General features: G+C 36.4%; 1 protein-coding gene across 8 annotated transcripts; it reads right to left on the bottom strand.

Moving 5' to 3' along the window:
- Positions 1–44,267: 44,267 nt before the first annotated feature.
- On the bottom strand, positions 44,268–64,191 carry ZNF658 (zinc finger protein 658). 8 transcript variants are annotated; one of them, XM_082401147.1, is made up of 7 exons: positions 64,062–64,182; positions 62,353–62,573; positions 61,725–61,783; positions 57,025–57,084; positions 56,349–56,475; positions 55,996–56,106; positions 44,268–49,509 (listed from the first exon to the last, which is right to left on the bottom strand). In XM_082401147.1, exons 5-7 carry the CDS (start codon positions 56,380–56,382, stop codon positions 47,171–47,173), a joined length of 2,484 nt encoding a protein of 827 aa, XP_082257273.1. In that variant the 5' UTR covers positions 56,383–56,475; positions 57,025–57,084; positions 61,725–61,783; positions 62,353–62,573; positions 64,062–64,182; the 3' UTR covers positions 44,268–47,170. The 8 variants fall into 8 exon arrangements, with proteins under 8 accessions (XP_082257273.1, XP_082257268.1, XP_082257271.1 ...); XM_082401142.1 differs by lacking the exon at positions 57,025–57,084; XM_082401145.1 differs by lacking the exon at positions 57,025–57,084 and having other exon boundaries at positions 55,996–56,091; positions 64,062–64,180.
- Positions 64,192–72,089: the final 7,898 nt, after the last annotated feature.

The raw sequence follows: 72,089 nt of genomic DNA, 5'->3' as shown, positions 1-72,089 counted from the left end.
TGTAAAATAGATAGCTAGTGGGAAGCAGCCACATAGCACAGGGAGATCAGCTCGGTGCTTTGTGACCACCAAGAGGTGTGGGATAGAGAGGGTGGGAGGGAGGGAGACACAAGAGGGAAGAGATATGGGGATATATGTATATGTATAACATTCACTTTGTTATAAAGCAGAAACTAACACACCATTGTAAAGCAATTATATCCCAAAAAAGATGTTTAAAAACAAAAAAACAAAAAATGCGGTGGGAAAAAATTTAAGTAAAATAGAAAAAATAATCAAATTTAAATGAAGTAAAAAAACTTCCAAATCAGTAAATCCAAGGCTTTTATGGGTAAAATATGAATATCCTTACAGCTTTTGAATAGTCTTAATTGCAAATACCAGCTGTTTATAAAATATGAAGTAAAGAGCAAATTGGTTTCAAAATACTAGTTCTATTGTGCTACTGTCGAGGAGGGAAAAATTTCACCCTTAACCTTCTTTAGTTATTTTGGCTGATCTAATAATTAAATTGGCACAAAACAGATTAACAGGAGAAAAAAACAATTTAATTTGTTTGCACAAAGTTCTCATAAAGATGGGCCTAAGGAGTGACCAGAGCAGGCAGATTTTATACTTTTTAGACAAAGAAACAATACATTTGTGAGGAATTGACAGGACAAAGAAATTTAGGCTGTGGGTGCTTAATTAGTGAAGAATCTAAACAGAGTTGGGCTTAGGGTAGTAAATTAGTAGAGAAGTGACAAGGTTGATTTGTACATTCTTCTCAGCCCTGAATTCTCTATCTCTGGTGATAAGGGTGTCCTTCATGGAAGATTTATTTCCTGCTTTCAGGGAGACAAAGAGGAGGGTCAAGGAGCTCTCTTGCCTTGGACATTTCTTAAATAACTTTACTTCAAAATATGCCACTTTGGCATGTTTTGGAGTGACCTGTCCTAAGTCCCAACACCACAAATTCAAAGTACTGAAGAAGTAGTACCAAAGAAGGTAATCCCTTAAAAATTGCAAATTGAGGATTCTAAATATATGGAGTAACAATCCTTTTTTCTCTTTAAAATTTAATATGATAAAATGTTACTAATATATGTAATAGTGTTGTGACAAATTATTCTATATGTAATTTCTTCTATTTTTTTTCTGTATTAAAATATATAAAGAAAAAAGTTACAAAAATGCCTGTAGGCTTGCTGCCTAATAATTTTTACTTTAAATTATAAATCTATATGTTTTAATATATTTCTATTACTTTCTTCAATAAATGTATATTCTACATATATTGATGCTGAATGTAGACCAGTTTCAATCTTCTACATATCATGACTCCTCAAAGATCCCATCAAAACTGAAATTTACTGAAGCCCAGACAGCCATGTCAGCCAGGTCTGCATGCCCTTGGATTGGGTGAATTTCCTCTATAACTATATATTTCCTGTCAGCATCTCCAACTCTCCTCTGCCACTCAGGTTTCTAATTATGAAGCTTCATGAAGATATTGATTGGATCATTTATTTATCAACTTATGGGTTTATGATACATAATATACATAGAATTTGCCTGTGAATGCTGAAGGACAAATTAACATATGTCCTTTTCCCCCCAAAACTGAAGATACATGTCAATCTATTATTAAAATAATTTTTAAAATCATAAGAAATATTTAAATAATGTTTTTCATGGATATTACTCTTTTTAATTATTCGACATGCCAAGTTGTATTTAATTTTACTAAAGTGTCCTTGGATTTTTATGGCTATCATATATATTACAGCTGTTGACTGAAAAAAGAACGACAGCCTCTTAGATAGCTCTGAAGAACTGCTCTGAAGATGTGGGGGAAGGTCAGTATATATATGGTTTTGGTGAAGGGGTGCATGCAGTCAAGCACACAACTCATTAGGAGGTTGCTGCTAGTCACTAGGAGCAAATGTCTTCATTAATGATTTTAGTGCTTTTTCTAGGTATGAGAAGATGCAAGAAACTGGGCTCATAACATTTTCCCCTGAAAATATCTAACTATCTGAAGATCTGTTTTGTCAGGTTTTTTCCAAAGCAAAGAGTGCCTAATTCCTGATCTCAACCCCGAACTACTTTCAGGGTGTGTTAAAGGTCAGCAAGTACAGTGGCTAGTGACTTCATTCTTGTAAAACTGGATGGCAAGTGATATTTTTTAATTTGCACAGTATAGTATATATTTCATACTGTAATGTGCCAGGAAAAATGTAATCTAGCTATGTGACAAGGTGAGCTTTGTTTTATTATCAAAATGATATTTAAGGTCTTACATAATTATAGGTATTTTTGTCCAAAATTTGCATCAGAAAGAATTGTTTTAAATATGTTAACTAGTTTGGTGTGCAGCCTGCAGTGCTTCAAGACACTTATTAGGAAGACAAATGGATTATTACTACCCCCACAAAAGTATTTTTTTTGTAGAATATTGATCCAATTATCCAAGAGAAGTAATAAACTGAAGTAATAAAAATACCAGTGTTAATAGGCTCTCATTTTTATTATCAATAGAGGAAAAGCCATTTTTCTCAGTATATTAATAGTTAATAAACCTAAATTGAACATAATTACTGTAAATATCAAAGAAGATTTTATCGCTGAAAAATGGTTCCAGTAAAACTACAGAATTTGAAATATTAAAATAAGAAAAAGAATACTAAAATTAGGAAAAACTACACCTAGAGATAAAAAATAAAGCAAAACTGAAGATTATTTTTGTCTAAAGATGTATAATTTTGCCATAAATTAACTAATGGTAATTTGTGGATAGTGTTATTTAAGCAATATTTGAGGTTTTAAAATATCCCATTCGGTGTAAAAGCTTAACACAACAAGTGTGAGAAAAAGATTTCATCAGCTAAGTTTATCATTACAATATATAAGTACGATTTATCAGACTGAACTGATGAATCTGAGTATGTAATCCTCTCATGGCTGAGGAGTGCCTGAGTCAGCACAGGTAAATCTTTTTTCTCAAACTGAATCTACCTCTTGAACAAAAGAAATACAAGTCAATAAATTGGCAAATTTAACTCCTTTTTCTTTTACATACAACAAAATTTACTCTTTGGGTGTACTCTTTTATTATTGAGAAAAGCATATAGTAATGTGTCCACAACAACATGACTCAGTGTTACCAAGGCTGTTGCCCCAGAATCATTCCCCTATCCCTCCCTTGAATGGAAACCAATTTCTCTTATCTAAGTTTCAGGAGGAAGCTGCAAAGAGAAAAACAAGAACTGGATAGAACTAGGACCAAGATGGTGGAAGATTTGAATTCCAGTAGACCTTGAGCCTCATTATACACTCATTATAATGCGTTAGCATGTTAAGTGACATACCCAACAATGCAGTTGCCATGACGACAACTGGAAATGTCCATACAAGGACTGAGAAAGAGTGTTGCATCAGTTCTGGGTCCAAACCACACCCTTTTTTTTGGATTAGTCATCAATATTCCTCCCTCTCTTTTCAATTTCCTCCCTTTTACCTCAACCCTCCAATATATATGGTGTTTCTGCCCGAATTAAGTTGAGAGTTGATTTGCAAACTAAATTCTAACTTTTCCATTCTTTGGTCGTTGAATAAAACTTGTGCCATTCCAGACTCAGCACCAGTTTCATTATTGGTTGTGCAAATCTGAGCAGAAAAAGAACACAGTAGCCAAGACAAGGGGTCTCCACACGGGCTAAGGATCCCAGAGCAGGTCCAGTGGACCTGTAACCTGTAACATCAGGGCTCAGAACACACCGCCAAGTTGACTCAGGATTAGTAGTGAAATGGCTTAAGCAACTTCACAGTAAAATACCATTCAAAGAGCACCAAGAAACAAGAATGCAAATGCCTGCTCTCAAGGATTATTAACAATAACTCTGTCCTTACTTGGAGTTGGTATCTACATCAAAACTGTTGTCTGAAAAAAAATACACAACCTAAAAGTTGAGAGTTATATTTTATTCGACAGACTTTCTGTGGACTTCAAGCCCAGGAGACAGGACTCTCAGACCACTCTAAGGGACCACTCTGAAGAGGTAAGGGAGGAGCCAGGATACATAGGAGTTTTTTGCAACAAAGACCAGGAAGTTGGAACATCAAAAGATTACGGTTAATTAAAGAAAGCCAGACATCTCAAGTTAAGGAATTTAGCACCTTCCTATGTATGGGAAGATGCAAGAGTCTGGGCTCACTGAAATTATTCCTTTGATATGCACTTCAGCTACCTGGGGCCAGTATCCTGTGCTTTCTCATCCTGAGTCTCCTCAGGGTGCACCATTCGGGTGAGCCTGTAATGTTGGGTCTTGATGGCTGCAATATCCTTTGTTTACAGATATGGCAGGCAGCATTTTTTCCTTTACAATACTGAGGTGCCAGAAGGGTGGAGAAAAAAGGGGAATTGGAAGTTCAGAGGTTTGAATTGAAAAGAAGTTAGAGCTACCACTATAGTCTGTTTTTAAACTGTGCAAGAAGACAGCCAGTGACAGCTTAATTGCCACTCTCTAAAAAAGAGTTGTATCCTAACGGAGTAAATTCATAATGCCAAAATTAACCTCTTGCTGGGATATTTGACTGAGGTTGCGGTTGACATATACTACAGATAGGAATCATGTGTTGGGGAGGAAGAAGGTTTCCTCTACACTTCTAGGTTTGTCTGGCTGGTCTAAAAATAAATTGACATGAGACAGATTAACAGGAGAAAATCAAACAAAAGTTTAATAATATGCCTACATAGGAAAGACCCAGGAGAACTGAGTAACTCACCAAAATGACTAAAACCCTTACCTTAAAATGCTATCTGCAGCTAAAGACAAAAGAAGATGTTGAGGGTAGTGGTTTGGGACTTCAAAGGTGAGGAAGGCAATCCACAGGGACATTAAAAGCAAAGTCTGGTAAACAAATGTTTGCTGAGCCATGCAGAGACAATGAGACACAGTGTGAACGCTAATTTAAAAATTTCAGAGTTTTCTCCCCACACATAGCCCATATTCTTTGCAGATATTTCTGGCGATAGCTCTATTCTGGGAATAGGGCTTCTTTCTAAATTGCTTTTAGGCAGTTAAGGGGAAGGTCAGAGTTTTTTCCCAAGTCTTCTGGGGCTTGATTGTTTTCAGCTAGAAATAATCTGCATGCCAGAGACATTGGGGGGTGGAAAAAAATTTTTTTAACATCTTTACTGGAGTATAGTTCTTTACAATGTTGTGTTAGTTTCTGCTGTATAACAAAGTGAATCAGCTATATGTATACATATATCCCCATATCCCCTCCCTCTTACATGCCCCTCCCACCCTCCCTATCCCACCCCTCTAGGTGGTCACAAAGCACCAAGCTGATCTCCTTGTGCTATGCAGCTGCTTCCACTAGCTATCTATTTTATATTTGGTAGTGTATATATGTCAGTGTTACTCTCTCACCTCATCCTAGTTTACACTTCCCCCTCCCCGTGCCCTCAAGTCCATTCTCTACATCTATATCTTTATTCCTGTCCTGCCCCTAGGTTCTTCAGAACCTTTTTTTTGGATTCCATATATATGTATTAGCATCTGGTATTTTTCTCTTTCTGACTTACTTCACTCTGTATAACAGACTCTAGGTCCATTCATCTCACTACAAATAACCCGATTTCATTTCATTGTATGGCTGAGTAATATTCCATTGTACATATGTGCCACATCTTCTTTATCCATTCATCTGTCATTGGACACTTATGTTGCTTCCATGTCCTGGCTATTGTAAATAGTGCTGCAATGAACATTGGGGTACATGTCTCTTTTTGAGTTATGGCTTTCTCAGGGCATATGCCCAATAGTGGGATTGCTGGGTCATATGGTAGTTCTATTTTTAATTTTTTTAAGGAACCTCCATACTGTTCTCCATAGTGGCTGTATCAATTTACATTCCCACCAACAGTGCAAGAGGGTTCCATTTTCTCCACACCCTCTCCAGCATTTATTGTTTGTAGATTTTTTGATAATGGCCATTCTGACCAGTGTGAGGTGATACCTCATTGTGGTTTTGATTTGCATTTCTCTAATGATTAGTGATATTGAGCATCCTTTCATGTGTTTGTTGGCAATCTGTATATCTTCTTTGGGGAAATGTCTATTTAGGTCTTCTGACCATTTTTGGATTGGGTTGTTTGTTTTTTTGATATTGAGCTGCATGAGCTGCTTGTATATTTTGGAGATTAATCCTTTGTCAGTTGCTTCATTTGCAAATATTTTCTCCCATTCTGAGGGTTGTCTTTTCATCTTGTTTATGGTTCCTTTGCTGTGCAAAAGCTTTGAAGTTTCATTAGGTCCCATTTGTTTATTTTTGTCTTTATTTCCATTTCTCTAGGAGGTGGGTCAAAAAGGATCTTGCTGTGATTTATGTCATAGAGTGTTCTGCCTGTTTTCCTCTAAGAGTCTGATAGTGTCTGGCCTTACATTTAGGTCTTTAATCCATTTTGAGTTTATTTTTGTGTATGGTGTTAAGGAGTGTTCTAATTTCCTTCTTTTATATGTAGCTGTCCAATTTTCCCAGCCCCACTTATTGAAGAGGCTCTCTTTTCTCCATTGTATATTCTCTCCTTCTTTATCAAAGATAAGGTGACAATATGTGTGTGGGTTTACCTCTGGGCTTTCTATCCTCTTCCATTGATCTATATTTCTGTTTTAGTGCCAGTACCATACTGTCTTGATTACTGTAGATTTCTAGTATAGTCTGAAGTCAGGGAGCCTGATTCCTCCAGCTCCGTTTTTCTTTCTCAAGATTGCTTTGGCTATTCGGGGTCATTTGTGTATCCATACAAATTGTGAAATTTTTTGTTCTAGTTCTGTGAAAAATGCCATTGGTAGTTTGATAGGGATTGCATTGAATCTGTAGATTGCTTTGGGTAGTAGAGTCATTTTCACAATGTTTATTCTTCCAATCCAAGAACATGGTATATCTCTCCATCTGTTTGTATCATCTTTAATTTCTTTCATTAGTGTCATAGTTTACTGCATTCAGGCCTTTTGTCTCCTTAGGTAGGTATATTACTAGGTATTTTATTCTTTTTGTCATGATGGTAAATGGGATTGTTTCCTTAATTTCTCTTTCTGATTTTTCATTGTTAGCGTATAGGTATGCCAGAGATTTCTGTGCATTAGTTTTGTATCCTGCAACCTTACCAAATTCATTGATTAGGTCTAGTAGTTTCTGGTAGCATCTTTAGGATTCTCTATGTGTAGTATCATATCATCTGCAGACAGTGACAGTTTTACTTCTTCTTTTCCAATTTGTATTCCTTTTATTTCTTTTTCTTGTCTGATTGCAGTGGCTAAAACTTCCAAAACTATGTTGAATAATAGTGGTGAGAGTGGGCAACCTTGTCTTGTTCCTGACCTTAGAGGAAATGGTTTCAGTTTTTCACCATTGAGAATGATGTTGGCTGTGGGTTTGTCATATATGGCCTTTATTATGTTGAAGTAGTTTCCCTCCATGCCTATTTTGTGGAGGGTTTTTATCATAAATGGGTGTTGAATTTTGTTGAAAGTTTTTTCTCCATCTATTGAGATTACCATATGGTTTTTATCCTCATTTTGTTAATATCGTGTATCACATTGATTGATTTGCATATATTGAAGAATCCTTGCATTCCTGGGAGAAAGTCCACTTGATCATGGTGTATGATCCTTTTAATGTGCTGTTGCATTCTGTTTGCTAATATTTTGTTGAGGATTTTTGCATCTGTGTTCATCAGTGATATTGGCCTGTAATTTTCTTTTTTTGTGACATCTTTGTCTGGTTTTGTTATCAGGGTGATGGTGGCCTCATGGAATGAGGTTGGGAGTGTTCCTCCTTCTACTGCATTTTAGAAGAGTTTGAGAAGGATAGGTGTTAGCTCTTCTCTAAATGTTTGGTAGAATTCATCACTGAAGACATCTGGTGCTGGGCTTTTGTTTGTTGGAAGATTTTTAATCACAGTTTCAATTTCAGTGCTTGTGATTGGTCTGTTCATATTTTCTATTTCTTCCTGGTTCAGTCTTGAGAATTGCTACTTAAGCTTTCTTTTGATTTCCATTTGCATGGAATATCTTTTTCTATCCCCTCACTTTCAGTCTGTATGTGTCCCTAGGTCTGAAGTCTTTTGTAGACAGCATATATACGGGTCTTGTTTTTGTATCCATTCAGCCAATCTAAGTCTTTTGGATGAAGCCTTTAATTTACAATTAAGGTAATTATCAATATGTATGTTCCTATTACCATTTTCTTAATTGTTTTGGGCTTGTTTTTGTAGGTCTTTTCCTTCTCTTGTGTTTCCTGCCTAGAGAAGTTCCTTTATCATTTGTTGTAAAGCTGGTTTGGTGGTGCTGAATTCTCTTTACTTTTTCTTGTCTGTAATGACTTTAATTTCTCTGTCAAATCTGAATGAGATCTTTGCTGGGTAGAGTAATCTTGCTTGTAGCTTTTTCCTTTTCATCACTTAAATATGTCCTGTCACTCTCTTCTGGCTTGTAAAGTTTCTGCTGATAGATCAACTGTTAACCTTATAGGGATTCCCTTGTATGTTATTTGTTGATTTTCCCTTGCTCCTTTTAATATTTTTTCTTTGTATTTGATTTTTGATAGTTTGATTAATATGTGTCTTGGCATGTTTCTCCTTGGATTTATTCTGTATGGGACTCTCTGTGCTTCCTGGACTTGAGTATTTCCTTTCCCATATTAGGGAAGTTTTCAACTATAATCTTTTCAAATATTTTCTCAGTTTTTCTTTTTCTCTTCTTCTTCTGGGACCCCTATAATTCGAATGTTAGTGCATTTAATGTTGTCCCAGAGGTCTCTGAGACTGTCCTCAATTCTTCTCATTCTTTTTCTTTATTTTGCTCTGCTGCAGCTATTTCCACTCTTTTATCTTCTAGGTCACTTATCTATTCTTCTGCATCAGTTTTTCTGCAATTGATTCCTTCTAGAGAATTTAATTTCATTTATTGTGTTGTTCATCATTGTTTGTTTGCTCTTTAGTTGTTCTAGGCCCTTGTTAAACGTTTCTTTTATTTTCTCCATTCTATTTCCAAGATTTTGGATCATCTTTACTATCATTATTCTGAATTCTTTTTCAGGTAGACTGCCTATTTCTTCTTCATTTGTTTGGTCTTGTGGGTTTTTACCTTGGTCCTTCATCTGCTGCATATTAGTGAATGATAATCTAATGTCTCTGGCAATAATCTAATTATTTAATGCATTTATTTTATATTAATATCATGAAAGAAATATTAACTGGGGAATCTCAAGATTTTGGGGTTCTTAAAAAGAACCAAGCAAAGGCATCTGTGAAAAGATGGTATGAAATTAGAAGTTAGTTACAAGAAGAAAACTGGAAAACTCATAAATATGTGAAGATTAAACAATTTGCTCTTGAACAAACAATGGGTCAAAGAAAAAAACAAAAGAAAAATCAAACTATATCTTGAGGCAATGAGAATGGAAACACAAAATATCAAAACTTATGTGATACAATGAAAGAAATTGTAAGAGGGAAGTTGGTACATTAAGGAACCTACAGTAAGAAAGAAAAATCTCAGCTAAATGACCTAACTTTATACATTAAGGAACTAGAAAAAGAACAAACTAGGCCCAAGGTTAGTAGAAGAAAGGAATAACAAAGATTAAATCAGAAATAAATGGAACAAAGACTAAGAAGAAAATAGACAAGATCATTGTAAGTAAGAATTGGGTTTTTTTTGAAAAGACAAACCAGAGAGACAAAACTTTAGCTAGACTAACTAAAAGAAAAAAAGAGAGGGGGAGCAAGAGAGATAGAAGACATGAATAAATAATACTATAAATGACAGAGGAGACATTACAACTGATATCACTCAAATACAAAGGATCATAAGAGACTACTATGAACAATTATACACCAACAAATTTGACAACCTAAAAGAAATGGATAAATTGCTAGACACATACAACTCTCCAAGACTGAATCATAAAGAAATAGAAAGATTTGAACACATGAATTACTAGTAAGGAGATTGAACTGTTAATCAAAAATCTCCCAATAAGAAAAGTTCAGGACTAGATGGCTTCACTGATGAATTCTATCAAACATTTAAGAAGTAATACCAATCCTTCTCAAACACTTCCAAAAACCAAAAGTGGAGGGAACACTTCCATTTTAACACATTCATTTTATGAGAGCAGCATTACCCTAACACCAAAGTCAGACAAGGAATTACAAGAGAAGAAAATTATAGGCTAATATCTCTGATAAACTTGATATAAAAAAACCTCAAAAAATTAGCAAATTGTATTCAACAGTACATTAAAATGATCATGAACAATGATCAAGTGAAATTTAGTCCAGGAATTCAAGGATAGTTCAATATCTGCAAATCAATCAATGAGATATACACATTAACAAAATGAAGGATAAAAATCATGTGACCATCTCAATAGGTGCAGAGAAATTATTTGACAAAATTCAACATTCTTTCATGATAAACTCTAAAAAAAACTGGGTATAGAGGAATGTACCTCAACATAATAAAGCCATATATGACAAAATCACAGCTAACATCATACTCAATGGTGAAAAGCTAAAAGCTTTTTATCTAATATCAAGAACAAGGCAAGGATGCCCACTCTCTCTACTTTTATGCAGCATAGCACTGAAAGTCCTAGCCAACATAATTAAACAAGAAAAGAAAAGAAAAGCCATCCAAATCAGAAAGAAGTAAAATTGTTCCTATTTGCAGACAGTATATTATATATAGAAAACCCAAAAGACTCCACCAAAACACTGTTAAAACTAATAAATGAATTCAGTAAATTTGCAGGATGACAAATCAATATACAAAAAATTAATTGCATATTAATAAATTAATAACAAACAATCAGAAAGAGAAATTAAGAAAACAATCTCATTTACAATAACATCAAAAATAGTAAAATTCTTAGGAATAAGTTTAACCAAGGAAGCAAAATATATGCTGAAAACTATAGGACACTGAAGGGAAACTGAAGAAGACATAAATAAATGGGAAAGTTAATCCCTGTTCTTAGATTGGAAGAATTAATATTGTTAAAATGTCCATATTACCCAAAGTGATCTACAGATTCAATGCAATCACTACCAAAATTCCAATGGCATTTTTATAGAAATATAACAAATAATCCTAAAATTTGTATGGAACCAAAAAAGATCTCAAATAGCCAAAGCAAACTTGAGAAAGAATGAAGCTGGAGGCATCATACTTCCTGATTCAATCTATATTATAAAGCCATAGTAGTCAAAAGAGTATTGCATTGGCATAAAAATAGACATATACATGAATGTAACAGAATAGATAGCCCAGAAATATACTATATGGTCAATTAATTTTTGATAAAGTAGCCAAGAATATACAAAGGAAATAGGATAGTCTCTTCAATATACAGTGTGGGGAAAACTGGACAGCAATTGCAAAAGAATGAAACTGGACCTCTATCTTCCACCATAAAAAAATCAACTCAAATGGATTAAAGATCTGAATATATGACCTTAAACTGGAAAACTCCTAGAAGAAAACATAGGGGGTAAATTTTATGACAATCGTCTTGGCAACGATTATTTGGATTTGACAACAAAAGAAAGACAACAAAAAGGAAAAATAAACAAGCATCAAACAAAAATGCTTCTGCACAGCAAAGAAAATCATTAACAAGATGAAAAAGCAACCTATGGAATGGGAGAAAATATTTGCAAACCACATATCCAATAAGAGGTTAATACCTAAAATATACATGGAATGCACATGACTCAATAGCAACAAAACAAACAACACAATTAAAACATGGGCAAAGGACCTGAATATATATTTTCCAAAGAAGATATACAAATGGCCAACAGCGACATGAAAAGGTGCTCAACATCACTAATCATCAGGGAAATGTAAATCAAAACCACAGTGTGATATGACCTCATACCTTTTAGGATGTTTATTATCAAAAAGAGAAGAGATAACAAATGCTGGTGAGGATGTGTAGAAAAGGGAACTCCTGTATACTGTTGGTGGAAATGCAAACTAGTACAGCCACTATGGAAAACAGTATGGAGTTTCCTCAAGAAATTAAAAATGGAACTACCATATACAGCAATCCCACTTCTGGGGTATCTATCCAAAGAAAATGAAATCACTGTTTCAAAGAGATATCTGCACCCCTAGATAAAAACACAATCCTTTGAAATTCAGTACAAAATTTTCAACTTAAGTTCACCAAAAGATGTATACATGGATAGTAACTAATTTGAGAGTTATTTCCCTTGAATTGATAAGTACATTCATTTCAAAAGAAATAAGAAAATGTGTACTGATCTGCAAAATAAAGTGATGAAATACAATTAAAATAAGTACTTTTTTATTTTTAAAATATAAGTACTATTTTAATGGTAGTTTTCTGTGTAATAATCTTCAATTCGATACTTTGTTAAGTTTTGAATTTCAGAGCTAACAATGAAATAATAATAATAAACCAGGAACATAGTGTTAAACATACACACAAAGTGCTTTAGAGATTTAGGCTTTTGTATTCACAGAGATGAATGAAGAATAAAGCAATTGTTCTTATAATCCTTTCAGCATTAAGACTATCTGACCTATGATCTCCAAAGGATTATTTTGAGATTGGGGGGAGGGGAGTGGGAGAAAAGCCAATTTATTTTGTGAAAGATGTTAGATAATAGGTTTATAGATTAAATGTAGCAAAATTCATGGTAAGACAATAATTGCCTTTTTATAACTGAAACAGAATGGATAAAATAAGACAGTGATTTGAAAAATAAACATATAGTAACCTGTAGCAGAAGACTGAGCCAATCTATTTGGAGAAAATTATGAAAACATGTAAGCCATCAGTAATGCTGATAACTTATTCAGTGGGCAAAAAGCAATTATTTTTCCACTCTGGAGACTATGTTTGCTAGTCTAATACTGGACTAGATGGTATATAGACTAGACTAGACATAAATCCAATGTACTTATTTTGTTTAGTTTTTTCATTTCTTTAATCTTGGAATAATTTTTAAGAGAAAGAAAACTTTTAGAGTTTGTTTCCTTTTCTTGAAACTGAAATTTATATTATTGAAAATGTAAATAACAGGTCATCATATAAATGCCCTTGAATTTTCAGAGAATAAACACATTCAGTGAACATAGTCAGGACTCTTTAGGATGTAAATGACAAGGGCACAATTCAAACGTGGCTTTAGCTCACTTAATAGTAATGATCAAGAACAGGCTTCAGTTATAGCTGTATCCATGGCACAAACAGTACCTGTAGGATTGGGCATTACCTTTTCCACCCTGTATTCCTCTGTCTTGGTTCTATTTTGTTTGCTTCCTGTGACAGCTCATATCTTGTGATAAAAATAAAAAAGACTGGTGAATATTGACTTCTACAGGACTACTCAGGGACTCTGTCACTAGGGATCTCCTCTGGATATGGATTTGACACTCAAGGCCCAGTATCTTTCTCCCCAAAGCCTTTTTGTTTCTGAACATCATAAAAGATGGTCCATCTTTTTATGATCAAAGTTGTTGCTCAGAGATACAGATATTTAAGGGACCTGGTGGTAGATCAAAAAAGAGTAATTTTCTAAGGTGTTCATATTTTCTAAGCAATTGCAGAGACATCAATCAGGACGCACCAACAGAGTGGGGATAGCCCAGTTAATTTTTGAAAAATCGTGCTGGCTCACTTCTTCCCCACATAATAATCAGAACTTTTCATACTGTGTAAAAGATGAGTATCATAGCAATTAGATCAGTTCCCACACACTCAATGAAAATAGTGACTTTAAAAAAATGTTATATGTAAGATAGCTGCATTGAATTCCAATGGATAAATTAGAGACAAACTTTCTTTAAAAGTTAATGCCATGGGTGGAGATCAAGATGGCAGAATAGAAGGACGTGGAGCTCATTTCCTCCCACAAATACATCAAAACTACATCTACACATAGAATAACCTTCACAGAATATCTACTGCACACTGGCAGATCTCATACAACTAAAGCTGCAAGAAAGATCACCATATAACTTTGTAGAATGAAAGGAAGGAAAGGAATTGGTAGGAGATCTGCTCCCTTAGGAGGGAGCAGTGAAAGAGGAAAGGTTCCCTCACCCTGGAAACCCCCTTCACTTTCTCAGAAATCAGCCAGGACAGATAGGGAGCTTCAGAGGCTCAGAGGAGAGTGCAGCAGCAGAACAGAGAGAGACCAGCGCAGAGGCCCTGGCCACCTCACTTCCTGTCCCAGTATCAGATGCATGTCTGCTGGTGTGCACAGGGACTGGGTACTGAAATTCAGGCTTCAGCCCACAGACTTGGGGAGAGGACTGAGGTTGGATGCATGGAAACAGCCTGAAGGGACAAGAGTGTGGTCCTGTCTGCAACCAGGTGTGTGCAAACAATGGAGCCTGTGTCCACAATAGAAGCCCCATTGTTAATTAGTGAGGGGAGGGGTGGGGCCACACCATAGAAGCCTCATTCTCACAGTGGGCAAGGCTCTGCCTCTATAAGCTCTGAGAGCAAGCAAGCACTGGCGGGTTGCCCACATGCAGAAGGGGGCTGAAATCTGAGCCAATTCCTGATGGCTGTGACACTTTGGTGGATTTATACTGCTAGTGGTTTTGTAAGTGCAGCGCCTGTGGGACATTCAAGCAGATTACTGGTGCTTCAATGGCTGGGTCAGGTCCAGTGTTAGCAGTGGCGAACTTTGTGGGAATGTGCATGCAAAGGTGGGGCTGGGGTCTGAGCTGACCCGCATAGTTCCCACCCCAGGTCCAGGTGCATGACTATGGCAGGCGTGGGTGCTGAACTTCAGTGGATCTGTGCCAGTGGCTTTGTGAACTCAGTGCCTAAGGGACATCTGGGCCAATTGCAAGCATTCCCAAGGCTGAGGCAAGGCTGAGGGCAGTGCCAACCACAATGTACTTTGTGAGTGCATGCAATGGGTGACAGGTGACACCACAGAGTTCACTTTGTGGTGGAGAGCCCCTGTGGAGGAATACTCAGTGGCTCCTCTCCCAGTGGTAGTGTTCCAGTCCCACGTACCTCACATTGCAGATTAAAACCAGATCTGGGGGCTTCTACTCCAACAACTGAGGAGCAGACTCTGCCCCAGACAGGGCTGTGACAGTCACAGAGCAAAGAGGAGGCCCTGCTCAACATCCAGTGCAGGCTGTGGTCACCACAACACTGGTCACACTCCCTATCAAGGAGATAATGGTCAGCACACACTGAGGAAAGACGTGGCAGGCATCAATACTAAAAACAGCCCTTGCACCAAAATATTAGACTCACACAGTCTACACAGGTATGCTCCCACATAAAAACAGCCCTTGAAGATCACAGTAGATAACTATTTCCCCTAAATTTATAGAGTTGGAGAAATATAAGTAAAATGAAGAAGCAGAGGAAACAGTCCCAATTAAAAGAAGAGAATTCCCCTGAAAGAACAAATAATAAAACTGACCTCTATATACTACTAGACCCCAAGTTCAAAAAGGAGCTAATAAAAATACTGAGGAATTAAGAAAGGTTATCAATAGAAGTACAAATCACTGTAACAAGGAACTAGAAATTATAAAGAGGAGCCAATCAAAATTAGAAAATATTTGCTGAGATGAAACTGAGTTAAAGGCAATAAATAGCAAACTAAATAATGCAGAAGAATGAATAAGGGATCTGGAAGATAGAAAAATGGAAATTACCCAATCAGAACAGCAGACGGAAAAACAAATAAAAAAAGAAAGCAACATATGAGATTTATGGGATAATATAAAGCATGCTTATCTACACATAATAGGGATCACAGAAGGAGAAGACAGAGAAAAGGTGATTGAAAATGTATTTGAAGAAGTTATGGCTGAAAACTTCCCAAACCTAAAGAAGGAAACAGATATTGAGGTACAGGAAACCCAGAGGGTACAACAAGATGAACCCAAACAGATTGGGTTAAATTATATTTAACCAAGCCATATTATAATTAAAACGGAAAAAGTTAAAGAGAAAATTCTAAAAGCAGCAAGAGAAAAATGAAGAGTTAGTCACGAGGGAATCCCCATATGACTATCAGCTGATTTCTCTATAGGAACATTGCAGGCCAGAAGAAAGGGGAAAGATATATTCAAAGTCCTGAAAGGGAAAACCTTGAAACCTAGGATACTTTACTCAGCAAGATTATCATTCAGAATATAAGCAGAGAAAGAATCTCTCAGACAAGAAAAAACTAAAAGAATACAGCAATACTAAACCTATCTAAAAGAAATATTGAAATGTCTTATCTAAATAGAAGAGAAGCAAGAATCTACAGGAAAGAAAACATAACAATAGGAAAGTAAATCACTTATATAAGTCAGTATATAAATTTTTAAAAATCAAAAAAAAATTGTGAAAGTGATTATAACCTCAATGAATAGCGAAAGGATAAACATGAAGATGTAAAAGAGGACATCAAAATCACAAAATGTGGGAGAGGGGAGTAAGAAAACGTAGATTGTTTTTAGAATGTTTTTGAACTTATATGACTACCAGTTTAAAACAAGTAGCTAGAGAAATGGGTTTAAATACTTGAAAACCAGGGTAACCACAAATCAAAAACATACAATAAATTCACAAAAAACAAAAAGAAAGAACTCAGGCATTATACAGAAGAAAACCATCAAACCACAAAAGGAAAAACAAAGAGAAAAATAAAGGAACAAAGAAGAAATACAAAATCAACTGGAAAACAAGGTTTAAATAATAAATACACAACTATCAATAATTACCTTAAATGTCACAGAATGCCAATCAAAAAAACATAGAGTGGGAGATTAGATAATAAAACAATAGCCTACAATGTGGTACAAGAGAATCACTTTAAGATGAAGGACACACAGAGATTGAAAATGAGGAAAGAGAAAAAGATATTTTATGCATATGAAAATGACAAGAAAGCAGGGGGTAGCAGCACTCATGTCAGACAAAATAGACTTTAAAACAAAGGTCATAAAGAAAGATAAAGAAGGACACTATATGATGATAAAAGGATCAATACAAGAAGAGGATATTACACTCGTTAACATATATGCATTCAATATAGGAGGACCTAAATACATAAAACAAATACTAACAGACATAAAGGGAGAAACTGATGGGAATACAATAATAGTAGGAGCCTTTAACACCCCACTGACATCAATGGACGGCTCTTCCAGACAGAAAATCAAAAAGGCAACAGAGATCACAAATGACACAATAGAACAGTTAGATTTTACTGATATTTTCAGGACTCTACATCCCCCAAAACCAGAATACACCTTTTCAAATGCACATGGAACATTCTCTAAGATAGACCACATACTAGGACACAAAATAAGCCTCAACAAATTTAAGAGGCTAGAAATTATTTCAAGCATCTTTTCTGACCACAACAACATGAAACTAGAAATCAACCACAAAAAGAGAAATGAGAAAACAAAATGATTACGTGGAGACTAAACAACATGCTACTAAAAAACCAATGGGTCAACGATGAAATCAAAGAGGAAATTTTAAAATATCTTGAGACAAATAACAATGAAAACACAACCATACAAAATCTATGGGATGCAGTCCTACAAGGGAAGTTCAGAGCAATACAGGCCTTTCTGGGGAAAACAAAACAAAACAGGAAAACTCTCAAATAAACAATCTAACCTACCACTTGAAAGAATGAGAAAAAAAAGAACAAACAAAACTACAGTCAGCAGAAGGAAGGAAATAAAAACGATCAGAAAGGAAATAAACAAAATAGAGATTAAAAAAAAATAGAAGAATCAATAAAACTAAGAACTGTTTTTTAGAAAGGCTAAAAAAAATAAACAAGCCTCTAGGCAGATTCACTCAGAAGAAGAGGACCAAAATAATCAACATAAGAAATGAAAGAGGAGAAATAACAACTGATCTTGCAGAAATTACAGAAACAAAAAACAAAAAACAAAACTATAAGCAAATACTATGAACAATTATAACCCAACAAATTAGACAACCTAAAAGAAATGGACAAGTTTCTAGAAACGTATAGCCCACTAAAACTGAATCAAGAAGAAATATACAATTTGAACAGACTGTTCTCTAGAAGTGAAATAGAATCTGTAATAAGAAAACTCCCAGAAAACAAAGGTCCAGGACCTGATGTCTTCACTGGGGAATACTACCAAACACACAAAGAAGAACTTATACCAATCTTTCTCAAAGTCTTCTGAAAGGTTGAAGAGGAGGGCACATTCCTAAAGTCATCACCCTGATACCAAAGCCAGACTAAGACACTATCAAAAAATAAAATTACAGGCAAATATCTTTAGATGAATATAGATGCCCTAAAAGTGTCCTTTCAACCTGTCAATGTGCATAACTAAATGGATATCAGGTCCATGTTCATGAGTAAGATGAATCCATGTATGAAGCATCTCACATCTCAATTTAATCTATATAGTCAATGCCTTTTCTCTTAAAATATCCAACAAGTTGAGTGAGGACACTGACAAACATTTTCATGTTTATTTGAAAGAAAGAATATGAGTACAAGAAAACTCATAATATAACCAAAGAGGAAAAAAATACACTAGGAGGATGTACCTTACTACCAATCAAGGTCAGAAAGTTAGTATCATTTAAGACAGCATGGTATAGGTGCAGTAAGAGACAAAATATCCCATACGGAAAAAAATGGAGGCCTCAGAAACATACTTAGCATTTACAGTCACATGTTTGTTGTTTACAGAGGGAACACATGTCAGTGAGGAGAGAAGACATAATTTAAATCATAGGATTAGGGTACTTGGTAATTAGGTAACTGATAAAAATAAAGTACTGTTTAATTTAAAATGTTACTAATAAATTAGTATTAATTTAAAATAATATTAATACATAATTATTAAACAATAATAATAAATTGTTTAATAGCAACTTGAAATACTATGAACTTGGGGTCAAACTGACCAAAGATAGAACATATTTTATAGTCACAAGTTACTACTGTAAAATATTTAATTTACCCAGGCTGATGGATACCACCGTCTCACCATTTTAAAGGTGAATTTATTCATAAAAGAGAAAAAGAGAATAAACAAATGGAGATTCATACTACAAGTATCAATATGAAAAGTCAAAATTCATTTTCAAAAAGTCCATTCTACCCAAATTATCAGTGTGATTCCAGCAAAAACCTGGACTATTTCCTGAGGCTCTTCATACACTGAGATTTCCTGAGGATTTTTATACTTTGACAGAAAACTTATCATAGAACAAATCTCCCCTTCCCCCCACCCCCCAAAACCCACAAGAAACACTTATACAGTAATTACGTAAAGAAACATTACTGGGTATTAAAATTTATGATAAAAATAAATTAAGACATTTTTGTATTGGCAAGGTAGAGATAAAAAACCTAATGAAATTGAAAAGAAAAAACTGAGAGAGGTTGTACAGCAGAGCAATTTAGAAAGATGAATATTTTAACAGAAGTAGACCAAACAGATATCCACATGGAAACACTATGATCTATACTTTACACTTTACAGTAAAGTCATCCCAGAGGAATTAAAGACTTTAAAAAAACCCACAAATATTTCAGTCATTTGGTAAAATATATGAGAATTTCATCATGAATATTGTCTGAAAATAAATCCCAATAGGAGGGAATAATTGAATTCTTCCACATCTTTCCAGAGAAAGAGAAAATGTCTTCCCTAAAGAAAACAACAAAATGCTGATACTAGTTTCAGACTGGCAGAAAGTATTTGTAATGTTCCATATGCCACAAAGAATACTCAGAAAATATAAAGAATTTCTAATATCAATGAGAAGGACACTCAAACAAATATAACATGAAGTGGAAGACAGAAGTTGGTAATTTATCAAAAAGGCAAATAAACGAGCCTCACTGCATTTCTAATTTTTAAAATTAAAATGAGGTGGCATTGCCTACCCAACAATTTGGCAAATTCTGACAATTCTAAATTTTGAGAAGCTGTTGAACAAAGCAAAACCTTATACATTGCTGGAAACTGATAAAAAAACAAAACAAAAAAGAAACCCTTGTGGCAGACAGATTCTTAGGTAGTCTCCATGATCCCTGCCTCATGTTGTTCACAAACTTGCGTGGTTCCCTCCCTCCCTTTGAGTGGAAGTGGAACCTACAACTTGTTTTTAACCTAGATAACATTGCAAGTGTGATGTGATATTACTACCATGACCATTACATAGGATTGTGACCTCAGTCTTACGAAGAGACTTTGATGAATTCAGCAACCTTTTTGATAGGCCAATATTGGCAAGCAGCTGAGGACAGCCTTTGGCAAACATCCAGGAAGAAATTGAATTCTTTAGTCCAATAGCCACAAGGAAGTGAACTCTAGCAACAAAAACTATGTGAGCTTGGAATTTAATCTTTTCCCAACTTGAGCCTTCAGACAAGACATCTGCCCTGGCCAGCACCTTAATTGTAGTCTTGCAGATGGCCCAGCTAAACCGTGTCCAGACTTATGAGCCAAAGAAACTGTGACATAATAAATTTGTGTGGTTTTAAGCCATTAAGTGAACAGTGTTTCCAGATCCTCTTCAGATTCTTGGACAGCAATACCATAGAAAAGAATATCGCCCCCACAAGATTCTTAGGCAAGCAAAATTTTTATTAGAAGGATAGCTTGTGCACAAGGGAGAAGGCATAAAAGAGTACCACCTCCCTGAGGACTTTCAGGGAAGTGGTTTAAAGGAAGGGTGAGGAAGGGGGCCACATGGTGCTTGATCAGTTGTGCTCAATTCTCGGATTGGTTGGCATCCAGGTGAAGTTTCAAGTATCATCAATCTTCTGGTTTCAACTGATCTGGGGTCTACATGCTTGCAGTCAGCAATTTTCATCTGGTGGGGGTCTGCTTCTTTCAAAAACACCTTAGGAATGTGTGTCAGGACTTCATCTATATCTTTCAGGGAACTGGGAGTTCAGTAATTCTGCTGTATGGTGGATTTATACTCCCACTTTTGTCCTTTGGAAACTATGTACATACATCCGTGGAACAGAGTGAGAGCTAATCTTTTACTCCTGTGGGTCTCTGGTTATTGTTTCAGAAGCCCAAGCCTTTAGGCACTTTATTTTACAGGGCCTGTCAAGCCCACTTGCTTATGCTGTTCCCTATGTCCTTTTCTAAAATGGCTGTACTCTTCTTTCCCTGTAGTGTTACAAGCAACAGATAATAAATATTCCTTTTATCCTGCTCATCCTTAAATAAACACCCCAGAGAAACTTTCTGGGATGTGTCCATAGAGACATGTATAGAACAGGCATGACTTCTGTCTGCTATAATAGTTAGCATTCACCTGTATGCTCCCTCCATTGCCTTAACACACTTTCCCCAGCCCCTCCATACTCTCTCAAATTCTATGCTTAATTGAAACAAAATAAAATAACTGACAATAGACACATTTATTGCAGAGGGATATTTTTGGCCATTTTATACAAGAAAGCTTATGGCATCCCTCTTTATATGATAAAAAATAAACATATAAGTAAATAAATAACCTGACAGTTGATAATCTATGGATATGCCTACATTAGAATACCATACAGCAGAGGAAATGAATAACATACAGAATAGGATTATCACACCTGGAATCTGAAGAAAAAGGAGGCAAGTGGCAGAAGAATGCATACTCAAGCACCTTTCCCAAAGAGTTTCAGTACTTTCCAAAATACAAAATAGTATTATTTAAGGATATGTGCATTTTTAGTACAGAAGAGAAGAAAATATGGGAGAAGGAAACAACAATATCAGAAATATTTTCCCCATTGCAAGATGTCGGGAGGTATACGGGAAAGAGGGCTCCTCTGAGCAATTTAGATGATACAAAAAATGCAGCAAAGGGGAGCATTGTCCTTGATGCTAAGGCTGTGCCTGTTCCCTTGAGCAATCTGGTTAACAGTTGGCAGGAATGTCTAGGAACAAAGTGGACCTCATATTGGCCTAGTCATAGTAAAGGGAGCTTAAGGACCCTTCATCCTCTTATTTCCCCTTTAGCCTCCACCAAACACAGAGTCTTGCTAAACTAGATGCTGTATTTTTCTTCCCAGACTCTGAGGGTCACTGGGGAAAAAATGTAGGCTCTGGGGCCAGAGCTATGAGTTTGGATAACCGCACCTCAAAAAACTAATTATTGTTCTCCAAGATATTTTTAAAGTGTTTCATCATTTCTAAAATATAAATAATAGTATTTCTAATATCATAAGTGTATCCTGGGTATTAGTGATACAATCAATACAATCAATTAATGATTGATTGATAGAATAGGTATAAAGTATACTGATGGTTGTTGATACACATCCTATATAAATGTTCCCAGTTGTTATTAACCAAGGGAAGAGGAGAAAATTCACCTTCCTGAACACCATTCCATTTACGTAGTTAGCCTCACAGTCTCAGAGTGCCTCTGAAATCTCCAGAGAGCATACATCTCTGGATGCCTAGAACTCTCTCCCCTGGAGTCTTATGTGGGTCTCAGATGTCCATGGAAAACCTTAGAAACCCTGTAGGAGTAGTTAGTGGAATGTCTGTTGTGACATGACAATCATGTAAAGCCTGTCTTTCACATGCCATTTAATTAGAAGATGAGGATTTGGCCTTCACCTTTTCTCCCTTGTTCTCTCTTAAACTTCTCAAGTACTTCAGTAAGAAAGACAGATATAATTTGTTGATTCCCTTGACCCATCAATGTGAGCAAGAAACATGGCAATTTGTAGAGCTAAATGAAAATTTATTCTAGGTTCATAAAGCAATAATTTACTATGGGTAAGCATTTTGATTCTCACATTAATATATGTATTCAGTGCATTTTTCCTCAAAATTTCCACTGGGTTTCCTGAGTACATTGACAACTAATTATTACCTTTATATAGAAGGCAAAGGTCCAAGAATAGTTTTTAAAAATCCTCTGTAGAATTAAAAAAAAATAAGAAGATGGGAGGAATTGCCATACTTGCCATACTACCAATCAAGATTCATAAAACTAGTCATCAAGACAGCATGATGTAGATGTCATGATAAACAGAATAGATCACTGGGGAAGAACGGAAGCTTAGTAACTGGTCCATCTATTGGGTCCATTGACACTTGATTCATAACAGAGGAGGAACTGCACATCAGTGGGAGGAGATGGATACATAGAACTGGGATACATGCTCTTTCAAATTCTTCATTGATTGCTTCTTCATTGTGCCCACAGGAAGCAGAAGCAGAGGTGACAGATGAAACCATTTACTTTCAAGTACACCTCTCTTCCCACATCTTCAACTAGCCCTCAAAAATTATTTTTTCAGATAAGCTAAGAATATAAAAATGCTATTGTTCATCTTATGTTGTATATCTCTCAAATGTTAATTTTACTGTTCCAATAAACTATGTAACTGATATGTTAGTTGTCATAATTGGCATGAGGTGGATTTTGAATCAAGTTAAGTAACAAACAAGGGCAACCATAGAAAGCCTAATCAGCATATTTCTGATGAATGTTCCAAACTTACTGAGTCTCACACTTATCAGCATATTTCTTTTGAGAGTTCTTCTTTAAACTTTTTCTTTTGAAGTAATTATAGATTCACATTATTTGAAGTTTCAAAAAATGTACATGGAGGTCCCTTGTCCCCTTAACAGGGTACCCGGTACAGGGTTATTTTTGAGAGTATGACAAATTCATATATTCAGACTTCATGGGGTTCTGCATGGATAAATGTCCTCAGGTCTCTGAGGCTCTCTCTTAGAAAGACATTAAGCATGCTTTAACACACAACATACTAGACACCACTGCAATTCTGGTGATTCAATTATTAAAGTTCATATGACTTCAAAAACATAATATATGACATATTAAAGTATAATATATGATATATACAAATACAGAAAAAGTCTCTTAAAGGTATAAAATCAATACAAGTTTCAAAAGTCAAGCCATTGAAAACAGTGCCCACAAGCAAAAAAAAAAAAAAAGTGATACAAAAAACTCTATTGGTATCAGCACATCTAGGATAAGTAGCTTCTTAGATTAACTACCATAGCTTAGAGGAGAATGTGGTTACTTCTTTTAGAAAATATAGAATTAGGAGACTAGGAAGTTAAGAAATCAGGATGTAAATGCAGAATATAATAAAAATGGCCTATATTTTGTTGCTCCAAATTAGATACAGAGAATTCAAGAGAAACAATCCCCATTTGGACAGTAGACATCCAGATTGTTGGCATGTTTTAAGGACATGTGAGGGAGTTTGGGGAATGGGGTTGTTTTCTCACGTGGAAAGAAACTAAGCTTACTCATACCTAGAGTCATTCATTCTATGTTAGTTCATAGATCTCAATAATCCAATTACTTGTTCCAACAATTTCCTTTTTTTACCAACAGAGGAACAATATGCATCAAACATTCCCAAGATTTTCCTATGTAAGAACCATTCCAAACAATTCTTTGGTTACATTGAAGAGAAACTTGAGTACAGTCCAGTGGGGCCAATGTTTTCCAGCCAGGTCCTATGGCCAAAACCTTCTATTCTTGGCATCTTAAATGCAATTTGCAGAAGGCTGATATCTTCAACAATACAACCAAGTTGCTTAATTAGACTTTTGGGAAGTACTATGGACGGAATGTTTGTTTACTCATCCCCCCAAATTTATATGTTGAAATCCTAACCCACAAAGTGATGGTATTAGGTGGTCAGGGTGTTTGGGAGATAATTAGGTCAAACATGTGGAGCCTCATGAATGAGATTAATATCCTTATAAGAAGAGACATGACAGAGCTTGGTTTCTCTCTCTCTGCTCTTTGCCATGTGAGTGTACAACAAGAAGACTGACATCTACAAGCTAGGAGGTGGGTTGTCACCAGATGCCAGATCAGCTAACACCTTGATCTTGGACTTCTAGCCTTCAGAACTGTGAGAAACAAATTTATGTTTTTTAAACTAGTCTATGGTACTCTGTTTAGGCAGCCCAAACTAACTCAGAAGTCAGTACCAAGAAGTGGGATGGTACTATAACAAATACCTAAAAATGTGGAAGTGTCTTTGAAACAGGCTAATGGGCAGAGGCTGGAAGAGTTTTGAAGTCTGTGCTAGAAAATTTTGATATTGCCATGAAGGGACTTTTAAAGACAATTCTGCTGAGTGCTCAGAAAAAAAAAGAGGAGAGCTGTAGTGAAAACTTTTATCTTTTTAGTGAATACATAAATAAATATGTACAGAATGTTTGTAGAAATGGACAGTAAAAGATATTCTGATGAAGTCTTAGATGTAAATGAAAAACATGTTATTGGATGATGGAGAAAAGAATATCCTTGTTTACAAGTGGCAAGAAGCTTGGCTGAATTATGTTTATGTTCTAGGGTTTTGTGGAAGGTAGAACTTGCTTGTGGTGAAATTGAATATTTAGCTGAGGAGATTTCTAAGCAAAGTATTAAAGGAGTGGTTTGGTTTTCCCTGACTGCTTATAGTAAAATGTGAGAGGAGAGAGATGAATGAAGACAAACTTTAAGCAAAAAGGAATCAAAATTTTAAAATCTGGAAAATTCTCATCCTATCTAATTTACAAAAAATGAGAAAGATGTTCTAGAGAGAAAATTAAGGTTTTGGCAGATAATTGATAAGGAGATTAGTGTGGGTGTGAACCATGGAGTTAATCAGCCAACTCAGCTGAATCCAGGAATAGAGATGGGATTATACTAGCAGAAACACTGCAAACTGGGACTCAAGGAAACAGAGAAAAAACAGGATGGAAGGAAGGAAGGTTGTGAATGTGTGCTACACTTAATAAAAAGGGAAAAAGGACCAAAAAAGTTATTTCAGAGAAAATTGGGGCCACTGCTTAGGTTTCAACAGAGCAGATGGCCTCCAAGCAAAGGCATGAAAGTGGGGCCCCCTGAAGTGCTATTAGCAGTATCACCACTTGGCAGAGCCATGGCATGGACAAGGCCCCAGCAGAGAGCCATGGCATGGGTGGAGCCACTGCAGAGAGCTTTGATGTGGGCAGTGCCCAGCCAGCTGTGAGGGTAATATTGCTACCTCAGTGGGTCTGGGAAGCAGAGCATTAAGCCAAAGAAGATTCTTCTAGAGCCTTAACACTCATAGAGTTTGCCTTCCTAGATTTTAGACTTGCTTGGGACACATCACCCCATCCTTCTTTCCTGTTTCTCCCTTTTGGAATGGGAATGCCCATCCTATGCCTGTTTCAATATTATATTTTTAAAGCACATAACTTGTTTGGTTTCACAGGTTCACAGTTGGAGAAAAATTTTGCCTCAGGAAGAATTGTAACTCACCCCTATGTGTCTTTCCAATATATGATTAAAATAAGGAGGTACCTGGAGATTTTTACAATTGGCCCTTTAGTTATTTGCATAGTTCCATAGTTTATGGCCATTAGCAATAAAAAATAAATACCATTAGTAATAAAAAATAAATAAAGTGGCTCTTAAAGTAAATCTCTAGATTAGGAATAATAAAGAAGACTGGTTCTAGAAGAAACATTCACCAGACACAGGTAAACGATAATTCAATACCTGTCTTTGAGACTGTATGTCCATTTTAGTGAATCCTTCAGTACTTAAGACACAATTTCACCACCAAAATAATTGTTAGAACTAATAAATGAATTTAGTAAAGTTGCAAGACACAAGATCAATATACAAAAATATGTTGCTTTTCTGTACACTAAAAACAAACTATCAGAAAGAGAAATTAACAAAACAATCCCATTTACAATTGCATCAAAATAAATAAAGTACCTAAGAATAAATTTAACCAAGGAGGTGAAAGATCGTATGCTGAAAATTATGACATTGATGAAAGAAATTGAAAAAGACATGAATAAATGGAAAGATAGCCCATGCTCATGGATTGGAAGAATTAATGTTGTTAAAAGGTCTATAATACCCAAAGCAATCCACAGATTCAATGCAATCTCTATCAAAATTCCCGTGGACTTCTTTACAGATATAGACGAACAATCCTAAAATTTGTATGGAACCACAAATGACCCAAGATAGCCAAAATAATCTTGAGAAAGAAAAACAAAGTTGGAGGCATTAAACTTCCCAACTTCAAACTATATTACCAAGCTATAGTAATCAAAACAAAATGGTATTGCCATAAAAACAGGCACATATATCAGTGGAACAGAATAGAGAGCACAGAAATAAATCCACATATCTATGGTCAAATAACTTATAAGAAAGGAGCCAAGAATATACACTAGAAAAAGAAAAGTCCCTTAAAGAAAGGTGTTGATCAGAAGTGAAGGGAGAAATTGACAGTAATACAACAATAGTAGGAGACTTTAACACCCCACTTACATCATTGGAAACATCATCCAGACAAAAAATCAATAAAGCAACCAAGGTCCTAAAGGACACAATAGACCAATTGAACTTAACAGATATCTACAGGACACTACAACCAGAAAAGGGAGAATGCAAATTTTTTTCAAGTAAGAATAGAACACTCTCCAGGATAGATCACATACTAAGTCACAAAACAAGCCTCAACAAATTTATAAAACCAGAAATCGACTACAGAAAAAAAAAAAAAAAGGAAAAGAACAAACACATGGAGACTAAATGACATGCTACTAAAAAAACCAGTGGATCAATGAGGAAATCAGAAAATACCTTGAAGCAAGTGAAAATGGAAGCACAACACTCCAAAATCTGTGGAAGGCAGCAAAAGCAGTTCTAAGAGGGGAATTCATAGTAATACAGGCCTCCAACAAGAAACAAGAAAAATCTCAAATAAACAATCTTACTTACCACATAAAAGAATTAGAAAACGAGCAAACAGACCTCAAAGTCAGCAAGAGGAAGGAAATAATAAAGATCAGAAAGGAAATAAGTAAAACCGAGATTTTAAAAAATTAGAAATGATCAATGAAACCAAGAGCTGGTTTTTTGAAAAGATAAATAAAATTGAAAAAATCTTTGGCCAGGCTCACCAAGAAAAGACAAAGGACACAAATAAACAAAATAAGAAATGAAAGAGCAGAAATAACAACTGATACCACAGAGATACAGAAAATCATAAGAGAATACTATGAACAGTTATATGTCAACAAATTGGACAACCTAGAAGAAACAGACAAATTTCTAGAAACATACAGCCTGCCAACACTGAGTCAAGAAGAAACAGACAATTTAAACAGACCTATCACTATAAGTGAAATTAAATCTGTAATTAAAAAGAAAGACTCCCAGCAAACAGAAGTCCAGAACCGGATGGCTTCACAGGGGAATTCTACTGAACATATAAAGAAAAACTTATACTGATCCATCTCAAACTATTCCAGAAGATTGAGGAGGAAGGAACACTCTCAAATTCATCCTATGAAGCCACCATCACCCTGATACCAAAACCAGAAAAAGGTACTACAAAAAAAGAAAATTACAGGCCAAAATCACTGATGAATATAGATGCAAAAATTCTCAACAAAATATTAGCAAACCAAATCCAACAATACACAAAAAGGATCATATACCATGATCAATTTCATTCCAGGGTCACAAGGATGGTTCAACATATGTAAATCAATCAATGTGATATACCACATTAACAGAAGAAAGGATAAACACCACATCATCATCTCAATAGACACAGAAAAAACATTTGGTAAAATTTAACATCCATTCATAATAAAAACTCTCAGCAAAGTGGATATAGAGGGAACATATCTCAACATAATAAAGGCCATTTGTGACAAACCCACAGCCAATGTAACACTCAACTATGAAAAGCTGAAAGCCTGCCTGCAAACTCAGGAACAAGACAAGGGTGCCCCCTCTCACCACTTCTATTTAACATAGTATTGGAAGTTCTAGCCACAGCAATCAGGCAAGAAAAAGAAATAAAAAGGTATCTAAATTGAAAGGGAAAGGAAAACTGTCACTATTTGCAGATGACATGATACTCTTTATAGAGAGTATCTGTCTACCTTGAAACTGTCAGAACTAATAAATGACTTCAGCAAGGTTGCAGGATACAAGATTAATACACAGAAATCTATTGTGTTTCTATACACTAATAATGAAATACAGCAAATCCCCTACATAATAATGAGTTTCATTCTGAGAGCACATTCGTAAGTCCTATTTGTTCATAAGTCCAACAGTGTTAGCCTATGTACCCCACTAACACAATTGGCTATATAGTACTGTACTGTAATAGGTTTATAATAATTTTCACACAAATAATACATAAAAAACAAACACAAAAAATAAAGATAACTTTTTTCTTTTTAGTGTCAATTCTTTTATTTTATTTATTTTTTAACATACTTATTGGAGTATAATTGCTTCACAATGTTGTGCTAGTTTCCACTGCACAACAAAGTGAATCAGCCATATGCATACATATATCCCCATATCCCCTCCCTCTTGTGTCTCCCTCCCACTTTCCTATCCCACCCCATAACATTTTTAATCTTACAGTACAGTACACAAAAGCACAACTACTTGTAGAGGATGCATACACGTGACAATGTACACCAGACACATGAACTAACTTACATGATTGGACATGTGAATGCACGTTCACATCTTTGAAAGTTGCAACTTGAAGATTCATATCTAGGGGACTTACTGTATCAGAAAGAGAAAGTTTAAAAAAATCCTGTTTAAAATTGCATCCAAAAAATAAATAAATAAATCCAGGAATACACTTAACCAAGAAGGTGAAAGACCTAGACTTTGAAGAATATAAAATACTGATGAATGAAATTAAAGATTATTCAAATAAATGGAAAGATATCCTATGTTCTTGGACTGGAAGAATTAATGTTATGAAAATGGCCATACTACCAAAAGCAATTTAATGCAATCCCTACCAAAACACCCAGGAGAGTTTTCACAGAACTAGGACAAATAAATCTCAAAATTTATATGGAAACACAAAAGATTCTGCATTGCCAAAGCAATCCTCAGGAAAAAAATCAAAGCTGGAGGTATAACCCTCCCAGACTTCACAGACTATACTGCAGACTATACTGCAGAGCTACAGTAATCAAAACAGAATGGTACTGGCACAAAGACAGACACATAGATCGATGTAATGGAATAGACAGTTAGAAATACACACACACCTATGGTCAATTAATCTATGACAAAGGAGGCAAGAATATGCAATGGAGAAAAGAGAGTCTCTTCAAAAAGTGGTGCTGGGAAAACTGGACAACTACATGTAAAAGAATGAAATTAGAACAGTCTCTAACACCATATACAAAAATAAACTCAAATTGGAATAAAGACCTGACACTGTAAAACTCCTAGAAGAGAACATAGGCAGAACACTCTTTGACATAAATTGTGACAATATTTTTTTGAATCTGTCTCCTAAAGCAAAATAAAGAAAACAAAAAATAAACAAATCAGACCTAATTAAACTTAAAAACTTTATACAGCAAAGGAAACCATTGATAAAATGAAAGGACAACCTATGGAATGGGAGGAAATATTTGCAAATAATGCAGCTGAAAAGAGGTTAAAATGAAAAATAGATAAACAGGTCATACAACTCAAAATCAAAAAAACAACCAAATCAAAAAATGGGTAGAAGGCCTCAATTGACATCTCCAAAGAAGACATACAGATGGCAATAGACACATGAAAAGATGCTCAATATCACTAATTATTAGAGAAATGCAAATCAAAACTATAATGAGATTCACCCCACATTTGTCAGAATGGTTATCATCAAAAAGTCTACAAATAGGCAAGGACCTTCAAGACAGCAGAGGAGAAAAACGTGGAGATCATCTTCCTCCCCACAAATATATCAAAAATACATCTACATGTGAAACAACTCCTACAGAACACCTGCTGAACACTGGCAGAAGACCTCAGACTTCCCAAAAGGCTAGAAACTTCCCACGTACCTGGCTGTGTGGCTGACAGAGTCTTGGTGCTCCAGCCAGGTGTCAGGCCAGAGCCTCTGAGGTGGGAGAGCTGAGTTCAGGACATTGGACACCAGAGACCTCCCAGCCCCAAATAATATCAATTGGCGAGAGCTCTCCCAGAGATCTCCATCTCAACACTAAGACCCAGCTCAACTCAACGATGAGCAAGCTCCAAAGCCCGACACCCCATGCCAAACAACTAGCAACACAGGAACACAAACCCACCCATTAGAAGAGAGGATGCCTAAAATCATAATAACTTCACAGACACCCCAAAACACACCACTGGATGTGGTCCTGCCCACCAGAAAGACAAGATGCCGCCACCAGAACACAGGCACCAGTCCCCACCCTATCAGGAAGCCTACACAAGCCATTGAACTAACCTTACCCACTGGGGGCAGACACCAAAAACAATGGGAACTATGAACCTGCAGCCTGCGAAAAGGAGACCACAAACACAGTAAGAAAAGCAAAATGAGAAGATAGAGAAATAGGCAGCAGATGAAGGAGCAAAGTAAAAATCCATCAGATTAAACAAATGAAGAAGAAATACGCAGTCTACCTGAAAAAGAATTCAGAGTAATGATAGTAAAGATGATACAAAATATTAGAAATAGAATGGAGAAAATACAAGAAATGTTTAACAAGGACCTAGAAGAACTAAAGAGCAAACAAACAATGATGAACAACACAATAAATGACATTAAAAATTCTCTAGAAGGAATCAATAGCAGAATAAATGAGGCAGAGGAACAGATAAGTGACCTGGAACATAAAATAATGAAAATGACAACTGCAGAGCAGAATAAAGAAAAAAAGAATGAAAAGCATTGAGGACAGTCTCACAGACCTCTGGGACAACATTAAATACACCAATATTCGAATTATAGGGGTCCCAGAAGAAGAAAAGAAAAAAGAAGGAGAGAGAGAAAATATTGAAGAGATTATAGTTGAAAACTTCCCTAATATGGGAAAGGAAATAGTCAAGTCCAGGAAGTGCAGAGAGTTCCATATAGGATAAATCCAAGGAGAAACACGCCAAGACACATATTAAACAAACTATCAAAAATTAAATACAAAGGAAACATATTAAAAGCAGCAAGGGAAAAGCAACAAATAACATACAAGGGGATCCCCATCAGGTTAACAGCTGATCTTTCAGCAGTAATTCTGCAAGCCAGAAGGGAGTGGCAGGATATATTTAAAGTGATGAAAGGGAAAAAATTACAACCAAGATTATTCTACCCAGCAAGGATCTCAATCAGATTCGATGGAGAAATTAAAACCTTTACAGAGAAGCAAAAGCTAAGAGAATCCAGCACCACCAAACCAGCTTTACAACAAATGCTAAAGGAACTTCTCTAGGCAGGAAACACACGAGAATGAAAAGACCTACAATAACAAACCCAAAACATTTAAGAAAATGGTAATAACAACATAATATGGATAATTACCTTAAATGTAAATGGATTAAATGCTCCAACCAAAAGACATAGACTGGCTGAATGGATAAAAAACAAGACCCGTATATAGGCTGTCTACAAGAGACCCACTTCAGACCTAGGGACACATACAGACTGAGAGTGAGGGAATGGAAAAAGATATTCCATGCAAATGGAAATCAAAAGAAAGCTGGAGTAGCAATTCTCATATCAGACAAAATAGACTTTAAAATAAAGACTATTACAAGAGACAAAGAAGGACACTACATAATGATCAAGGGATAAATCCAAGAAGAAGATATAACAATTGTAAATATTTATGCACCCAACATAGGAGCACCTCAATACATAAGGCAAATGCTAACAGCCAAAAAAGGGGAAATTGACAGTAACACAATCATAGTAGGGGACGTTAACACCTCACTTTCACCAATGGACAGATCATTCAAAATGAAAATAAATAAGGAAACACAAACTTTAAATGATACATTAAACAATATGGACTTAATTGATATTTATAGGACATTCCATCCAGAAACGACAGAATACACTTTTTTCTCAAGTGCTCATGGAACATTCTCTAGGATAGATCATATCTTGGGTCACAAATCAAACCTTGGTAAATTTAAGAAAATTGAAATCTTATCAAGCAGCTTTTCTGACCACAACGATATGAGACTAGATATTAATTACAGGGAAAAAAACTGGAAAAAACACAAACACACGGAGGCTAAAAAATACACTTCTAAATAACCAAGAGATCACTGAAGAAATCAAAGAGGAAATCAAAAAATACTTGGAAACAACTGACAATGAAAATACAATGACCCAAAACTTATGGGATGCAGCAAAATCAGTTCTAAGAGGGAAGTTTATAGCAATACAATCCTACCTCAGAAACAAGAAAAATCTCAAATAAACAACCTAACCTTACACCTAAAGCAATTAGAGAAAGAATAAAATAAACCCAGTGGAAGAAGAAAAGAATTCACAAAGATAAGATAAGAAATAAATGAATAAGAAATGAAGGAAACAATAGCAAAGATGAATAAACCTAAAAGCTGGTTCTTTGAGAAGATAAACAAAATTGATAAACCATTAGCCAGACTCATCGAGAAAAAAAGGGAGAAGACTCAAATCAACAAAATTAGAAATGAAAAAGGAGAAGTAACAACTGACACTGCAGAAATACAAAGGATCATGACAGATTACAACAAGCAACTATATGCGAATAAAATTGACAACCTGCAGCCTGCGAAAAGGAGACCACAAGAAATGGACAAATTCTTAGAAAAGCACAACCTTCCGAGACTGAACCCGGAAGAAATAGAAAATATAAACAGAGAAATCACAACCACTGAAATTGAAACTGTGATTAAAAATCTTCCAAAAAACAAAACCCCAGGACAAGATGGTGTCACAGGTCTATTCTATCAAACATTTAGAGAAGAGCTAAAACCTATCCTTCTCAAAATCTTCCAAAACATTGCAGAGGGAGGAACACTCTCAAAATCATTCTAGGAGGCCACCATCACCCTGATACCAAAACCAGACAAAGATGTCACACACAAAAAAGAAAACTACAGGCGAATATCACTGATGAACATAGATGCAAAAATCCTCAATAAAATACTAACAAACAGAATCCAACACCACCTTAAAAGATCATAAACAACAATCAAGTGGGGTTTATCCCAGGAATGCAAGAATTCTTCAATATATGCAAATCAATCAATGTGATACACAGTATTAACAAATGGAAGGATAAAAATCATATGGTAATCTAAATAGATGCAGAAAAAGCTTTCAACAAAATTCAACACCCATTTGTGATAAAAACCCTCCAGAAAGTAGGCAGAGAGGGAACTTACCTCAACATAATAAAGGCCATATATGACAAACCCACAGCCAACATCATTTTCAATGGTGAAAAATTGAAACCATTTCCACTAAGATGAGGAAGAGGACAAGGTTTCCCACTCTCACCACTATTATTCAATATAGTTTTGGAAGTTCTAGCCACAGCAGTCAGAGAAGAAAAAGAAATAAAAGGAATACAAACTGGAAAACAAGAAGTAAAACTGTCACTGTTTGCAGATGACATGATACTATACATAGAGAATCCTAAAGATCCTACCAGAAAACTACTAGAGCTAATCAATGAATTTGGTAAACAGGATACAAAATTAATGCACAGAAATCTCTTGCATTCCTATACACTAATGATGAAAAATCTGAAAGAGATATTAAGGAAACACTCCCATTTACCACTGCAACAAAAAGAATAAAATACCTAGGAATAAACCTACCTAAGGAGACAAAAGACCTGTATGCAGAGAACTATAAGACACTGATGAAAGTAATTAAAGATGATACAAAGAGATGGAGAGATATATCATGTTCTTGGATTGGAAAAATCAACATTGTGAAAATGACTATAATACCCAAAGCAATCTACAGATTCAATGCAATCCCTATCAAAATACCAATGGCATTTTTCACAGAACTAGAACAAAAAATTTCACAATTTGTATGGATACACAAAAGACCCTGAATAGCCAAAGCAATCTTGAGAAAGAAAAACGGAGCTGGAGGAATCAGGCTCCCTGACTTCAGACTATACTACAAAGCTACAGTAATCAAGACATGGTACCGGCAGAAAAACAGAAATATAGATCAATGGAACAGGATAGAAAGCCCAGAGCTAAACCCACACACATATGGTCACCTTATCTTTCATAAAGGAGGCAAGAATATACAATGGAAAAAGACAGCCACTTCAATAAGTGGTGCTGGCAAAACTGGACAGCTATATGTAAAAGAATGAAATTGGAACACTCCCTAACACCATACACAAAAATAAACTCAAAATGGATTAAACACCTAAATGTAAGGCCAGACACTATAAAACTCTTAGAGGAAAACATAGGCAGAACACTCTATGACCTAAATCACAGCAAGATCCTTTTTGACCCAACTCCTAGAGAAATGGAAATAAAAACACAAATAAACAAATGGGACCTAATGAAACTTAAAAGCTTTTGCACAGCAAAGGAAACCATAAACAAGACGAAAAGACAACCCTCAGAATGGGAGAAAATATTTGCAAGCGAAGCAACTGACAAAGGATTAATCTTCAAAATATACAAGCAGCTCATGCAGCTCAATATCAAAAAAACAAACAACCTAATCCAAAAATGGGCATAAGCCCTAAACAGACATTTCTCCAAAGAAGATATATAGATTTGCCAACAAACACATGAAAGGATGCTCAACATCACTAATCATTAGAGAAATGCCAATCAAAACCACAGTGAGGTATCACCTCACACTGGTCAGAATGGCCATCATCAAAATATCTACAAACAATAAATGCTGGAGAGGGTGCGGAGAAAAGGGAACCCTCTTGCACTGTTAGTAGGAATGTAAATTAATAGAGCCACATGGAGAACAGTATGGAGGTTCCTTAAAAAACTAAAATTATAACGACCATATGACCCAGAAATCCCACTATTGGGCATATACCCTGAGAAAACCATTACTCAAAAAGAGTCATGTACCCAATGTTCATTGCAGCACTATTTACAATAGCCAGAACATGGAAGCAACCTAAGTGTCCATCGACAGATGAATGGATAAAGAAGATGTGGCACATATGTATGATGGATTATTACTCAGCTATAAAATGAAATGAAATTGAGTTATTTGTAGTGAGATGAATGGACCTAGAGTCTGTCATACAGAGCGAAGAGAAAAACAAATACTGTATGCTAACAACGTATATATGGAATCTAAAAAAAATCTTAAAAAAAATGGTTCTGAAGAACCTAGGGGCAGGACAGAAATAAAGACACAGATGTAGAGAATGGACTTGAGGAGACGGGGAGTTGAAGGGTAAGCTGGGATGAAGTGAGAGAGTGGCATTGACATATATACACTACCAAATGTAAAATAGATAGCTAGTGGGAAGCAGCCACATAGCACAGGGAGATCATCTTGGTGCTTTGTGACCACTTAGAGGGGTGGGATATGGAGGGTGAGAGGGAGACGCAAGAGTGAGAGGATATGCAGATATATGTATACGTATAGCTGATTCACTTTGTTATACAGCAGAAACTAACACAACATTGTAAAGCAATTATACTGCAATAAAGATGTTTAAAAAATAAAAGTCTACAAATAACAAATGTTGGAGAGGACGTGGAGAAAAGGGAGCCCTGTGCACTTTTTTGGGAATGTAAATCAGTTTAGCTCTATGGAAAACATTATGAAGTTTTCTCAAAAAAGTAAAATAGAACTACCATATTATCCAGCCGTTTCACTCCAGGGTATATATCTGGAAAAAATGAAAACACGATTTCAAAAAGATACTTGCACGCCAATGTTCATAGCAGCAATATTTACAATAGTGAAGACATGGAAGCAACCCAAGTGCCCATCAACAGACGAATAAAGAAGATGTGAAATATATATATAATGGAGTATTACTCAGCCATAAAAAGAATGAAATTCTGCCATTTGCAGCAACATGGATCGACCTAGAGAATATTGTGCTTAATGAAATAAGTCAGACAGAGAAAGACAAATACTGTATATGACTATATGTGGAATCTAAAAAATAGTATAAATAAATGTATATGTAAAACAGAAACAGAGTCACAGATGTATAAAACAAACTTATGGTTACCAAAAGGGAGAAGGAAACAGGGAGGGACAAATTAGGGATATGGGATTAACAGATACAAACTACTATGTATAAAATATATAAGCAACAAGGATACATTGTACGGTACAGGGAATTATACCCATTATCTTGTCCTAACCTATAATAGAATATAGTCTGCAAAAATACAGTATCATTGTGCTGTTCACTTGAAACTAACATTATATTGTAAACCAACTATACTTCAATTAAAAATAAATAAATTAAAAAATTTTTAAAGGAAAGATCAAATAAATAAATGGTGTTGGGAAAACTGGACAGCCCCATGAAAAAGAATGTAACTAGACCACTATCTTACACCATACACAAAAATAACTAAAAATGGATTAAAGAATTGAATGTAAATCTGAATCCATAAATCTAAAAGATGTAAACTTAGGTGTTAAGCTCCTTGGGCTCAGTCTTGGCAATGATTTTTTGGATCTGACTTCAAAAGAAAATACAACAAAAGCAAAAATAAGTAAATAGGACTACATAAAACTAAAAACTTCACAGCTAAGGAAATCATTAACATAATGAAAAGGCAACATACTAAATGGGACAAAATAATTACAAATCATATATTTGATACAGGGTTAATATTCATAATATATAAAGAACTCATACAACTATTTAGCCAAAGAACAATCTCAAAGAAAAATGCACAGATTTTAATAGACATTTTTCCAAAGAAATCATACAGATGGCCCACAGGTACATGAATAGATGCTCAATATAACTAATCATCAGGGAACTGCAAATCAAAACTATACTGAAATACCATCTCAAACCTGTTAAAATGGCTATTATCCAAAAGACAAGAAGTATAATAATAAGTATGGATGAGGTTATGGGGAAAAGGGAACACTTGTGCACTCTTGGTGAGAATGTAAATTAGTGCAGCCACTATGGAAAACAGCATAGAGGTTCCTCAAAAAATTAAAAGTTAAACTACCATAAAATCAGGCAATTTCACTTCTGGGTATATATCTGAAGAAAACAAAAAAGCTAACTTGAAAAGTTATATGCACCAACATGTTCACTGCAGCATTATTTTAGAAAGTCAAGATATGGAGGTAGCCTAGGTCCATCAATAGATGAATGGATAAAGAATATATATACACACAATAGAATATTATCAGTCACAAAATAATGAAATCTTGCCATTTGCAACAACATGGATGGACCTTGAGAGCATTAGGCTAAGTGAAATAAATGAGACAGAGAAAGACAAATACCCTATGATCTCACTTATATGTAGAATTCAAAATAAAAAAAAAATTTTAAACAACCAAAACAAAAACTAAGCATATAGATACAGACTACAGATTGGTAGTTGCCAGAGGCAGTGCGTGGAGGGTGGGAGAAATTAATAAAGATATAATTTATAGCATGGTGACTATAGTTGATGATACATATTGCATATTTGAAAGTTGCTAAGCAAATGGATCTTAGAAGTCTTCATCACAAGGAAAAAATTTACAACTGAACAGTGATGGATGTTAACTAGACTTATTGTGGTGATCACTTCACAATGTATACAAATACCGAATTATGTTGTACATCTGAAAATGTTATATGTCAATTATACCGCAATCTATAAAAAAGAGACAATTTCACTCATTCTTAAGTCCCTTGACAGCTTTAAGAAGAAGTCTCATTTTCCCTATGTCTGCAATGACTCTGTGTGGTAGCACAGATAGTGTCCAGGAGAAAGAAGCTGGGAAAGTTATTAGACCTAGGTGGTAAGTTCCACAGTTTGTTCAGACCTCACAGGACATTGTCCTGCCACTCTAATGAAGGTTAATATTCAGAGACTGCCTAATTTCTAAGATCAAAAGGCAAAAGAGAGGGAAAGGGCATATCCATAATTGTTTACATTAGAAGTTAAAAAGAGAAATTACTCTTAAATAAAGTGATTTTTCATATCTTCATTTTGACTGAATTCAAATAGATCTTTGGGCCAACTTAGCCATCACAGTTATGATTGCCACTGCCCCTTAACCCACCCATCTTGTCTGAAGCCCTTGAAAAGAAAATAACATAGGTTGAGTTCAATGAGTAATTTCAATCAGTCTCTCACTCCTAAAGAGAATTGAGGTATAAAGATGTACACCAAACTGCATATGAACAGTTCAGTACGGATGATATTTGACATATGCATAAACACAAAAAACTATCACCAAAAATAGAGATTGTAAAACTATACATCACCCCCAAAATCTTCCAGGCAATCCTTCCTTGGCAATGCTTCTCTTCTATTCCTCCTTGCCAAACCAGGCAATCATTGAGTAATTTTCTAACATTATAGATTTGTTTGCATTTTCTGGCATTCTATATAAGTAAAGTCATGATTACATACTATTGCTTATCTGGCTTCTTTTACTCACTGTCATTATTTTGAGATTCATCCTGTTGCAGGCTGTATCATCAGTCCATTCATATTTACTGGTCAGTAGTACATTGCATTATTACATATTATGGACATATTACATATTATGGATATACCATAATTATCACATTCACCAGTTGATGGACATTTGGGTTCATTCCAGTTTTTCCTAGTAAAAATAAAATTGCTATGAATATTCATGTACAAGTCTCTGTATAGATATATGCTTTTTTTTTTTTTTCTCTTGGGTAAGTACCTAGGAATGGAAAGTCTGGAACAAATTGTGGGCATATATTAATCTTCTTAGGAAACTACCAAGATAACATTCAAAGTGGCCCTACTGTACCATTTTTAAATTTACCAATTTAAAACTATACCAATTTAAAAATTAACATCAGCAATATATGAGAATTCCAGCTTCTGTGCAACTTTTTCAGCAGTCAATATAGTCATTCTTTTTAATCCCTGCCATTCAAACAGGTATGTGGTAATATGTCACTGAGCTTTTGGGTTGCATTTCCCTAAAAATTAATGTTTACATGCATCTTTTCACAGTCTTATTTCCTATCTGTATATCTGCTTTAATGAATTATCTTTTCTAATCTTTTGTCCATATTTTAAAAAATTGAGTTATTTTCTTAATATTATAAGAATACAAGTCCTTTACCAGATATAAATTTTGAAAATATTTTTATTAGGCTGTGGCTTTTCATTCATGTAATAGTGTGTTTTGAAGAGCAGAGGCTTTATAATTTTGACAAAGTCCAGTTTCTCAATTATTTTATGTATTATTCTTTAGGTATTATATCTAAGACATGTTTGCCTTACATTAGGAAAAAAAAATTCTGTTTTCTGCTAGAAATTTTTTAGTTTTAGTTTTTACATTGAGATCTATGACCTATTTTGAATTCATTTTTAAATATAGTGCAAGGTAGGAACCAAAGTTTAAAAAATAGTTGTCCACATATGTGCAGGCTTATTTCTGGACTCAATTCTATTTCATGTTCTACTTGTTTATCTTACACAAATACCACACTGTCCTGATTACTATAGCTTTACAAGCAGCCTCAAAATCAGGTCATGTTAATTCTCTAACTTTACTTTTCATTTCATTTTTCATTTCAAAGCAGTTTTGACCAATCTAGGTCCTTTGCATTTCTATACAAATTTTACTATGAACTTGTCAATTTTTATGAAAGGGCCACCTGGGCTTTTGATTGGATGGAGTTGAAAGTATATAATACAGTCATTGGATGGGATTGAATGTATGTATTATATACATATAATAATATATAATTTGGGAGATTTGAAATCTTAATATTGAGTCTTCTGACCAAAAAACATGGTATATCTCAATATTTATGTCTTCTTTAATTACTCTTAGCAATTTTTTCTGTAGTTTTCAGTAGAAATATCTTACATATTTACATAATATACTTACATAACTATCTGATAGTTTTTAGTGCTGTTGTAAATTGTAATTTTTAAATTATAATTTTAAATTACAACTACTAGTATATAGGGATACATTTGCTATTACCCTTCAACCTTGATTAACTTGCTAATACTAGAGACTTTATTCACTTATTAGTTAAGAATAACCTGTAGCTTATTAGTTTTTAGTTTCTTTTTTGTAGATTCCATCAGAATCTACAAAAGCCCAAGTGAGGTATAGTCCTACTGAAAAACAATCTACCTGCCCTGCAGCAAACAGAAGGCTTCATCATGGACTTACCAGAGTCTGTTGGAACTTCCCTCCCGTCAAGTGGATGGATTAAGGACACATTCCCCAAACCAAAAAGTGCTTGTGCCCAAGTAATTGCACTGTAAAAGTGGCACACATACCTGCAACAACATAGTGTGTACAATTCAAGCCTGCTGTCTGAAGAATTACATGCTCTCCATGGGCCAGTGTCTTATGTAGACCCGGACATGGCTCCTTAGACATCACCCATTGCCACCCTCAGCCAAGTCAGAGAGGGAACCAGGACCCCATGCCTCCCTCTGGAGACATGGTTCACCAATGGCAGCAGTTGAGGCAATACCCTCACTTGACATGCTTCAACAGTTTGCCTGGATTCTGACATCACTTGGTTTGAAGAAGGTACTAAGCACAGCAATCATGGATGAACTGAGGGTGGTATGGATTGTGATCACTCACAAGTCTATGCCCCTCTACACAGCCACAGACAGCTGGGCTGTACAGGAGGGACTGACCATGGATGCCCCAATGGCATCAAGAAAGATTGACTACCTTGAGATGGTCCCTGTGGTGAACTGATACAGACAAACTGGGACGTGTGCACACAACCTGGTGCCACCATCATGATATGGTATGTCTCGGCACATTCTCTAACTACACTGCCTGAGAATCACGAATCAGATGCCTTAGCCATGGTGACAGCTGTTCTGGAAGGGTCATAGACTCTCAGATGTGGCAGTGGCTTCATGGAAAGTCAGGACATCGAGGCCCCAGTACCACTTGGGAAGCCAAAAGGTTACACCTGCCTTTAAAATAGAGTGACCTACAGGCAGTAGATAGGAACTTCCATCATTGTACCTGCAGTGACAACCCCTGAGACACACCTTTGGTCATACTGGATGAGCTACTAGGCCAGTGACCAGATGGCAAGTGGACGATATTGGCCCCTGCCCTTAACAGAAGGACACAAGTATGCATTGACCTGTGTGGACCCAGCAACTGGGCTGACACAGACTTTTGCCAGTAAAAGGGCAAATCAAGTAACCACTATTAGGGGTTTGACCAAGTTGGAAAGTATTACAGGGCACCACCCACTTGCATAGAAAGCAACCAAGGGACCCATTTCACTGGACATGACATACAAGAACGGGCTAAAGCCTGCGAGATTTTATGAACCTTTCATCTGTCGTATAACCCCACAGCTGTAGGGTTGGTATTAAGAATGAATGGGTTACTGAAAGAGACATTGAAGTTTTCTCCAGATGGGTCTTTAAGAGGATGATCTCCAAGACTATTAGAGGCCATCTGGCTGTTAAACACTGAGCCCACCACAGGCCACACATCTGCTTGTGAGAGACCGACTACACCTGCTCTGCAAGCTACGGCCTTGAAGGCAGAAGTCTTAGGAGGACTGAGACTCATCCAGCGGGATGCAGGTCTTAAAAGAGTGCCACAGGACCTCCCACCTGGGGAGACTATCTTAGGTTGGAGACTTAAATGATATCCTCCTTCCAAGTGTCTTAGCATCCTTATACCTTGGAGGGAAGTGCTAGCCTGCAGCATATTATCAATATTTCCTCAACCTTTCTAAGTGAAGGCCCAGCCATAACCAAGGTGATCTCTCCCACAGAAACCAGATGGGGGACTAAAGTAGGGCTCCCCTTATGGGCTCCTACTTAAGTTCCCACGTATATCTCCCAGCCCACTTCTGAAATAAAGGGACAAAATGTCTGGTATTTTCCTCCAGGAAAAGTGTCAAAACCTGGGGTGATCCTGGCACAGGGAGACTGGACTGCTACCTAACCCTAACCACGCAGGGACATTTCTTTTGCATACACCTTCACCTGTTGGTTGACCTCCTTTCCTGGCAAATGGGGAACTGCCCTGCTAGGCATTCTCCTTTATCTAGCAGGGATCCTTTGTACTTGGTGTTGTGTATATTGCTGTTGAGGTATAGGCATGCAGGCTACCTCCTGACATCTGGCCGTAGGGTATTTGCGGAAGAATGGTGGATAAGATTGTGCAGGTCATATAGATGTTAGGTATGAAATATGTGGCTGAGCCACACTGACTCCATTTTGTCAGCTCCATCTTAGGCCCGCAGTCCCACCTCCTTCCTTTTCCATGTGGCTGAGCTTTAGCCTAACTCACAAGGAACGTGCCTAAGTCAGATGAGTTCCCTATCAACTTTTACCCATGCCTTCATCTGATATGAAAACTAGAAGAATGCCTTTTACTGATGCAGATGGTTAATGGTAATGAGACCCCCCCAGGGGGAGGAAAACCCGCTGGCTCCAGTTTGTGTGGACATGTTTCTCACTTGGGAGTCAGATTCTATTAAATTTCCTTGCATCCCTTTCGGTGGTACACAGTGCAGCTGCAAATGCCTCTGGATTTTCCGTCCACCCCATCCTTTCTACCTGTAAGTTACCTACAGTAAACTTCATAATTGCACTGTATGGAACTGCCTACTGCGCTTTTTGGTCTCAAGTTCCTTCTCAGCTCAGAGGATATTATTCAATATCTCCACCTCCCAACACAACACCCATTGTATGTGTGCAATAACATATGGCCACATGTTCTTGCTTCGTTAGTAACTCCTGCTTCTCTATAATCTTTCCATAGTTTACTATTAAGCAACTATCTGGGAGTCACCATCTGCTCCTACATCTATCTCATTATGTCATCCGCCTATAGCCTACATGTCTAAACTTAACTTTCTAATTATAACATGCCCATTCCTTTTAAATCTTACTAGTATCACAAAATTTATCAGTGCTTTTCAGAAACTGTATACCAGCAGTTGGTTTTTGATATCCCATCTTGCTCTCAAGCCTGACTTATTTCTTCTATCATAGTAGATTTCTTAGTTACCATGGCTGGTCATTCTTTGTATCTCCCGACATTATCTGGCTTAATATAAATAACCTCTGGGTTAACTGGTTCATGAAATGCAGAAAAACTTTCCTTCAGTCCTTTTGTTACTCAGTCTTAACTCCAGTAATTAAGAGGTAAGAAGAGTGTGGCATCACTCTCATGATGAGATGTTAAGACAAATAAAATTCCGAAGTCCTGAGGAGCAAAGAAAAGGGCAATGATTCATTCATACTTCAAAAACACTAAAAACCAAAAATGTGGACTGTGAACTGAATCAGCTTGAGGCTCTTTTTGGGTGTTATTCTGGGTGTTATCACTTTTAATCAATCTGCATTTATAGTGTTCCTAACATGAAAAGCAAAAACATATAAAAAGGATTCTGATCTTATTTTATATACAATTTGACAGACTAATAATTCATAAAAGACATTTTTACCAAGTAGCATGTATGATGCTTGCTACAGATGCTTTTAAGTTTAGGGACACTACCTCAACCAGGTGATAAGGATTAGCCTTTTCAGTGATCATTCATGTTGATAGCATATACTTTTAATATGATGAGAATGACATTTTATCTCTATGGTCTTCCAACAAAAAACCTGTAACAGCAATGCAAACATAGAGCTATCAGAAAGCCAAAACTGAGGGATATCCTACAAAATACTTGACAAGTACTCCTCAAAACTGTCAAGGTAACAAAAACATGGAAGGTCTGAGAAACTGTCATAAACCGGTGGAAGCTAAAGAGACATGACAATTAAATGTAATGTAGTATCCTGAATGGGATCTTGGAATACAAAAACATTAGGGAAAAACCAGTGAAATCTGAAAAATTAGTGTTTAGTTAATAATGTATCAATGTTACTGGGTTATGACAAATGTACCAGAGTAATATAAAATGTTAATAATGGGAATTGGGTGAGCAGTATATAGGAACTATCCCTGTAACTCTTCTTTATATCTATAACTATTTGAAGTTAATTTTAAATTTCTTAAAAAATACTCCAGATTAATTTTTTTTGTCTATAATTTTCTGAAAAATCAAGCATGTAGAAAGAGATGCTTTTTGACTATTATTTCCTTTTTTGGCATTGTGAAATAAGCTAAAGTTGCATCAAGGTGTCAGAGACTGAGGAGGGGCAAACATATTCTCTTAGTTGCTAGACCTCTCCTGCCACCACGAGTGCTGATCCAATCTCTTGTGTGCTAGCCCAGCCCTGGTGGTATGATACAGCACTCATCCAATGGTGAACTCTTGATCCTGGATCTTTTCTTTGACAATGATGCCACTAAGTTAAGTGATAACAACGCAGTGTCAAAGAAATGTCTGTTATCCAATTAATGCTAAAGATATACCATCATTTTCCCTCACAAAGTATTAACATATATGGAATAGAAAATTCAGGGAATCAACTTATTGTCCTCATGCTCAATCTACCAGATCATATTTGCAGAAAGCAACATGCCCATGGTAGAAATTCTTAGTGGTTCAGGTTTTAAAACGAGGATTTCATTTACTTTCTTTTCTGTGCTGACCAAACCATGCAGCCTGAAATGATGGCAGATTGATCAAATATTTTCTTGGCCAAGACTATAGTACATATATTGTTTCCTCAAAAGTGAGTCTGCTTTTCAATACCAGTGCAGTGCATCTGACATGGAAGTAGTCCCTATTTTCATTCCAATTCCAAAAATAACAATGGTTTGCAATGCTGCAGTGTGAGCAAGCATCTTGAGGTTGGAAAAAGACCCTAGACAGGATGCTCAGGCTACATGCATATAAGAGGACTTGCTTTATAATTACAAAATAAACCACAGGAGTGGCATAAAATGTAGGCCCCCAAACCTTGTAAGAATCAACACCCACCCCTCCCCCTAAACACACAAGAATGCTTGAGAAATCTAATGGATCTCCCAGAAAAACAAGGCCAGACTAATATTCAGACATAGCAGGCAGGCTATATTAGATACATATATATGGCATCAAGCTGTCAGAGCAAAGCCAACAGAAGGACATAGACTGTCACTCAAAAAAAGGAAAGGGACAGGTCCAGAGCAGGTTTGGCTACTGCCTTCTACTAGAACTCACCAGCAATAATGAATCCTCTGTTACACAGACTCATACAGATGTACCACATAGCTCGGAGACTAGTCAAATATTTATTGGTGTTGTCCACAGAATTCAAGTTATCCCTCCATCTCAAAAACTTCACATTCCACAATGAGTTTGTGTACAGGTAAATATATTCTTACATAGTTTCTATAAAACTTGATATTACATATAAAACACAAGTTTTGGTACATCGATTCTAGCTGAGAATTTTATTTTCAATTCTGAAACTCATACATTCCCTAAGAAAAAATTTCTCTGAAGCAAACTCAGTAATTGTTAAAAAATGTCATTTGTCAAAATATAAGATTTTAGTCTAATCTTAACTATTTGATGCTTAAAGAAGTTTACTCTGCAGAAAAGACTTTTGTGTTTTTCCCTGAGATTTCTGATTTTTATTGAAGCCATCTGATCATTCAGGATATTGACAGAAGTTTTCTTCCCCATGAAAAATCTCTGATACAAACCGATAGGTTAAATTCTTAAAGGTCTTCTGACATTTATTATATTCATTGGTTTCATCCAACTCAACAGACAGCTGGCTAAGCTATATGCATTTAACCAACAGGCCAAAATCTGTAAGAGCTCAACAGAATAAAAACTTAATTCTGGCTTAAAAAAAAACCAAAAAACCCCAAAAAAACAATTGGTGAAGATCTGTCAGTGGAGAATTGTTTCACTCAGTTATTGACTCTAGCTTCTTTCGCCTTGTGCTCTGCCATATTTAATACACAGCACCCAAATCTGCCATAGAAATCTCTCAATCCCAGTATAACACAGGACAGGAAGAATGTAAGGTGACTTATTGAGGTCATTTATTACTTAAATGTAATAGCATCATACTCCATGACCAGCCCCACCCAGACGAAGGAAAGATTGGGAAACTAAGACAAGCTATGTGCCCAGGGAAAAGGAAACAGTTAAGGAAAATAATTTGCCAGTCTATGTGACATGAGCTTTTCTACTGTGTGTTATCTAATAAGGTGTAACTTCCTTTAGCACATCCCAAATTCATTACATGCAAGGGTTTTCTCTCTGGTGTGCATTCTGGTGTGATGTACTCTAAGAGCTGCCTTACGGACAAAGGTTTTTCCACATTCATAACATTTGTAGGGTCTCTCACTAGTGTGAATTCTCAGGTGTACTCCAAGAGTTGAATTTTGGGCAAAAGCTTTCCCACATTCATTACACTCATAGGGTTTCTCTCCTGTGTGAATTCTCTGATGTGCACTAAGGTGTGACTTCTGGGAGAAAGTTTTCCCACATTCATTACATTTGTAGGATTTTACACCTGTGTGAATTCTCTGATGTACTCTGAGGGTTGAATTATGGGCAAAAGGTTTCCCACATATGTTACATTCGTAAGGTTTCTCCCCTGTGTGAATTCTCTGATGTGCACCAACATATGACTTCTGGGAGAAAGTTTTCCCACATTCATTACATTCATAGGGTTTCTCCCCTGTGCGAGTCCTCAGATGTGCTCTGAGGTGTGATGTCTTGGAGAAAGTTTTCCCACATTCACTACATTCATAGGGTTTCTCCCCTTTGTGAATTCTCTGATGTGCCCTGAGGGCTGAATTATCTGCAAAAGTTTTCCCACATTCCTTACATTCATAAGGTTTCTCCCCTGTGTGAGTTCTCTGATGTGCATAGAGGTGTGTCCTCTGGGAGAAAGTTTTCCCACATTCATTACATTCATAGGGTTTTTCTCCTGTGTGAATTCTTTGATGGACAATGAGGGCTGCCTTATAGACAAAAGTTTTCCCACATTCATTACATTCATAAGGTTTTTCCCCTTTGTGAATTCTCTCATGTCCACTGAGGTATGATTTCTGGGAGAAGGTTTTCCCACATTCACTACATCCATAGGGTTTCTCACCTGTGTGAATCCTCTGATGTGTACTAAGACGTGTCTTCTGGGAAAAAGTTTTCCCACATTCATTACATTTGTAGAGTTTCACCCCAGTGTGAATTTTCTGATGTGCTCTGAGGGTGGAATTATGGGCAAAAGTCTTCTCACAGTCATTACACTCATATAGTTTCTCACCTGTGTGAATTCTCTGATGTGCTCTGAGGGCTGAATTATGGGCAGAAGACCTCTCACAGTCATTACATTTGAAGGGTTTCTCCTTTGTGTGAATTCTCTGATGTGCTCTGAGGGTTGAATTATCAGCAAAAGTTTTCCCACATTCATTACATTCATACAGATTGACTCCCATATGAGTTCCAGGATAATGAACAGGATGTGAATTTGAACAAAAGGATTTCCCACATTCCTCACATTCATAAGGTTTCTCCCCTGGGTGGGTCCTCTGATGCTGAATAAGGTGTGCTTTCTGGTAAAATGATTTCCTGCATTCAGTAAGTTCAAATGACTTCTCTCCTGTGTCACACTGCTGATGAACACTGAGGGCTGAGTTCTGATGGAAGGATTTCTCATATTTATCACATTGATAGAATTTCTCTTCTTTGTGAGTTCTCTGATGTACTGTAAAGTCTAACTTCTGGTAGAAGGTGTTTGTAAATCCATTATAAACACAGAATGTATCTCTAGTTTGTATCTTCTGATGTACTATATGGCCTGAGCTCTGGCTCAAGTTTTCTTCACACTTACTGCTTTCAAAGGCACCTTGTCCTGTAACAGTTCTCTGAGGCTGAGTGAGGGGTGAATTCCTACTGAAGTTATTCCCACTTTCATTACATTCATTGTGTGCCAAAGCCATGTGAACCTCATTGTATTCACAGGATTTACCACATTCATTAAGATCAAAGCATTTCTTCCTTGTGCCAGTTCTCATGTGGTTAAAAAGAGCTGCTTTATCACAATTTCCCCTAAATTCATTATCCTTACAGGAATCCTCTCCTGTTACTGAACTCTTAGCTGTAACACAGACGGTCTTATCATGTAAAACTTTTCCATATTCATTACATTCAAAAGATTGCTCCAGAGTTTGAAATTTATGATGATCTTTCACATAACTGAGAGCTTCCAGATTTTCATTATATTTGTAACACTGCTCTCCAGTATGAGTTTTCTCATGCTGAATATCCAGCTGCAACTTTTCACATACATTTACGTAGTCAGTCTTGTTTCGTGAATAATTCCTATCACTAAGAATTAATTCAGAAACAACTGGCAAATTCATTCTACATGAGTCATGTTTAGAGGGCATTTTTCCTGAAAAATCTCGAGTTATACTGAGATTAAATGGTTTCTCTAAAACTTTCTGCTCTTCTTTACTCAATATTTTGTTATCAATGAATACTACTTGCCACAGAGGTTTCTCTTGTTTTTCCCGGTTCTCCTCAATATGGACATCAACTCTGCAATATCCTAAAATGAGAAAAATTGAAAACATCTTATGAATCCCACATTTCTAATGGAGAGAAGCTTAAGGTCATATGTTTTGTTATTTATTGTATCTATTGTTTCTAGTCATATTTCCAAAGATTAATAATTCACACACAGAGAAGGACAGACACATACACTCTCTCTCTCCCCATCCATGTTATTTAAAAAAAAAACAAAAACGAAAAACAGGTATTATTTCCAGTGCTGGCCGAGATGGAGAAGCCTCATTTTTCCAAGGCCCACCCTCTTACAATTAAAATTTCCTGGACAAAAAAAGCATACAAACAAACAAACAAACAAATGAAGATGCTACAAAATGGAATAGAGGTGAAGTTTAGAAATGACATGGCAAAGAATTCCAAGGCTTTTCTTTCTGTTTCTCATATATCTTATATGGGGTACTGTTGTGCTGGAGGAGCCTATAAAACAAAGTCAACAATAGGTGGAGATAATAAGAGTTTCAAGAAAAATCTGTTCCTTCTTAGTCAAACATCTGAGAAAAAGGTGGTCCCACAGAACAAAAAACTTTTCGACAATATTCACCCTACTCAAGCCAAAAAGAAAAAGGAACACTCTTCCCTATGGTTCTGCTAGATATAAAGGATTTGTACACTCTTCCAAAATTTCCTCTATGAGCCAAACCAACAGTTCACAAGAAAGATCATGAATTCTGAGAAAGTTCAATTCGTGGGACACTCTATGAGATGGTAACAGCAACCACCACCAAAATTCTGCCTGGAACCATATTCCTACTGACTCTACGGACTCTGCAAAGGCAAGAGTAACAAATCTGTTGTTTTAGGGCACTGGTAGCAACTCATAGCAGGTACAGGAAGGAGAGAAGGAAAAAAAAGCACAGAAACAAGAAAAGAGGCAGGAATATATGGTAGGCCCAATATTACAGCTAGAAAAGACGAAGTAGGACTTGTAAAAATTACACCCTCAAACTCAAGAACACAGCATAGTCAAAAACAGCTGAATTCACATTATTCTCAAATGCGTATGAAGCATTCATGAAGACAGACGATATTCTGAACTGTAAGACAAATATTCACAAATATAAAAGAAGTCACATAAAGTATAGTCTCAAGCCATAGAGAAACCATCATACTAGAAATCAGTAACACAAAATTATCTGGAGAAATACAAAATATTTGTAAATTAACAAGCTTCTAATTAACCCATAGGTCAAAGAGGAAGTCTCACAGAAAATTAAAGTATTTTACATATATGAAAACAAAACTGTCAAAAACATATAGAAATTTGTGGGATGCAGCTAAAGTAGTACTCAGAAATAAATTTATAGCTTAAAATTTTTATATGAGAAAAGAAAGCCCTCCAACAATTACCTAAGCTTCTACTTTAAGAAACTAGACAAAGAGAAGGTCAATCTAAAGAAAGCAAAAGAAAAAATAATAAAGATTAGAGTAGACAATAAAATGGCAAACAACAGAGAAAAATCAATCAAACCAAAGCTTATTTATTTAAACATATTTTTTTAAATGATAAAAACCAAAAGAAGAAAAAAGACACACATTATCAATATCAGAAAGAAATGCAAAAGGGGATATAACTACTGACACAACAGACATTAAAGAGATAATAAAAGATTAAGAGAAACTGCCTATAAATTTGACAATTTACATGAAATGGACAAATGTCTTGAAAAATAAAACAAAACTAAACTCACTCAAGAAAAATGAAATAACCCAAATAGATCAGTATTTAAGAAACTGAAAATGTGGTCAAAAAAACATACACTTCCAAGAAACAGCTCTAGGATCAGACTGTTTTAACTAGCGAGTTCCACCAAACATTTAAATAATACCAATTTTATGTAATCTCTTCTAGAAAATACAAGATGAGGGAATGTTTCCTAAATATTTTATGAGGCCTGTACTATCCTCACAGCAAAACCAAACAAAATAATTCGAGAAAAGAAACCTAGTGACCAATATCCCTCACGACATCAGTGCAAAAGTCCTGAAAAAAAAAAGTAGCCAAAAGAACAGAGCAATATATAAAAATAATAAACCAGGATCAAGTGGGACTCATCCCAAGAATGCAAACTGTTGGCATGTTTTTAAAAAAAACAATCAACATAATCCATTATATTAATCATCTATGGAATTAAAACCACAAAATCATACGAATTAAGGCAAAAAAATTTCACAATATTCAAAATCCATTCATTAACCTAATAAAGGGAATCTATAAAAAGCCTGCAGCTAACATCATACTTAAGAGTGAGAGAGTGAACACTTTAACCCTAAGATTGGGAAAAAGACAAGGGTGTTTACTCTTAGCACTTCTACTCAATGCAATAAGGCAAGAATAAAAATGAAGATACAGAGTAAGTCTACACAGAAAAATCACATGAAGATCTTCAAAAAAGCTCCTTGAACTAATAAGTTTTGCAAAGGCAAAATATAAAGCCAATATACAAAATACAATCACATACAAACAATGGTCAATTAGAATGTGAAACCAGGTAAATAACACGATTTACCATAGCACTAAAAAAACAAAACCCAAAAAAACTTGGTATCTGTATGCTGAAAAAACACTGATAAAAGAATTCAAAGAAATCCTAAAGAAATCCTAAATAAATATGTTGTCTATCGATTGGAAGACTATATTGTTAAGGTGCCATCTTCATTCTTCTTTAAAACTTTAAGTATCTTATATCTGTTTTATATATATGTACTATATATATGCACATATTTAACTGTACTTAGTGGATGGAGTAGGAAAGAATACATTTACTCCATCTTTTCCCTGGTTAATGCTTTTCATATCTTATTAATGCCTTCCTTAAACAGAGTCATAAACATGTTTTCCTTATCATATAGAATATTTCTAGTTTTGCTTTGATAATCAGGTTTTTAAGCCACCTTAATGCAGTTTTTTGATTTGATCCATAAGGTTACCTTGGAATTCTTTCTCCACTTTTCTGTGGGGATAGTGCCACCTGTCAAAGACCAGTTATCTATAAAGCACATTTTTTTTCTTGAGCTTTCTCTTCTGTTTCACTAATTTATTAAACTAGCCCACTCTCGGCTCCATAATACTTAACTACTCTGAGATTTACATAAAGCCTTGATATCTGGAAGAGCAAGTCCTTCCCACATCACTCTTCATTATGAATGGGATTTAGTTTGATATTGCATTAAATCTTTACTAATATACCCCCACTTGAACTTATTAAGTTCTATTTTTCCTTTGTCTTTGTTAGGGTTAGCTGAAGTTTTATCTATTTGATTTTTATTCTAAGAACCATTCTACAATTTCAGTTTTCCAATTTATTAATTTTTTTTGGCTGCGTTGTTTTTTTTTTTTTTTGCTTAGTTGTACGCGGGATCTTTATTGTGGCATGTGGGATCTTTCGTTGCGGCATCATGCGGGATCTTTCGTTGTGGCATGCGGGATCTTTCGTTGTGGCATGCGGGTTCTCTCTCTAGTTGTGGCACGTGGGCTCCAGAGCACATGGGCTCTGTAGTTTGTGGCACTCAGGCTCTCTAGTTGAGGTGCGTGGCCTCAGTAGTTGTAGCGCATGGGCTTAGTTGCCCCACGGCATGTGGGATCTTAGTTCCCCGACCAGGGATCGAACCTGCGTTCCCCTGCATTGTAAAGCAGATTCTTTACCACTGGACCACCAGGGAAGTCCCCAGTTTATTAACTTTTAACTTCACTTTTAAGTTCTGTTTTCATTAGTATATTTTTGCTATTGTTTTTGCTTAATTTATTAACATAAATATGAGACTAAAAATTTACCTGTTAACTATTTAGCTATCTCGTAAGGTTTCTAACATGTAACATTTATTATTATTTTATAAATGTCATGTAATTTTGGATTTGGTTTGCTTTTATGTATTATTATTTAAACAGATAATTTTTAAAATTTTCATGTCCAAAGAATTTTTTTTTTACTCATTTTATCAATTTCTAGATTTATCAAACTATATAGAGAAAATATTATCTGTGGTGATTTTAACTTGTTGGATTTATTGGTATTTTCTTTTTAGACTAACTATATTTTCACTATCTTATGATTATATTCTATGGGAACTTGAAAGGCTTGTTATTTGATTTCAGCATACACATACACAAATATGTTTCACTTTAATAAAATTATCATTTATATCCTCTATAGGCATACATTTTAATGTCCACAGTATCTATTATTTAATCAGATGAGATATAATATCCTACTCCTAGTGAATTTTAAGTTCTTAGAACTCCATTATTTTGTGTTTTATGATCATTGATATAGTATTCTTTGGTGCAGTCACTCCAATGCTTAAAGGTTTATTTTAACCTGTGCTCCTGAGCAAGAGGACTTCCTTTTAAGTTAATGTATTTATTGCCTAAATTCAAACTTGAATAATAGAATATGAAACTCTGAATTATTTTTATTGACTGAATAACTTTATCATTCTCTTATTACAATCTTTCTAAGATACTTATTTAGGGACAACTTTTTTAGCCAGTCAGTATGATCCAATCATTTACATTTAGTGACTGGGAGATATTCTTCATCTAAATTATGTCAATCTTTATGTTATGGCTATTTAAATGGCTTCACAATGAATAAAGAAGATGTGGCACATATATACAATGGAATATTACTCAGCCATTAAAAGAAATGAAATTGAGTTACCTGTAGTGAGGTAGATGGACCTAGAGTCTGTCATACAGAGTGAAGTAAGTCAGAAAGAGAAAAACAAATACCATATGCTAACACATATATATGGAATCTTAAAAAAAAAAAATGGTTCTGATGAACCTAGGGGCAGGACAGGAATAAAGACGCAGACATAGAGAATGGACTTGAGGACACAGGGAGGGGGAAGGGTAAGCTGGGACGAAGTGAGAGAGTAGCCTTGACATATATGCACTACCAAATGTAAAATAGATAGCTAGTGGGAAGCAGTTGCATCACACAGGGAGATCAACTCAGTGCTTTGTGACCACCTAGAGGGGTGGGATAGGGAGGGTGGGAGGGAGACGCAAGAGGGAGGGGATATGAGGATATATGTACATATATAGCTGATTCACTTTGTTGTACAGCAGAAACTAACACAACATTGTAAAGAAAATATACTCCAGTAAAGATGTTAAAAAAAAAATGGCTTCACAACATAAACTTTTAATAAACACACTTAAGGTGATTTTATTTTTTTACTCCAGGAATTATTTTAAAATTATAACTTCTGAAATTCCTGAAATTGTTTATTAGTTTAGACAAAGGTCATTAAGAACATGAAAAGATGCTTGACAGCATTAGTGATCACAGAAATTGTTATGGACAATTTGTTCAATATGTTGAAGCCCTAACCCCAATGTAACTGTATTTGGAGATAAGGCCTTTAGGGAGGTAATTAAGGTTAAATGAGTTCATAAGGGTGGGGTCCTAATTCTATAGGACTGGTATTCTTATAAGAAGAGGAAGAGACATCAGAGCTCTCTCTCCATGCATGCACAGAGGAAAGGCCATGTGAGGACACAGTGAGAAGGTCATCTGCAAGCCAGGAAGAGAGACCTCACAAAAAAAATCAATCCTGTTGCCACCTTGATCTTGTACTTCCAGTCTCCAGAACAGTGAGAAATAAATTTCTTTTGTTTAAGCTATGGTATTTTGTCATGCCAGCCCAGCTGACTAATACAGAATTGCAAATCAAAACCTTAATAACATACCACTTTACATCCATTGGGATGGCTAGAACAAAAATAAATGTTGGTGGAGATGTGGAGAAATCAGAACCCTCACATGCTATCATCAGGAATGTAAAATGGTGCAGCCACTTTAGAAAAGTCTGGTATTTCCTCAGTTACCATATAACCCAGCAATTCTACTCCTAGGTATAAACTCAAGAGAAATAAAAGCATATGCCCATGAAAACACTTGTTAATAAATGTTTATATCAGCATTACTCAATAATAGCAAAAAGGCAGGATCCCAAATGTCCACTGACTGATTAATGGACAAACAGATGTGGTATATCCTGACAATGTAATATTATTTTGCCATAAAAAGGATGAAGTACTGATACATGCTACAACATGAACCTTGTAATGATAAGTGAAAGAAACCAATCACAAAAGACCATATAATGTGTGATTCCATTTATATGAAATGTCCAGAATAAACAAATCTACAGACAGAAAGTAGATTAGTGGTTGCTAGGGCTGAAGGGGACAGGGAGAGAGGGAGGTCATAGCTGAAGGGTATAGGGTTTCCTTTTGAGGTGAAGAAAACTGACTGTGGTGATGTTTATACATATCTGTGAGTCTATTAAGAGCCAGTGAATTGTACATTTTAAATGGGTGGATTGTATGATATATACAATTGTATACTGAATTGTATCTTAGTAAAGCTGTTTAAAAGAAAAGTAAATAAACTTTCAAAAGTCATCCCTTCTAAAGTCTAACTACCCCAGGTACTTCCTTGTGTCAATGCTCACTCACCTGGGTACTTCTGGTTTAGGAATTCTTCCTCTGAGGACCAGGGCTCTTCACCGTGCTCCAACTTGAAGATCACCTGGGGTTTGATAATGCAGTACCCTGCAAATGTAACAACTAAAGCTATATATAGACCAGAACCATGGGCATTTCTGAAGGTGGAGCAAAATGAATGTGCTCATTTGAAGTTTTCAATGGGAAAGTAATGACACATTGTTTCTGCTTCTGTAAAGGTCTCAGTTACCTTAAACTTCTCAATTAAAAGTCTGAACAACAATGTCTATAAATGGTTCATGTGTTTTGATAATTAAAAAAAAAGAAAATATTCCAGAGGGAGTCATATGGTAAGGTCTGCTCACCCAATGAGATGAGGTGGCTGTAGTTCTCCAGCATCACATCTTTGTACAGGGTCCTCTGAGCAGGGACTACATACTGCCATTCATCCTGGGTGAACTCCACAGTCACGTCTTCGAATGACACTGATCCCTGTAACAACAAATTTTGTTCAAAAGTTCAGAATTAGTTGAAAACTATTATTTCTCCTGTTTACTTTTAAGGCTTTAAACCAAATCATTATAAAGAATGCTTATTTTTGACCTAGTTTGTCTCTAACTTTGGAGTTACCCAATTAGTTAAAAAGATTTTAGCAATTCATTTTTAACTTAATTCATTTATATATGTTCACGAATTATAGACTTTTTTTAAGATTAAAAAAATTCAATATAAAGAGACTTCTTACAACTCTTCTTCTATATCCTAAGGGATTATCCTGGGTATTCTAGAGAATTCTAGAATGTTCCATCTCTCCTTGGACATCATCACCGTAAATAATGGGAGACATGTTACAGATATACATAAGTTGTAGAGATATTAGACATGATGGAATTTATGTATAAATAAATGTATAGAACTCATGAAGAGTCAAGAACAACTTACCAAGGATGGGTGTGAAAGAACACTATCAACACTGAAGTAACAGATATAGGAATAGGGATATAATCAGACAGCAGAAACAGCAACCAATCTGATAACTACTTTCTTGTGTAGCTACCCATCTAGCAGTATGAGCAGCTTCTTTAATGCTGGTTCCAAACACTGATATTTGGGAAATAAAGGGAAAGAAATGTGTTAGAAGTTTAGTGAGACAGATCTGTTCATGTTGCTACTAAAGGGTCTGTGAAACATAAAGCTGGAACAGTTCCTTAAGCAAGTATACACATAGTTTTAGAACACAGAAGGGAGGTCGAGGATGAAGACAAGCTTTAAGGAATTACTAGCAATTTAGGTGGTAACTGAAGTTATCCGAGGCAATCAGACAACAACTTGAGCACATACAGATTGAGGAAAGAAAAGTATCAAAAAACAGCATTTGAGAAACCATGAATATTAAAGAGGCTGGCAGAAAAAGTAGAGGTCACAAAGCCAGAGGAGAAGTTTTCTGGAGAGTAATTATGAGAGAACAGAATCTTAGAAACTGAGAAAAGGGAAAGTTTCCATAGCAAAAGACTTCAAAGAGGCTGGCAGGAGGGAGAAATAGTGAGTAGCTAATTCAATGGGTATGAAGTTTCAGTTATACAAAATCATTAAGTTCTAGAGATCTGCTGTACAACGTTGTGCCTATAGATAACAATACTGTATTGTACATGTAAAAGTGTATTAAAAGGGGGCTTCCCTGGTGGCACAGTGGTTGAGAATCTGCCTGCTAATGCAGGGGACACGGGTTCAAGCCCTGGCCTGGGAAGATCCCACATGCCGTGGAGCAACTAGGCCTGTGAGCCACAACTACTGAGCCTGCGCGTCTGGAGCCTGTGCTCCGCAACAAGAGAGGCCGTGATAGTGAGAGGCCCGCGCACCGCGATGAAGAGTGGCCCCCACTTGCCACAACTAGAGAAAGCCCTCGCACAGAAATGAAGACCCAACACAGCCAAAAAATAAATAAATAAACAAATGTGGGGTTTAAAAAAAAAATGTATTAAAAGGGTTATCTCATGTTAAGTGTTCTTATCACAATTAAAAATAGGAAGAAACAGAACTAGATTAAGAAGTAAAAGGACAGAAATAGCCTTTCCCCAGTGTTATTTATCCAATTATTTGTTCATTCATGTCTTCAGTGTTACTGAGTAGATACCTCCTGTGTGAAGCTCAATGTTAGCAGTTGGTAACTATCAATAAAATAAATGAATAAAAGAACAGGAACACTTCTCATAAAATTTTTTTAATCTAAAAGAAAAATAAAGACAAGTTAACTGTATTTCCCAAAATGAAAAAAATTAATGAGAAAAGTGTCACTATCTTCATTTTTGCCAATCTCTTTAATATCTGGCTTAATAAAACTCAGCTGAATTTAAAAAAAAAGTAAGTTAACAAGTGACATAAGTGAAAATGATGAAGTGGGATCCAAGAAAATTTTCTCCTCCATAAAAGCAATGAAAAAAATTGCAAAAATTGTAGAAGTTAATAAAGGCAATCTATGGAACATTTATACAAGGGAAAAAAAAGGCTGAAGCACACTAAGAAAGTGATATTGTGTCCTTCTAACGTACCCTGTTTCCATTCGTCTCTCGCCATCTCTGAAGTAGCTTAAGAACCAACAGTCTGCAATCACAGTTAAAATTAGCAACCTGGCAACTACTGGAGCAGCAGAACTGGGTTGGAGTTCTGTCAAAGCCTCACTCCAAGAAAACTCATTACTTGCTCTGTTTGGAGGTTCCCTGAAAGACCTCACTTGCAAGTATGTCTTTATTTGAGCTAACTCAGAGCTCACATAGTATGAAGTCTTATCTCAGAGGCGTCTGTCAAAAACATTTAAAGGCATTTGTTTAACTTAGTGGCTACCTGAGGCGGTGGATAACAGTTGGGGCAACTAATGGCCTAATCAAAAAGCTTAAAAGGAAAAGCTGAGGAATGAGATGTCTATAAAGGTTCTGAAAAACTCCCATGTATTCCTGAGAATCTAAAAGGGCACATACATGCACAGAGCTGTGCATATCCCCAGGGCTATGAGCATGCTCCAGAAAGATGTGAGAAGGCCCTAAACTCTCACCTCTAGGTAATATTGAGGTTTGGTGTAAGAAGGAAGTGAAGGCTGATACAGAGTTGTAAACTGCCTGCCTGACTGTTGAAAGAATGCCCTGACATGCACAGAGCCCCTTAGCAAAAACTGGGAGACTTCTTGGTTCCAGGCATTTAAGGAAATTTCTATAGAGACTTCAACAGCCACAGATGACAAGAAATACAGGCTGTACATAATTAGCTCACAAAAGTCACTAAGCAAATACATTTCAACAATGACCACTATGGAGGGGAGAAACTCAGATTCCTGGGGTTGCTATTTTATTTAAAATGTCCAATTATCAATATAACAAGAAAGTAAGACACATATGCAGGAAAAAGTGTAATCAATAGAAACTGCTCCTGAGGAAGATGTTAGACTTACTAGGCAATGACTTTAAATTAGCTATTTTAAATACGGCCAAAGACCTAGTAGAGGAAATAATGTCTAAGGACCAAAGGAAAAGTATGTGAACTATATTTCACTACTTAAAGAATATCAGTAAAGAAACAGAAATGATAAAAAAAAGGCTAAATAGAAGCTGAAGAGTTGAAAAGTATAAAAACTGAAACAAAACTTTCACTAGAAGGGTTCAACAGCAGATCTGAGCAGGTGAAAGTAAGTATGAACAAACTGGACAATATGCCTATTGAAATTCTACAATATGAGAAACAAAGGTAAAATAATGACAAAAAATAAACTATGGGGTAGCATCAAGTTTACAAACATATGCATAATGAGACTCCCAGACAGAGAGGAGAGAAAAAGTCTGAAAGAACACTTGAAAAAAATATTGGCCAAGAAGTCTCCAAATCTGATGAAAAACAATAATCTACACATTCAAGACACTCAACAAACTCCAAGTAGCATAAACCTCGAGTAAGAGATCCACACCTGGACACATGATAATCAAACTGTCAAAAAGACAAGAACTCAATATTGAAAAGCATTAAGAAGGAAGCAACTCATCTTGTACAAGAGTAGTAAAAGCTGATTACTAATCAGAAACCATGGATGACAGAGGCAGTGGTATGACATATTCAAAGTGCTGAAAGAAAAAGGCTGTCAACCAAGAATTCTACACCCAGCAAAAATGGAAAAATTAAAACTTTCCTAGATAAGAAAAACCAGAATTTGTCACAGGCAAAACTGCCCTATAAGAAATAATACAGGAAGTCGTTAAGCAAATCTGTAGAGACAGAAAGTAGGTTAGTGGTTGCTTGTGGCCTGGGGGGTAAGGGGTGTAATGGGATTACAGGAGGGGGATAGTTGTATATAGTTGTATATAGTGTATACACTATAGTGTATACAGTTGCTTTTTAAGGTAATGGAAATGTTCTAAAACTGATTGTGATGATGTGTGCACACATCTGTGAGCATACTAAAAAAATGAGTTTTCTTACACTTTAAATAAGGGTGAATTGTATGGTGTATGATTTGAATCTCAATTAAGCTGTTTTTAAAAAAAAATGAGATAGGATGAAATCATTCTGAGACAAAAGAGAAGATTAAAGGGCCAAGCATGGAAATGGGATAAGCCATGTAAAAGGACATGGAAAGCAAGATGACTACATGAAGACATTAGCAGGGGAAGGAAAGAGCCAGTGGAGGGTGTCAGACACTAACAGAGAAACTTTCCAGAATGATAATGTGAGAAGTAGAAGCAAGCACTACAGAGAAGTCCAAGGGAAATGATTAGACAAAACTCAATGGATTTGATTATAATCAAGTCTCTGGGCACTGGAGATCACAGGCAAGTGGTGAGAGGAACCAAGGCATCATGCAGAGAATTGAAGTGTGAATGGAAAGCGCCGAAACATTTGAAAGAGAACAGAATTTTAAACTGTCTGCTGAAAAATCTGAATATCATGGGTACTTGAGATATTTATGGAGAGTAAATTTAAGGATATTCAGTTGATTCATCAGAAAAATGCCTAATTCAACCCATGTCTGAGTTTCTGAAAAACAGTACTGACCGAGTTCTCATTTAGCTTTATGCCTTCTACTTTTATTGAAGAACATGTGGAGGCAACATTCTACCAATCCTAGGGTTATCACCTGGAAGTTGTTAACTAAATCACCTATTTGAAGAATAACAAAGATATGTTTTTATCTTCGATTGTCTTTACTTTCTATGAGGAATCAGTTGGCTTTATCTTCCCACCAATGTGAACCTTCAAAGAAGTGTTGTCTGTCTGACACTCTGACATGGCTACCAAAAACCTCAGAAGTAAATTTGGAGCTCCAATTTGATAAATTTGTAATATCAGAGGATCTGCTTATATCCACATACCACCTTTGCTCTGCTATGCATCTGTACAGTTGACCCTTGAACAACTCGGGGGTTAGGGGCACCTGCCCTCTGCAGAGTTGAAAATCTGCATATAACTTATAATCAGTCCTCTGTATACACGGTTTCTCCGTATCTGCGGTTCCACCTCCTTGGATTCAACCAACTACAGATCATGTAGTACCGTAGTTTACCATAAAAAAAAAAAAAATCCACGTATAACTGGACCTGTGCAGTTCAAACCCGTGTTGTTCATGGGTCAACTGTATTTCTACATGTTCCCTGAATGCATCTGATCCATTTCTATTTCTACTTTTCCATGTTAATGTATAGACACTTAAACCCTTATAAAATCCATTGCAAAACAAATAGGTTATTAAAAACTGAACTCACCTGAGCTATGTTCATTTTCTACTGCTTCTGGAAAAATGTAAAGAACTGTGAAGGTTCAGCTGGGGAGGAGGAAAAAGAAACGGGGTCATGAAAAACCTACTCTGCCTTACAACTCCTATATTCATCTGTCTAACAATCTCATAACACCAGCTGGAGAAAAGGCTTCCCCATGGGAGAATGTTCCTTTCGACATTCTTGAGAAGGGACATGAAAGACCATACAAAGGTAGCACCACCTGAACATGTGCATCTCTGATATGATTATGTTGGTCTTAACCTTGCATTTTCACTGAGTAAGGTAAACTTCTTTTTATCAATGAATTAACAATTTATGTTTCCTTCTAATAATAAACAATAAAAACAACAACAACAAAAGTAAAACAGAGAATTGGTTAAACAAATTCAGGTACACCAGGGGTGACATCCTCTACCTTCATTAAAAATAATGTTGTCAAAAAACTACTCAGGCTGGATTGTTAATCAAGTTCTTGTTCAGTTTACACCTTGAGTTAGAGCTGAAATAAAGATGGAATGCTCTATGCAAGAAATATGTTTTTTAATCCTTTGTTCTAAAATAGTTGCTATTTCTAAAAAAAAAGATATTTTGATAAGATGCTTATAGTACTTACCTGTGTAAGTAAATATCATTGTGCTTGGTTCTGCCCTGGTGACTCTACAAAAACATTCATTTCAGTATTTTGGGGCTTCCAAAAGTGTCCAATATAGAAAACCCTTCTTCTACTACCATTTTATTATTCTCTATGTTCAAATACATAGAAAAAATTCTCTATGTTCACGTCCATCACCAAATGTGGCATCTAATGCTCATGGTGTGAGAGCAGCTCAGAATCTGAAAAGAGTGACGGGAAAATGAAGGAAATGGGGTGCTGTTTAGGATTTCATCAACTCTGGCTGCTTATACCTTCCCTGGACATCATGTCCTTACCGGCCATCCAGTAAAGTGCCTTTTCCTGTGTAGCTTGACAGTCACCCATACCTCTCAACCCCAGGTTACCACCTTCTGCAAGTTGGTCCACAAGTGTCCAATGTCACAGTCTGTGATGGCTTCTAGATGCAATAACATCACCAAGTCTGACTGACCAAATCTGACTCATGCTATACAGGGATCAAGAACTGCTTCTGGTGGAGCAACTCAGAACCCGCTCCTTTCTAGAAATTTTTGCCTCTGCTCTGAAGCTCTGTCAGAAGAGCTGTTCTTCCAAGTGGCATTTGTTCTTGGGACTCCCTCTTCCCTGCTTTAAAAGAGCTACTTTGCTCCAGAGGGACCAGAGAAACAAATCCACTTTATTTGAAACCTTCACCTAACGCTCAAAATCTCTTTGGGCATTCACTAGAAATGTACTATCTAGTATGAAGCCATTAGCTGCGTTCAACTACTACACCCGAAGTGTGGCTAGTGACACAAGTCTAAATAATATTTTGGATGTACTTAATTAAATACACCAGTAAAATTAACTTCACCTTTTTAATTTTTACTGCTGCTACTGAAAAAAATTTAATTACATTTGGTTTGCATTATCTTTCTACTGGCCAGCACTGCATTAGATTATCAGACTATTCTTTTGAGAATGGAGACAGCCTGGACAGTTCAGTAAGGTTCAAGGGCCTCACTCTGAGAATCCACAAATCCCAGTATATATTTCCCACATGGCGACATTCTGTCTGCATTCACTTCACAATCATGTCCCTGGGAATTTGAGGACAGGCTGCCATGAGCTGCTCCGCAGGTTGCAACTCTGGGTCTGAGGCAGGGAGTATATCAGAAAGAGCAAGAGATAGGGAGTAAAATCTATTTGTATTTGCATCCTAACTCCCACCTCCCAGCTTGTATCCTGGGCTATATCATTCCGCACACACGAAATTCCTTTCATTTTTTAAAAAAACGGCGTGTTTTTAAAGACAAGTAGACTTGTGAGGGTTAAACGAAATACCAAACAAAGGGAACAAAGTGTCTTATGATAGCAGCTTACACAGTGATTATTACAATCACTTGACAAAATGTTTTGCAGATGACACCTTATTTAATTCTCAGAATAACTGCACAAGCTACTATTAGTAGCCTCCGGTTTATCGTGAACGTTATCAAGGTGCATTCTCCGCCCGCACCTAGCCGGCACCAAACACCTCCTCCAGACAAGGATTCAGCCTCACCTGCACCCCTGGAGCAGGCAGGGACGGACCTGCCCGGACTAGCGGGCTGGGGGAGGGGCGGGCCCGCCTAGAGGTTCCTGGGACTTCCCGCTCCCGTCCCCCGCACAGAAGCCTACCGGACCCAGCAGGACCCCAAGCCACGCGGAACCGGACCCCGTGCTCTCACCTCCAGTGGGCAGCCTTGGCTTCAGCACGGACTCAAAGACCGGGAGATCTTGTTCCTTTCAGGCTGGAGAGGTCGGACGGCAGCAGACGGGCTGGACGTGCACATGCGCAGAGTGAACTCTGAAAACCGATTCCCAGAGGCCTGAGATGTGAGCCCATAACATTCAAGACTACATTTCCCATAAGTCTTTGAGAGCGTAGGAAGTAAGTTTTGAAGCATTTCCGCTTGGTTAGTAAACTGAAAGTCTTAACGTTTGGAGCCGATTCCTGGCGACTTTGCCTCAATTCCCAGAGGTATGGGTTAGACTTTAACTTTATGACATAACAACATATTGCAGTGTGGTTTTCCATCGGATCTTGGTTGGAAAAAAATAACAGTGCAATAGACAACAATTTTGGAAATATAAATATGGACTAGGTATAAGAAATATTAAGGAAAATTAACATTACTTTGGTTAGTGTGATAATATTTGGACGATGTAGGAAATTGCTCTTATTTTTTAAAGATACATACTGAAATATTTACAATTCTGAAATCATGTATTTGTAATTTACTTTTGAAAAATTCATCAAAACAGTTTGAGGAAACAAATATGGCAGAAGGTTAAGAATCGTTAAATCTGTGTACATGATGCTCATTTTACTATTTCTATTATTCTGAATGTTTGAATTTCTTTTTAACATACCGTAAAAGACGTGTGGCTAGGGGTGGGAACGTTGTGGAGGAGGGTTAGGGAGAGTCTACTGCCCCTCCAGAAGTGTACCTTTTAAAATCAAGCTGCCAAGAGCATTGAAGTTACACACAACTATCTGTTATGAATACGACTGTGAAATAGAACAAATATTAGAAAATGGAGCCAGTATTAACATAAAAGAGTAACTTCTGTGATCAGCAGGGGGGAGGAGGAGGGAGTAAGCTAGTTGTTCAAAATTATACAAGTAATACTTGAAAGTATGTACAACCCAAAATGAGGAGATCATTATCAGTTAATAATTGTGATCAATTACTAACCTGGCTTGTATAGTGGAAATTATGTTCAGCTTTATAAAACTGCCAAACTGTCTTCCAAAAGTGGGTGTATCATTTTGCATTCTCACCAGCAATGAATGAAAGTTCTCTTGCTCCATATCCTCACCAGCAGTAGGTGTTGTCAGTGTTTTGGCTGTTGTACATTCTAATAAGAGTGTAGTGGTATATCATAATTTGCAATTCTGTAATAACATCTGATGCTGGGATTCTTTTTATATGCCTATTTGCCATAAGTATATCTTCCTTTGTGAAGATATTACATCTGAATAGTTATTTGTATATTTTAGATAAAATTTCTTTAGTAGATCTGTCTTTTGCAAATATTTTCTCTCAGTCTGTGACTTGTCTTTTCATTCTTTCACAGAGCAGAAGTCTTTAACTTTGATGAATTCAAATGATTCATTCATGGATTGTGCTTTTGATGTTATCTAAAATTTCATTGCCAAGCTCAGGGTTACCTAGACATTTTCTTCTGTGTTATCTTCTAGAAGTTTTATAGTTTTGCATTTTAGTTTTAAATTTATCATCCATTTTAAGTTAATATTTGTGAAAAGTGTAAGGTCTGTGTCTCCATTTATTTATTTTTGCACATGAATGTCTAATTGTTCTAGCACATTTGTTGAAAAGACTATCTTTTCTTCATTGAATTGTCTTTGCTTCTTTGTCGAAGATTGGTTGATAATATTTGTGTGAGTATATTTCTGGGCTCTCTATTCAGCTTCAATAATCTTTTTGTTGATTCTTTCTCCTGTATCTCACTGGTTTGACACTGTAGCTTTATAATAATTTTTGAAGTCAGGTACTGTCAGTTCTCTGACTTTGTTCTTAAATATTGAGTTGGCTATTCTGGATCTTTTCCATTTCCATGTAAACTTTAGAATCAATTTGTTGGTGTCTACAACATAAGTTGCTGTGATTCTGACTGAAATTGAGTTGAAATTGTTGATCAAGTTAGTTGGAACTGACTTCTTAACAATATTGAAACTTACGAGGGGACCTTCAAGGTGGCAGAGGAGTAAGACGTGAAGATCACCTTCCTCCCCACAAATACATCAAAAATACATCTACATTTGGAACAACTCCTACAGAACACCTACTTCACCCTGGCAGAAGACCTCAGACTTCCCAAAAAGCACAAAAATCCCCATGTACCTAGGTAGGGCAAAAGAAAAAAGAAAAAACAGAGAGAAAAGAATAGGGACAGGACCTGCACCTCTGGGAGGGAACTGTGAAGGAGGAAAAGTTTCCACACACTAGGAAGCCCATTCATTGGTGGGGACAGGGATGGGGGGCAGGGGGAAAGCTTCAGAGCCATGGAGGAGAGCACAGCAATAGGGGTACAGAGGGTAAAGTGGAGATATTCCTGCACAGAGGATCTGTGCCAACCAGCATTCACCAGCCTGAGAGGCTAGTCTGCTCACCCACTGGGGGGGTGGGGTGGGCTGGGACCTGAGGCTTGGGCTTTGGAGGTCAGACCCGAGAGAGAGGACTGGGCTTGGCTGCATGAACACAGCCTGAAGGGGGCTAGTGCACCACAGCTAGCCAGGAGGGAGTACAGGAAAAAGTCTGGACCTGCCTAAGGGGCAAGAGACCATTGTTTCAGGGTGCATGAGGAAAGGGGATGACTTCCCTGTGTACCCACAGAAGGCAGAGCACTGCCTAAATGAGCTCCAGAGATGGGCACAAGCTGTGGCTATCAGCTTGGACCCCAGACACTGGCATGAAATGCTAACACTGCTGCTGCAGCCACCAACAATCCAGTGTGCAAGCACAGGTCACTATCCACACCCCCCTGGGAGGCTGTGCAGCACACCACTGCCAGGCCCCCGTGATCCAGGGACAAGTTCCCCAGGAGAACACACGGTGTGCCTCAGGCTGTTACATCATGTTGGCCTCTGCCGCCGCAGGCTCACCCCACATTCCAATTATAACTACTGTACCCCTCCTACCCCCACCCTGGCATGAGTGACCCAGAGCCCCCTAATCGGCTGCTGCTTTAACCCCATCCTGTCTGGGCGGGAACAAATGCCTGAGGGCAACCTACATGCAGAAGTGGGACCAAAACCAAAGCTAAGCCCCAGGAGCTGTGCAAACAAGAGAAAAGGAAATTCCTCCATGCAGCCTCAGGAGCAGCAAATTAAATCCCCACAAGCAACTTGATGTACCCTGCATCTGTGGAATAACTGAATAGACAATGAATCATCCCAAAATTTAGGCAGTGGACTTTAGGAGCAACTGCAGACTTAGGGTTTGCTTTCTGTGATTGATTTGTTTCTGATTTTTAGGTTTATCTTAGTATAGATTTTAGCACTTGTTATCATTGGTGGATTTGTTTATTAGTTTGGTTGCTCTCTTCCTTCTCTTTTTCTTTCCTTTTTTTCCTTTTTAAATTATTTTTTTGTTTTAATAATTTAAAATTTTTTATTATTATTATTACTTTTTTTCTCCCTTTTTTTCTGAGCTGTGTGGCTGACAGGGCTTGGGGCTCTGGCCTGGTGTCAGGCCTGATACTCTGAGGTGAGAGAGCTGAGTTCAGGACATTGGACCACCAGAGACCTCCCAGCCCCATGTAATATCAATCAGTGAGAGCTCTCCCAGAGATCTCCATCTCAATGCTAAGACCCAGCTCCACCCAACGACCAGCAAGCTCCAGTGCTAGACGCCCCATGCCAAACAACTAGAAAGACAGGAACACAATCCCACCCATTAGCAGAGAGGCTGCCTAAAATTGTACTAAGTTCACAGACACCCCAAAACACACCACTAGACGTGGCCCTGTGCACGAGAAAGAAAAGATCCAGCCCCACCCACTAGAACACAGGCACCACTCCCCTCCACCAGGAAGCCTACACAAGCCACTGAACCAACCTCACCCACTGGGTACAGACACGAAAAATAACGGGAAATACGAACCTGCAGCCTGCAAAAAGTAGATCCCAAACACAGTAAGTTAAACAAAATGAAAAGACAGAGAAATGTGCAGCAGATGAAGGAGCAAGGTAAAAACCCACCAGACCAAACAAATGAAGAGGAAATAGGCAGTTTACCTGAGAAAGAATTCATAATGATTATAGTAAAGATGATCCAAAATCTTAGAAATAAAATGGAGAAAATACAAGAAAAATTTAACAAGGACGCAGAAGAACTAAAGAGCAAACAAACAATGATGAACAACACAATAAATGAAATTTAAAAATCTCTAGAAGGAATCAATAGCAGAATAACTGAAGCAGAAGAATGGATAAGTGACCTGGAAGATAAAATAATGGAAATAACTGCCGCAGAGCAGAATAAACAAAAAAGAATGAAAAGAATTGAGGACAGTCTCAGAGACCTTTGGGACAACATTAAATGCAACAACATTCAAATTATAGAGGTCCCAGAAGAAGAAGAGAAAAAGAAAGAAACTGAGAAAATGTTTGAAGAGATTATACTTGAAAACTTCCCTAATATGGGAAAGGAAATAGTCAATCAAGTCCAGGAAGCATGGAGAGTCCCATACAGGATAAAATCAAGGAGAAACATGCCAAGACACATATTAATCAAACTGTCAAAAATTAAATACAAAGAAAAAATATTAAAAGCAGCAAGGGTACAACAACAAATAACATACAAGGGAATCCCCATAAGGTTAACAGCTGATCTTTCAGCAGAAACTCTGCAAGCCAGAGGGAGTGGCAGGAAATATTTAAAGTGATGAAAGAGAAAAGCCTACAACAAAGATTACCCAGTAAGGATCACATTCAGATTCGATGGAGAAATTAAAACCTTTACAGACAAGCAAAAGCTAAGAGAAATCAGCACCACTGAACCAGCTTTACAACAAATGCTAAAGGAACTTCTCTAGGCAGGAAACACAAGAGAAGAAAATGACCTACGAAAACAAACCCAAAACAATTATGAAAATGGTAATAGGAACATACATATCAATAATTACCTTAAATGTAAAAGGATTAAGTGCTCCAACCAAAAGACACAGGCTAACTGAAAGGATACAAAAGCAACACCTGTATATATGCTGTCTACAAGAGACCCACTTCAGACCTATGGACACATACAGACTGAAACAGAGGGGATGGAAAAAGATATTCCATGCAAATGGAAATCAAAAGAAAGCTGGAGTAGCAATTCTCATATCAAACAAAATAGACTGTAAAATAAAGATTATTACAAGAGACAAAGAAGGACAATACATAATGATCAAGGGATCTATCCAAGAAGAAGATACAACAACTGTAAATATTTATGCACCCAATATAAGAGCAGCTTAATACATAAGGCAAATGCTAACAGCCATAAAAGGGGAAATCGACAGTAACACAATCATAGTAGGGGACTTTAACACCCCACTTTCACCAATGGACAGATCATCCAAAATGAAAATAGATAAGGAAACACAAGCTTTAAATGACACATTAAACAAGATGGACTTAATTGATATATATAGGACATTCCATCCAAAAACAACAGAATACACTTTCTTCTCAAGTGCTCATGGAAATTTCTCCCAGATAGATCATATCTTGGGCCACAAATCAAGCCTTGGCAAATTTAAGGAAATGGAAATCGTATCAACTATCTTTTCTGACCACAAATCTATGAGACTAGATGTCAATTATGGGAAAAAAACTGTAAAAAATACAAACACATGGAGACTAAACAATACGCTACTAAATAACCAAGAGATCACTGAAGAAATCTAAGAGGAAATCAAAATATACCTAGAAACAAATGACAATGAAAACACAATGATCCAAAACCTATGGAATGCAGCAAAAGCAGTTCTAAGAGGAAAGTTTATAGCAATACAATCCTACCTCAAGAAACAAGAAACATCTCAAATAAACAACCTAACCTTACACCTAAAGCAATTAGAAAAAGAAGAACAAAAATCCCCAAAGGTAGCAGAAGGGAAAAAATCATAAAGATCAGGTCAGAAATAAATGAAAAAGACATGAAGGAAACAATAGCAAAGATCAATAAAACTACAAGCTGGTTCTTTGAGAAGATAAATAAAATTAATAAACCATTAGCCAGACTCATCAAGAAAAAAAGGGAGAAGACTCAAATCAACAGAATTAGAAATGAAAAAGGAGAAGTAACAACTGACACTGCAGAAGTACAAAGGATCATGAGAGATTATTACAGGTAACTATATACCAATAAAATGGACAACCTGGAAGAAATGGACAAATTCTTTGAAAAACAAAACCTTCTGAGACAGAACCAGGAAGAAACAGAAAATGTAAACAGACCAATCACAAGCACTGAAATTGAGACTGTGATTAAAAATCTTCAAACAAACAAAAGCCCAGGACCACATGGCTTCTTAGGCAAATTCTATCAAACATTTAGAGTAGAGCTAACACCTATCCTTCTCAAATGCTTCCAAAATATAGCAGAGGGAGGAACACTCCCCAACTCATTCTACGAGGCCACCATCACCCTGAAACCAACACCAGACAAACATGTCACAAAAAAAGAGAACTACAGGCCAATATCACTGATGAACATAGATGCAAAAATCCTCAACAAAATACTAGCAAACAGAATCCAGCAGCACATTAAAAGGATCATACACCATGATCAAGTGGGGTTTATCCCAGGAATGGAAGGATTCTTCCATATACGTGAATCAATCAATGTGATACACCATATCAATAAACTGAAGGATAAAAACCATATGGTAATCTCAACAGATGGAGAAAAAGCTTTTGACAGAATTCAACACTGATTCATGATAAAAACTCTCCAGAAAGCGGTCATAGAGGGAACCTACTTCAACATAATAAAGGCCATATATGACAAACCCACAGCTAACATCATTCTCAATGGTGAAAAACTGAAAGCATTTCCTCTAAGATCAGGAACAAGACAAGGTTGCCCTCTCTCACCACTGTTATTCAATATAGTTTTGGAAGTTTTTAGCCACAACAATCAGAGAGGAAAAAGAAATAAAAGGAATCCAAATCGGAAAAGAAGATGTAACACTGTCACTGTTTGCAGATGACATGATACTACTGTACATAGAGAGTCCTAAAGATGCTACCAGAAAACTACCAGAGCTAATCAATGAATTTGGTAAAGTAGCAGGATACAAAAGTAATGCACAGAAATCTCTTGCATTCTTATACACTGACGATGGAAAATCTGAGAGTGAAATAAAGGAAACACTAGCATTTACCATTGCAATAAAAAGAATAAAATACCTAGGAATAAACCTACCTAAGGAGACAAAAGACCTGTATGCAGAAAACTATAATATACTGATGAAAGAAATTAAAGATGATACCAATAGAGGGAGAGATATACCATGTCCTTGGATTGGAAGAATCAGCATAGTGAAAATGACTATACTACCCAAAGCAATTTACAGATTCAATGCAATCCTTTTCAAACTACCAATGGCATTTTTCACAGAACTAGAACAAAAAATTTCACAATTTTGTATGGATACACAAAAGACCCCAAATAGCCAGAGCAATCTTGAGAAAGAAAAATGGAGCTGAAAGAATCAGGCTCCCTGACTTCAGGCTCTACTACAAAGCTACAGTAATCAAGACAGTATGGTACTGGCACAAAAACAGAAATATAGATCAATGGAACAGGATTGAAAGCCCAGAGATAAACCCACGCACATATGGTCACCTTATTTTTGGTAAAGGAGGCAAGCATATACAGTGGAGAAAAGACAGCCTCTTCAATAAGTGGTGCTGGGGAAACTGGACAGCTACATGTAAAAGAATGAAATTAGAACACTCCCTAACACCATACACAAAAATAAACTCTAAATGGATTAAAGACCTAAATGTAACACCAGACACTATAAAACTCTTAGAAGAAATCATAGGCCGAACACTCTGACATCAATCACAGAAAGATCCTTTTTGACCCGTCTCCTAGAGAAATGGAAATAAAAACAAAAACAAACAAATGGGACCTAATAAAACTTAAAAGCTTTTGCACAGCAAAGGAAACCATAAACAAGACGAAGAGACA

This window comes from Balaenoptera borealis (genome assembly GCF_965194805.1).
Source record: "Balaenoptera borealis genome assembly, chromosome: 8".
Taxonomy (NCBI): domain Eukaryota; kingdom Metazoa; phylum Chordata; class Mammalia; order Artiodactyla; family Balaenopteridae; genus Balaenoptera; species Balaenoptera borealis.
Note: the sequence above shows the minus strand (reverse complement) of the source record. Positions and strands in the feature narration are given on the sequence as shown.

Excerpts from the sequence above, each read along its gene's own strand:
- ZNF658 (XM_082401142.1), bottom strand. Across the intron at positions 56,107-56,348 it reads CAGCCACCTCATCTCATTGG|TTGTTACATTTGCAGGGTAC; the intron begins GTGAGCAGACCT and ends ATATAGCTTTAG. Across the intron at positions 49,510-55,995 it reads CCTAAACCAGAAGTACCCAG|GATATTGCAGAGTTGATGTC; the intron begins GTGAGTGAGCAT and ends TTCTCATTTTAG.